Source organism: Scleropages formosus, chromosome 3 (assembly GCF_900964775.1).
Source record: "Scleropages formosus chromosome 3, fSclFor1.1, whole genome shotgun sequence".
In the NCBI taxonomy this organism is placed as follows: Eukaryota; Metazoa; Chordata; class Actinopteri; order Osteoglossiformes; family Osteoglossidae; genus Scleropages; species Scleropages formosus.
In genome coordinates this window covers 6,557,034-6,625,996 of record NC_041808.1, presented here as the reverse complement: position 1 = coordinate 6,625,996, position 68,963 = coordinate 6,557,034, and the positions used below count along the sequence as shown (strand labels likewise).

The 68,963-nt window shown below is 43.5% G+C and overlaps 2 protein-coding genes and 1 pseudogene across 2 annotated transcripts in view; 1 reads left to right on the top strand and 2 right to left on the bottom strand.

Moving 5' to 3' along the window:
- Positions 1-5,359: 5,359 nt before the first annotated feature.
- On the bottom strand, positions 5,360-7,176 carry LOC114910263 (UPF0696 protein C11orf68 homolog pseudogene; annotated as a pseudogene).
- Positions 7,177-8,961: 1,785 nt separating this feature from the next.
- On the bottom strand, positions 8,962-30,629 carry LOC114910182 (uncharacterized). Its single transcript, XM_029250134.1, has 16 exons — positions 28,467-30,629; positions 26,593-26,758; positions 25,042-26,174; positions 24,955-24,994; positions 24,634-24,749; positions 21,114-22,338; positions 20,178-20,288; positions 19,690-19,827; positions 17,989-19,085; positions 17,350-17,467; positions 15,540-15,737; positions 13,107-13,348; positions 12,175-12,355; positions 11,173-11,233; positions 10,199-10,298; positions 8,962-9,181 (listed from the first exon to the last, which is right to left on the bottom strand). Exons 1-16 carry the CDS (start codon positions 30,627-30,629, stop codon positions 9,137-9,139), a joined length of 7,134 nt encoding a protein of 2,377 aa, XP_029105967.1. The 3' UTR covers positions 8,962-9,136.
- A 29,641-nt stretch (positions 30,630-60,270) lies between these two features.
- Positions 60,271-68,963, top strand: part of LOC114910242 (ATP-binding cassette sub-family G member 2-like) — a 13,008-nt gene continuing 4,315 nt past the window's right edge. Inside the window, exons 1-11 of the mRNA XM_029250537.1 lie at positions 60,271-60,545; positions 61,898-61,957; positions 62,991-63,108; positions 63,555-63,710; positions 64,029-64,186; positions 64,509-64,660; positions 65,230-65,322; positions 65,432-65,586; positions 66,036-66,187; positions 67,236-67,325; positions 67,802-67,926. Coding sequence (XP_029106370.1) covers positions 60,418-60,545; positions 61,898-61,957; positions 62,991-63,108; positions 63,555-63,710; positions 64,029-64,186; positions 64,509-64,660; positions 65,230-65,322; positions 65,432-65,586; positions 66,036-66,187; positions 67,236-67,325; positions 67,802-67,926 — 1,387 coding nt within the window. The 5' untranslated portion in view covers positions 60,271-60,417. The remainder of the gene's footprint in view (positions 60,546-61,897; positions 61,958-62,990; positions 63,109-63,554; positions 63,711-64,028; positions 64,187-64,508; positions 64,661-65,229; positions 65,323-65,431; positions 65,587-66,035; positions 66,188-67,235; positions 67,326-67,801; positions 67,927-68,963) is intronic.

Below are 68,963 nucleotides of genomic sequence, written 5' to 3'. Positions count from 1 at the left end.
AAAACCCCATCCAAGTCCACATAAAGTTAGACAAAGAGACCACTAACCTCTGCTATTTGTCACAACCTCTGCTTTAACATTATACAGTAATACTTTGCCCTACCTTGTTAATTGGTTCCAAAGGGCACGACTTAAGTCAAAAAACGATGGAAAACTAAATAACCCCTAAAAAACTGATTTAGACCCCCTATAAACCCATGGAAAACTAAATAACCCCTAAAAAACTGATTTAGACCCCCTATAAACCCCTAATAAGCATTCCCCTTAAGTGTATACACTTCAATCAATGCTAAAGGGAGGAAAAAAAAAATAAATTCTTCATAGCCATGGGGGCAAATATTAAAGTCACAAATAAAAACGCAAACGAGACACCAAATAGCACAAACAAGTTTGTATCAACTGGTGGCAAACACCACCACGTGACGGAACTCAACATTATTGGTGCCGAACGGCAGGTAAATAAGAATTTAAGCTTTTAATTGATTTTATAGATTACAATAATTTTATATATTTTAACATTTATTTTTTTGATTTTACACTTTGCTTAAGTGATTTAAGTTAATTTTTAATATTTTGACTGACGACAAATTGTATTTCTCCATATTTAACAAAAAACCAACATAAAGCCGAAATCGACGCAACACGAAATGACGTAGAACGAGGTATTACTGTATTCTGCCAACCTCATCACAAAGAACATCTGTTGCAAAATCGTATAGTCACCACAATTTAAAAGACATAAAAAAGTACAATGATGTCAGCTGCACTCCTAGTCTGCCCAAGCCAATCTAGAATTATGTTAATTGAATCAATCAATTAGAGGAACTTTAAAATCTGCAAAATGTTTCTACAAATGACAATCAGACCCAAGTTTCCTCATCTACTTTCAAATGCCCACCAGGCAGGAACTATTTCACATGGCTCTTCATTTCTGCATAAAGGCATAATTGTTAACTTGAACAAAAAAAAAAAAAAAAAAAAAAAAAAAAAAAAAAAAAAACACATTAGGATACTGGATTGACCACTATGATCAGTCCCACTGTACCTGTTGCCAGATAAATGCAAAAAATTAGCATTTTACTTAGGAAAATTGAGTTAACCTCACATTGTATTTGTAAACATTGCTAGACCGTTTCACAACATGAAGAACTTTAATTTGTATCGGAATAACTTAGTATTTTTTTTTTTTGACACTTATTGTGGTCCCCCCTACACTGCCTAGATATCAGGTAGGTAAGAGGAGCACAGTGACAGTGCGATCAGATCTAAATGTTGAATTTGGAGCGACAGATTCCACAGGCTCAATTACTTTTCGATTAATCGTCTATACACGGTGTATATTCGATCATTAATAGCCATTTCCGATTAAAATTATATTGATCTCTGGAAAATGCGCACATAACCCCGCTGCTCCTGGTGGAAAGGTCTACCAGAAATACATAACAGCTACAAGAAATAGCGGCACACAGACTCAGCGCCCGGATTCGTAGGACATACATTTTATCAATGAGCAGTCAGTGTCGTATATGTAACGCAGCCACGCCTGACAACGGCCTTCCGCCTCAAATGCGCCCCACTCAAACTTCAACAATAACACAGTCGCCAACTTTCACATTTCACCAGGCCGACGGCAAAACACACGACTGAAACTACTGCCAAAAACTCCGATCCAAATGGTCTGTACACCTTTAATTACTACGCAACATAATTCGAGCGATCCACAAGCACATCTCGCTACCAAACTTCCCGGCGCGAGCCCCCTGGCAGACCCAAGTCCGAACACGAGAACGTAAAACTAACTATCATGCATGGAATTTGGTTTTCAAGTTAGTAGAGCTGAGCTCCGAAGCAGCTTCACTTTTCTGGACTAAAGCAACTTTCGTGTTTTTGCCCCCCAGAAGAAGATAACGAAACAAAATAACTATTAATTCACAATTAACTGAAGAGAAAAGCGGTGGTCAGTGACCGGGGTTTTTTTGTCACGCGCTAGGCCACAATCATGTAGTTGGTAACGTCTAATTTTATTAGTGTTAGGTATTATTCTTCGGTTTTGCTGTTGACGAAAAAGCGAGTACGGAAAACGGGCAGTAATGAGGAAAAACGCACATTACTTCGAATGTTCGCTTACCTCGGCTTTGACCACACACAGAAAAGAAAATGGCCTTCCTCCTCTGCACTTCGGATAACGATCTCGTTCCCACCCTTTGAAAAAAAACGTCACGCGCGGCGGTTACGCCCACCAATCGGGTTCTGGCGTTGTGATTCGACACCTCTTGTCTTTCACTGAGAGAGGGTCACAAACCGGAAAAAAAATCTATTGGCTAGATGTCTATAAAGAGCCAATCAGATTCATGTTTTCTGTTTATTTCCGGTAATAAGTAGGTGCAAAGCGACCACTGTTACTGATCAACTGAGTTCGTCAGAAACCGAGGGAAAAAAAAAAAAAAAAACTACAATACAACTTTTTTTTTTTTACCCTCATTTCCTTGACCAAAAATGACAAATTAACTTTTTTAAAATTGCAGCGTGGCAGCCTTAGTGCAGAAGTATATAGCATGTGTGGGGGCACGTGACCATTTTCCTTTCACTTTTTTTTCCAGCTTAGTTCACAGGACAATTATCAGGATGGCACTGTGTGGAAAGGCCACGTGAGGATTTTGATATAATGTTATGTGCTGTTTCGTTTCTATATTGAGTTGGCAGTGTATTTCAGATTAGATCATCGGTGTCCCACCCACCACGGACACCTCATAAAGCCTTGAGCATTGTGGATCACCCCTCTCATGGACTCTTCGCCCTTTTGCCATTTGGCAGAAGGTACAGGAGCATCCGTGCCACCACCAGCAGACTCCGCAACAATCTCTTCCCTGAGGCTGTCAGATACTCGACACCCTGCTGCCTCCCAACGCTCACCTGGCACAGTCAAACACCGAACCCAGCCTGACTCCAGACACTAAAAACTGCCTACAGTTCACAGCCCATGTGCGTCCACGTCCTGTCCTGTATATTTACTGTCTTGTACTCTGTTCTGTGATGCACCATGGTCTCCGGAGAAACGACATTTCGTTCCACTGTATACAAGCTATATAGAGGAATGACAATAAAAACAACTTGAACTATTTGTAGCTTTTGCAAATAAATGCTAGTGAATATGGTATTCGGACAACTACCTCCACACTCTCTCAGTGTTCATGCTTTTTTCCATTATAAATAACACTATTGATAATACATTTAAGGAATATTTGTGAGATTATCTCAAGCAGCCCAATGTATAAAACAAAAAAGTTAGTTACATTAAGGAAAGTTAGACCAAGATACAAAGAAAGTCACATTATAAAAAAAACTACACTGGATCCTTGTTGTGAACATTTGAGTTATGAATTTTCAAAGATAATTTTTTTCCTATCTACTTCTAATTGTATTTCCTTGTTTACCTACTTGCAAAGGCTAGTCTGATGCAGAGTGAACATCACTTGTGTTTCCGTGAACATTAGCAAAACACACCCAGAGTAGGAATGTGTGACAATTTCATTCAACTCACCTCCACAGTGTCCACAACTCCTGCCTGGTGTTCCAGAGTCCACGGTTAAAAACTAGGTGACAAACAGCGCAATGAGTATTTCTCATAATTATACATATATTCAGGACTTATATTTGAGACTTTTCCAGCCTGCCCAGGGATCCCATCCCACATTCCACCAAACCTGGAGACACTGGACTCCTAGGCTGAAAGAGTGGAATGGCTGGCACTGAACCCCTTGATGCACATCCAAGCGGGGGGATTGGAACAGGATGAACCTGTACCCCAGGGAGTGCAGTCTGCCAGCCCACTGGAAGGCCCAGAAGGGAATGATACTGATAACTGTACTGTCCAGCAGGTGCTGCGCAACCCAGCGCATGCTGGGTTGTTGATGTTTCTTTACTAGAATAAAGTGTGCTTAGGGCAGCACTCATCACTACAAATGGATTTAATACAATGTGAAATTTAAATTAATGAAATTTGTCCACGATCAGTTTGTACAGACACGAGTGAAATGTAAATAAATAGGGACTCTACAATGTCATGTGACTTACAATATCATGTCACAACGAAAATCACCGGACAAAGGATGTTACACATAAAGACACCTGACCGGACAAAGAAAGATCTATGACATGAAACTGTGGGGTACATGATATTGTATGTTCTCTATTTACTTATGTTTCATTAATATCTGTACGTGCTGATGAAGGTCTGGAGTCTAAATGTGTCTATTTGCATGTTGATTTAATCTTCTTAATTTCTTCTTTGCCCTTTATTCGAGATGCAGAATGGATAAAATGCTCCAGATCACAGAATATGAGGCATGAGGCTCTTGGAATCTGATGATGGAACTTAACCAGACAATTACTTAATTTTGTTAGAAATATACTGGTGCCTGGTGGGGCAATGATCCAGACAGTTGGCCTGAGTCAATCTAATTTTTGTGACCATAACCCCTCCCCTACTAACCCCAAGAGGATCTGCAGGTGAATGTTAATCTTGAGTTTCTCTCCTCTTTTGCCAGCTGGCAACCTCTACACAACTTCATCACTAATACATTGGTAATGAGGGCACTGCTTGTACTTAATGAACTACTGTAGTGATTTAACCACCAGTTTTGTCTTTACAATTAAATATAATTGTCTCTTGCAAATATATGTATATGTGATTGTCAGTTGCTGCATCTGTATCGTTGTCAATGTAAGAAAAAAGTACTGTATCAATTTAAAACCATCTATTATGAACTTTACGGAAACCGTGCACTTTAGAGTTCTATAGCCAAAACACTGCAACAGTGCCTAAACATAAAAAGCAACAAACATGATTGTTATACAGAAATCACTGGATCAGATACAATTTGTATGTGAATTTACCTCCATTATATTTTTACCTAATGTCTTGTTGTGATGAGGAACAACAGGTAAATAAGGCACAGCTATAGATCACACAATACATCTGAATGTGAATATTTTCCCAAGGAAATAACAGCAATCCCAAGCTCAAGAAACATGTTGCCCTCTTCTTCATGGCATCACTGTTGTTAAAAGATGCACAGTTGCCAAACCAAAAATGTTGAAACTATCAATTTTAGATATAAATGGTTATTTTAGTGCTGACAAAGTTGAAAATGACATAGCATGTTGTAAACACCTTACACGTGACAAAAAAAAAACTGTATGAACGACAATTTGGCAGAGATAATACAATTCTGCCTCTTTGGTGTTCTTTGATAGACATTTAAAACACACCCAAGTCTTAAAAAAAAAAAAAAAAAAAAAAATTTTCATTAGGCAATTTAAATTAATTTTAAATCAATTTATATTGAGGTGTGTAGGATATTTCAGGTAAACATTTTTGCCACACGGCTGCTTCTAACAAAGGGTAAAAGGCTGCACGCGTAGTAGTGCTGGAGGACTCCGCTTTGTCCTTCTTCATATATGAGCTTTAATATGATACACATCCTCAAAATATTTCATAATTACACCATCCGATACATATAACTGACTGGACACACCTTCCACTCCTTTGTCAGTCAGTCTCATGTGACGACCAATCCAGTTACCCTGTTGACAATATGGGAGCGGCGTGGAACACATTCGAGGTCAAACCTACTCTCGTAAATCGTGGGGCATAGCTTCCAGCGGTTGTTGCGGTAGATGCCTAAGTAAGTGTAGACATCAGGCTTATAGAACAGTGGACACTTGACCCCCGTGGCCCGGATGACTGAATCCAGCCTTATCACTTGCATTTGTAAACGTCTGGTTATAGACACAGATGACATGCTGACCGTCCGATTCACGTCCGCGTGGGCTCACTTTCGCCGCAGAAATCTTCCCCTCTATGGTGGCTCTGGCAATGCATTCCCAAGCGTGGTCCACCTTGAATCCGGTGTCCAGGTGCATCAGCCACTTGCCCGTCAGCACATTGTGGTTCAGCGCCAGCTCTTTCACCGTTTGGAAATCCACCAGCCTGCCACTGGCTAGCAGCTTCTCCCAGGATTCCTGGAGACCGACAACGTCACCTGAGTTGGGAAATTCGTCTGGGCCATACACTGCGATCCAGCCTACTGGGGAGGATCCGTCTTCCCCGTCCCCATACCGCATGACTTGTGATGGTCGGTTTGACTTCAGCCAGCCCTCAAACTCAGCTCGGGGTGTCTTGAGTGCGTCAAACTTAATCCAGGGGTCCATGTCAGCTGCCATAGACTCCGCAGCGTAGATCTCCGCAGAGAAGCCTCCTGGAATCTCCACTCCTCCTACATCAACCTCCTCCTCTTCCTCCATTGTCGCCACAGCCCCGGATTCCACTTGAACGCGAAAACAGAAGTTCCCCTGGAATTCACTGAAGGCGCGGAGGGAAAACGCGTTAGAAGACGGCAGCAATTTGAAAGCCATTACAAGCAACGGGTTACAAGAGATACATTAACCCATTAGCAGCCGGAATTTTTTCATTTTTCGATTACATTCTTTTATACAAATCGTGTGTGTGTGTTCTTAAAAAAGATTTACAGTGACAGTGTTTCAGTGGAAACTAATCTTCTAGAAAACAAAGCACACCTGTCCTATACAGAGGAAGCTGGGTGTCCAGATAAAGATGAAAATAATGATTATTGAAATGATACAAATGAAGAGCAGAGTTTAAACCATTTTTACTATTATCACTTTACTGCAACTACTGTAATTAAATCCTACACTATTTCCTCTGAATGTAGATAGTACACACTTTTTCCCCCCCAAGTTTTTAGTATTTGTCGATTCATATTTTATTGGAAGGAGTTTGGGGAAAAAATACAAATCGAAAATTTCACAATTAGATGCAAAAGTTTTTTTTTTTTTAAAAAATAATATAACATTTAAAAACTGCGTTAATTCCAATACGTGCAACTGTTAGAAAAAAAAGAAAAACAATAAATGTTTTTTTTTTTTTTTTTTTTTGTGCGGAAATAATAGGAAAAACGAGCGCTGGTGCTATTTTATATATATATGCCAAAAATCAGGGGAAATTTTACGTGCTTCCTGCCAGTTTTTAATAACGACGAAAGCCATGTTATTAAATGTAAACAGTGTATACTTACAGTATCGCGCACACTTCCCAAAATTATACGCATAAAACTACACAACAGATACGCTGAGACAAGCAGCTAACCTTTGAAAGCGAAACTTTATTTTACTTCAACGCGGAAGACAATCCACGTCATACCGTAAAAAGCCAAATATATGCGCATGAAAACACGTCACACCGTAAAATTGTTGACAAATGTGCACAGAATTTTATAAAATGCTACATTGAATGACTGACTGAATGACCTGCTGAAATAGAGACAGACTGAATGATGGACAGAAACAACGCACAGACCACGACAGGTTTTTTTTTTTTTAAGCAAAAAAGTTTGACTATATGAGTGACAGAAAGGAGGACAAATTCAATGATTCAGTCCACCTGACTGCTTGTCTCACTGAGAGACAAGACTAAGAAATAGACACTTTCCTGGTTAGACATGCAACTACGTTCCCCTCTTAGTTGAAGTCAGTCATCGGGCAATTCTCATCCTCTTGAATCTTAGCGCAGTCTTTGGCACCACTGATCATAGCATTCTAATACATGGGTTGGAGAAGAGCCTAGGCTCTTGTAGATCATGAATCCACATCGTCTTCATTAATCCATCACATATGTAGTTCCTCAAGGCTTAGTACAGGGTCCATTATTCTTATTATAACATATGAATATTAGTGGGTGTTATCAAAATATATATGATAAAAATATATTTCCCAAAAATTTTAATAACATTAAAATATATTTTCCACTCCTATGCTGACAATACGTAGCTGCACTTGTCCATCAAGCTGTCAAATATGCCCACTATGATGCTCCTGTCTCCTTGTCGTGTCAAGGCTGAAGATGCAGAGATCTTGCTTCTGGGACCCAAAATTTCCAGCAGTAAACTTAGTTGAATTTGGAGGGTCGATACTTCAGCACTTCATCATCTGTGACGAATCGTGGCATTGTCCTTGAACCAGTTATTACTTAAACCCTACATCAACTGAACCAAGAAGACATCCTTCATCCACCTGAAGAGTATGACCAAATTAAAGAGCTTCCTCTCTGGATTTGACACCTGAAAAATTAGCTCATGCCTTCATCTCCGGCAGTGAGAGATGAGCAAACATCTCTAAGTACTATGGGATCTGCGGCCTCATTTTCATAAACAAATTGTCTGGTAGGATCATGATGGTCTAGTGCCTATCCCAGAAGCACTGGCCACAAGGCAGAGTACACCCTGCACAAGAAGCCAGTATGTCAAGGAATTTCATCTTCAATCTTCATCTCTGTGGTTTCCAGCAGGTATACAATTTCCATTCATCAGCTTCAATTTGTAGTTTGTGCTCCTCTTCTCTAATTCAGTTTTTTGGTGTATGTAGTCATGATTTTTAGCTCTATTCCTTTTGTTATATTAATGTTTTTTTTTTGTGTAAATAAATGTGCCTCTAATTCAGCCCCAGACTACACTTGGCTTGTTTTTAAATTTAACATACTGCTTTAGTCCTGACATAAGGTGCTTGCTGTCAGAACTCATGTTTAAGCAAATTAGTTATAAATGACTCCTATATAGCTGCTTTAAATCTCATCAAGCTACTTCAAAATTCAAAACCTTTTTTTAGCAGCATTTGATCACCTCTTATATGGGAATTGCCAGGACACACTAAAGCAGGACCATCAGTTATAAGTTCTGAGCTTATTATGCCCAGTTATGTCCAGAGGATTGGCTCCGAACCATCTAACTGCAAGCAGTTATTGATAATTGATGTATGGATGCATTCATTTCCTCTTGTGGTGATACAATGTACTGCAAATGTATTCTCTTCAGTCAAGATAAAATCTTGTTTCCAAAGATTATTTATCAACATTTCTTAGTCAAGCCAAATTTATTATTTTAAGGGTATCATTTACAGAAATCTGCATTACATTCAAATACATCTCAGTAGTATTATAAAACAAAGCACAGCATATAAATAATGTTCAAGTATTAATATCTATGTCTAAAAACAAAAGAATCACCATAATTTTCACAGCACTCATGATCACAGAGCTTTGATGCTTCTCAGCTCAGTCGTATCACTGCCATGGTGTTTTCCTGCCCAGCACATGGTTGGTGATTTTCTGTAAGATAAAAGTCCCAGACATTCAGTTCAGTCAAGGTGAGACTGTCCTGCTAATCAAATACATTGAACTTAGTCTTATCACTCAAAATAGCAACATGTGGGTCAGAAAGATCGAGCTCTTAGAAGTCCAGGGCAAATCCTAAACAAAAAACATATTTAATAAACGTATTTTGTGGCCTCCTAGAGCAGGTCACCCGACACTAGATTTTGTTGCTATCTGGTCCAGATATAGTGAAAGCAGCCTGTGCGGAAGGGTTCATTGGGAAGTTTTGGAGTGTGACTATGTGTGTTGGGGCTGTGCTGTGGGGGGGTGTCTAAGCTCAAGGGATTCTGTTTGTACACTAGCAGTAGGACCCTTTTGTTTAGACTTCAATTGACCCATTCAATAGTTTTACCCCATTTTACATTTACATTTATTCACTTAGCAGATGCTTTTCTCCAAAGCAACTTACAATGGATGCTATATAGTGTTACTAGCCCACACACCTTATTCACCAAGGTGATTTACACTGCTAGATACACTACTTACAATGGGTCACTCATCCATACATCAATTCATATTTTGCAACAGTTACAGTGACGGATGTTTCCTCAACTGTGCGACAAAGACGTGACTGAATTCTGCTCAAAGCTCAGAAAAACTGGTTAAAAGACTTAAAATATTCTGACGGAGCAGTGAAAAAAGCTTTTCCCGATGTCAGAAAAATCCATTGTGCATTTTCTGCAGTGCAGCTTTTGGAAGGTTGCAAGATGTATACAAAGTGTGAAGGAAGGTCCCCAGCCTTCAGATGCAGAATGATAGGTATAATCAAAAACTTGATTAACCCTTTTAGTATATAACCACTGTGGGGTTATCAGATCTTCCTTCTGCATTTTACTAGAGTTGCAGTCTGCCAGCCCGTGGTTTTCAAAAAACAAGAAGCACCGAGGTTGAGCTGATTAGCTCTGTGGGTGAGAAGAAGAATCGAATGGCAGAACTGCTAGCAGCCTTTTGGAGGGAGGCCTTGGGCCTTACCTTCTTGTAGAGTTGAGCTTTTAGCCTATAAGAGCGATACTCAGCCCGGCGTCGCTCCTCCTCTTTCTTCCGCTGCACTTCTGGCAGTCGACAATACATCCTGGCACAGGTGAGAAGGTGAGTTAGGAAGGCAGAAAACTGATTTTAGCCACATCACACTTGCAGGGGCCTCATTCAAAGGAACGAACATGCACTTTAGGTCTTCATTTAAACCTGCTGGATTTTATAAATGGGGTGTGATTTGCACCGGCTCCTTCAGAGCAGTGGCTGGAGAAGCAACAGACATTAGATAGATGATCAGACTAGATATTTGGTAAGTAAGGGGAAAAGAGTTTATGCGTACTACATTTTGATACGTATATCTTTGGAATAGTTGTACTTTGAATATCTGAGTAACTAAATTAGACCCTTTCCTAAAGATTGGTCAAAGCAGTAAAAAAACAGGTGAAAATGTATTTTTAAAGTGTTTGAAGACTAGCAAGGCATTCAACATGAGTTTTTTGGTCTGTTGGTATCATTAATTTGTGGGCCTAGAGCCTTAATCTTGTGTTTAATGCAACATCAAATGCAGGAATTGGGCCAAGCATTAGGGGGTTGGACAAAATGCAATAATAAAGATTACCCTTCCTCCACAGACACAATGAGTTCACTCAGAAGACATGCAGTTAATGCAGGAAAGAGAGAAGAGATGGGTCACTTGAATGTGCACAATCTGCCAACCTGCTTTTACCAGTTTCCAAAATTCATAATGCCATAACATACAACTGTCAGAAATGTGTAAAAGACACACTGGAAATTCAGCTACTTTGACTGAGGAAATATTACATTATGTGAAGGAAAATCATTTTGCCTCAAAGCATTAAGCTGCAGGGACAACAAAGTGAGGGACAAAAAAGCAAAAAAAGTTTCTTTGGCAAAAATTATAACAAAATATAAACAGCCAGGGAAAGCAGAAAATTGGAGCTGGAATTTACTTTTTGGACCTCATGAACATCTCCTTCTTTGGTATTACTCTTTTAGCATAAACCAGGGGCCCTGAGGAAAAAAACAGAAATGGAATTTGTTCAGGACACAGCATCATTAATAGAAGCACCACATTATACACGGTTTAAATGCTTCAGCCGAGACCAGATTTAGAGGACACAAATTTGCGGCAAGGTGGCACAGTGAGTGACGCTGCTGCCTCACAGCACCTGGGTGGTGCAAGAGAACGAGGGTTCGATCCCCGCTCAGTCTGTGTGGAGTTCGTATGCTCTCCCTGTGTCTGTGTGGGTTTCCTCCGGGTGCTCCGGTTTCCACCCAGTCCAAAGAGATGCTGTTCAGGTAGACTGGTGACTAAGTCACCCCTAGTGTGTGGGAGTAACACAGAGAGTGTGTTCCACTGATGTATGGATGAGTAAGTAGTGTATCTAGCAGTGTAAGTCACCCTGGTAAATAAGATGTGGGCTGATAACACTACATAGTGTTCACTGAGAGTCGCTTCGGAGAAAAGCGTCTGCTAAATGAAGTAAACAGTTTTGACTGTACTTAAGTCTGACTAAAGGCATGGAGTACTGCTATGGCAGTATTGGCCTCGATGAAATAATGCATTTACATTGTTTGCTCGAAATATTAAATATTCTACATCACCTGTGAAACCGATCCAAACAATATTTCTCAAGAAGCATGTCAAGTGAAACGATTTGGATTGGCAAAGGATAGAATTGTAGAGAACTGTCAAGATGAGACCAAAACGCTGGACACTTGACAGCCAGTTATCGTAATTTATTTTGCTTTTCTACTTTTTTCCAAAGCGACTTAAAAAGTACTGATTGTTGAACAAATTTCAGTTCTGCAGCAGAGTGGGATCTGAACCAGGAACAGATGTCGTCATCACCACATTAACCAATGCCAGATGGGGCTTCGTAAATAAATCCCTAGAAAAACTGGAAATGCAGACATTAAATTGTAATAGCGATCTGGTAATGGTTCCTGACAGCAGTATGAAGAACCTGTGGGAATGGTGTGCCCCTCTGTGCCAGTAGGACGGTTGAAAAGGTCCTCCCTCTCCTGGGCAAACATGGCCTGGAGACGCCGCTCTTCTGCACGAAGCCCCAGCTTCTTCATCCTCTCCCGAGAGCAGGAGATGAAGTCAGGTCTGTGCAGCTCCAGGGCTTCCTGCCAGGTAAAATCAGGGCACTGTCATGACTTTGATGGTGTCAACATATTCAGGGACGTGTCTCAGAACTGTTGACGTAATCGCACGCCCGTAATCGTTCATCGCTTCAGTTACGTCCATTACTAGAACGACATGCGTAACCTAAATTTGGCATAGAAGATGATATTTTTGTGAATCTAACCGTGATTCAGTAGATTTCGATTTTGATAAAGGGTCACAGGTCCATAATGAAGAGGAAATCGGCAAAATTGATAAGAATTTTTCCCCCATTTACTTTCGCATTTCATCTTGCTCCATTGTTAGTTATATTGAAAATTTAAGGTTTGTGTCATACTAAGCTCAAATAATGCGAGGTTGGTATTTTTTGCCCTTTTTTTTTTTCCAACAAGGATGCATCTCTAAATCTAGGATGAGTCTTACAGTCTATGGTCTCTTAGAATCAAGTAAATACGGTATTATTTTTTGAATATTTAAAAATATTAGACATTTAAAATCAATTTAAATAAGAAAATTTTACAATTTAATTCTTTAACATTTAAAATAGAGTATTTCAAGCAATATTCAGTATTATTTCTAATATTGACAATGTACTAAATCAGCAAATATCCAAAGAAACACACCAATTCACATCAATTAGAAAACAGGAATAATGCTTACAGCCAAAAAAAAAAAAATTTTCACTTTGCAAATATGCGTATTACCAAAACATGTAATATGACAAAATCCTAATAAGGACACACAGGTACAAACCTGAAGAGTTACCCGAACCAGGGCGGAGGGAACCTTGCCCATTACCGTGTCATCTGGCGCTGGCTGCCGCTGGCTCCTTTCTCTAGAGCTCACGGGCTCATCCTGCACCTGCCTCTCTCGCAGTGGTTCCCTCCAGGGTTTCATTTTGGTAAAAGGCTCAAACCACACTGGACCTGGACCTGAAGCACAGTCAGGTCTGTTCTCCTTCTTCTCCTTGTCAGTAGGAATGAACCACGACACACCTGCAGTGGGCACAGGAAAAAATGGGCACAGGGTCTCCAAAGGAGCAGGAGGAGGTGTGTACACTGTCACCTTGCAATTGAATGACCCAGGTTAGAATACAACCTAGCATGCACCTTGATCTGACACACTAAAATATACCGGGTAAATAGCTGAGTAGCTTAGCAGACAAACCTAGCACTGGAAGTCACCTTGGAGAAACATGTCAATTAAATGAAGAAAGCTGTGAACCATAACTAAAGTGCACTTTCTCATCAGGTAATTTCTGTAGCTACGTAGTACTTCTGACTGAAGAAGTTTATAATCCGACACAATTAAGAAAAGGCGAGAAAAAGCCCATTCCCATAGGTGTGATAAGTTAAATAGAGCTACAAGAACAATTCTGGGTTTGCAGGAAAGACTTGAAACGCCAGCAAGTTTTTTCCTCCATAAAGAATTTACAATTACATCCAATCTTTTAGATGAATACTGATTTTACAGGCAATACACTGCAGTAGGCTGATACAACAAGTTCTCACCTGCGTTATTATTTGCTTATTTAAAAATCCAACTCAGGGTCACTCAACCACTTAAAAACCCTTTAGAAAAAGTTATTTTGTTTTCCTCTGTTTTTTGTCACACCACAACCCAAATTCCTTTGGATGAAATTATGGAAAACTTGCTGGATTATCTTGCATCCCTTGCAAGGAAATGTATTTTGTTGTTATGAGTTACGCCTGAAATTTCCACTGTAAATATGTAGATGACCAAAGTTTCTTTTTCTTCCATTAGAAAAATTAAGATTTGTTCAGAGTGAAAATTCACAGGAATTCTGGAGAGTGTGGACCACCATTCTGGAGCTAAATGTTACACTTATGAAATACTCCATCCTTTTATCTTCTACCCTTGTTTTCACGATCAGTACTGGCACCCCCCAGGGATGTGTGCTCTCCTCACTGCTCTTCTCCCTGTACACCAACGACTGAACCGCTAAAGACCCCTCTGTTAAACTCCTGAAGTTCGCAGACGACACCACACTCATTGGCCTCATCCGGGATGGTGACGAGTCTGCTTACAGACAGGAGGTCCAAGAGCTGGCTGTCTGGTGCAGTCATAACAACCTGGAGCTGAACACGCTCAAAACAGTGGAGATGATCGTAGACTTCAGGAGAAACACCTCAGCATTATCCCCACTCACCATCATGAACAGCACTGTGGCAACAGTGGAGTCATTCAGGTTCCTGGGCACCACCATCTCACAGGACCTGAAGTGGGAGCCCCACATAGACTCCATTGTGAAGAAGGCCCAGCAGAGGTTGTACTTCCTTCGCCAGCTGAGGAAGTTCAACCTGCCACAGGAGCTACTGATGCAATTCTACTCCGCAGTCATTGAGTCTGTCCTCTGCACCTGTCTGGTTCAGCTCAGCTACGAAGTCAGACATCAAAAGACTACAGCAGATAGTTCGGACTGCTGGAAGAATCATCGGCACATCCCCCCCAGCTCTCCAAGAACTGCACTCGTCCAGAGTCAGTAAAAGGGCTAGCAAAATCATTCTAGACCCCTCACATCCAGGCCACTTCCTCTTCGAACCCTTGCCATCTGGCCAGCGCTACAGAGCACTGAGCACCAGGACAGCCAGGCATAAGAAAAGTTTCTTTCCTCAGGCCATCTACCTCATGAACACCTAAATCTCTCCACTAGAGAGTAAACCAGTGCAATACATAATGCTATTTATATTTCTAACTTTTTATCACATCATATCACTTCTCACACTCCCTTCCATTTGTAACTAGTGACTATTTTTGTATATAATATTGGGTACTGTATATTTTTTATATATTTTTCATCCCTTATTCACATACTCTATCTTCTCATCTATCTTGCCACTGTCATTCTGTCTGTGCTGTGGAAGTTCCTGTCACCAAGACAAATTCCTTGTATGTGTGAACATACTTGGCAATAAAGCTCGTTCTGATTCTGATTGTTTTTTGTATGTGGAGATGCATTTGCAAGTTCCCAGTGTACTGTTTCTGTCTCTATGTTGCTGTTAGCCAGTACTGTTTATAAAACCAATTAAAAAGGACAAACAATTTGCCAGATCTGTCACCACTCTGCCACAGGGGGAGATTAAGGAACTTATTTTTGATACTGGTTTCAGAATAATCACAGATTCAAAGCCAGATCCATCTGTAGTATTACATAAATTCCTATACCTGGGGGATAAACCATAGGTTGGCTCCAGCTGCCATTTTCAGGGTCTTGGGGTTGAGGAGGGGTTTTCTGCTCCCCGTTGATTCCCTTACTGTCAGAAGCAATGACCTCCAGTCGCCGTGAAGACTGTGGGGAAGGGAAGGTGGTCCCAACATCGCGGGTGTGTTTCCGTGTGCCATTGCTGACAATCTCCAGGTCACCTGTCAAGGACACAATTGTTTCGTTTTCAATTATTTTAATCTTGAATTATCTTTAATCTAATTACATCTGAATTTATCTGCCAGTTTGTTATCATTTTCGTGTGCCTTACTTTACACAGTGAGAGTATGTCCCGTGGTGCCGTGGAAGGGAACTAAATCCAATCAGAGGACCAAACACATACTGCACTCCCAGCATCCAACCAGCTACAAGCACCCAAGACACGGGAAGATTTCACAGTGTTCGTCCCACTGATGGAATGACCCAAGTTATGTACTCTTAAAGAACTTCCAGCGTCAACCAGCAGAAAACACTGTAGGATTTGAGTGTGACCTGAATAATATATTTATTTTCTACATGAACACAGTAACAGTGTACAGATTTTCACTGTTCAGTGTTTATCAAGGGAGGGTGTGTGATTGTGCAGCGGGTTTGGCCGGGGCCTGCTCTGTGGTGGGTCTGGGGTTCGAATCCTGCTTGGGGTGCCAATCCTGCTTGGGGTGCCTTGCGGCAGACTGGCATCCTGCCCGGGGTGTGATCCCTCCCCATTCATCCTTGTGCCCCGTGTTGCCTGGTTGGGCTCCAGCTTGCCGCGACCCAGCTCGGGACAAGCAGTTGTAGACATTGTGTGTGCGTTTATCAATCTTACTCAAAAATTTACATTGGCCCCCACACTTAGAAACAATAGTGTGGGTATATAACCAGTACACAGTCATCCCCTGAGATGCACCCATTTGAGTATGCATAATACCCCTATTTTGATTCAAGTATTCATTCATGTTTATGAGGACCAAGTTTGGATTTCACATGGCTCTTTACAGTTAAACAGTACAAGCTGTCTATATTTATTCATTTGGAAGATGTTTTAAAAATGTAAATTTATTACTCTCATATGTTATTTACTTAATGTGACAGTGACTTAAAAGCACACAGCGAGGAGTTTTAAATTTGGGCTTGTCTAATTGAGACTACAATAACCCTTGCCATTCCGGCTACTACAGTTAAAAATGATTTATTAGCCAAGAAATGTAGACGTGCACCTGCTTTTTAAAGTCAGTGGAAGAGGAGCCGCAAAGCAATTTATTTGCCATCTGCTGCAAGGCAATAAAGGAGAGAGTGTGAAACTTAACGTCACTGTAATCGGATACGGGACCCTGCAATGAAAGTGTGGTAAGTGATCTTACCCTCAAGGCCTCTACCGTTGGTACACTTGGACACCTGTTACCTGTGACCACACAGGTCCATAAATAGCAGGTTTAAAATTATGTTTCTTCACAGCATGTGCAGTTTGAAATGAACGATACTTTTTTCTTATTCTTTTTACATACCAGAGTATTTTTCAATCATTTCAACTGGACGGCCCTGTTGACTGAGAGAAGCTACAAGGCATTTCTGTCATCAACAAACCACTAGGGATTTTCTTCCTCATTTACAGTTTTGCCACAGAGAAAACTCCATCAGTTTGAAATAGCTATTTATAGATTTAAAAAATAAAAGGACAGTGTTTAAACTGTTCAGGCCCTGAAAGACACTTGGAACCATTACACCCCCTTGCAGGCTCAGAGGGAAAATTTTCTATACCACACATACTCCTCGATACAAAGGACCACTTACCAGCCTGTATTCCTTTGCTGACCAGCTTGACAGACCTTTTCACCTGAATGTCACGCGTGGCACCACGGCATGGGGGTTGGGAGTCTGTGCTGGTGGACAGCACTGACGGAGAGGTCCCCTGACGGTGAAAGGGCAGGTAAAGAGGATGCATGCATTTACACTTATTCAGCAAACACTTTACTCCAAAGCAACCTACAATGATTACTATTATTTATCTGACACCTTTATCCAAGGTGACTTGGAGCATTCAGATCCACTGCGCTGAACTCCCTACAGCCCTTCACACATTTATACATCAGAACAATGTAACAGATATATACACAAACACGAACACGAACACACACACACACACACTATGGGCAATTCAGAGTCAACAATTCATCTGAAACACACGTTTTCGCGCTGTCGGTGAAACCCAGAGCACTTGGCGAAAACCTGCATGAACACGGGAAGAGCATGCAGACTCCACAGAGTGAAAAGGGTTTAAACCTACTTTCTAGCAAAGCTAGTAGTGGCATTAGTGATTAGAGAATGGTTATAAGGATCAGTAACGGTGCCGTTACTCTGGCAGAACACTGTCCAGCAAGTCCCAAAAGTGACACAGTGTTTTTACTTATGATATTTCACAAATTAAGATACCTGAGCAGGTACCGTGAAGTCGTCTGTACTGTTGCTGTCAGAGACGGGAGGAGCTCTGCGTTTGCTGTTGGCCTTCCTCTCCCTCTGCCTGTCGACGGTGCTGTGAAGTCTCTCGAGGCCGCTGGTAACCCGCTGCGGCCCGAAGGCTCTCAACAGGCGGGGAGTGTCAATCGTGGACACAGTACCGGTCGTGTCTGAGGACTCAGTCTGGATAGCGACATCCATTTCGCCCAGCCTGCTTCCTGACTTGTCCCTCTCAGCCGGATAGCAACGATGGTTGAGGGACGGCTCGGTGCGGGTGGACTTCTGAGAGTGATCTTCTGTCCAAGCCAAGCGCACAGGCTGCTCTCGGCTTCCCCTTGTCCTATCAGTTGTTTCACCATGTTCTGTCCGTCTCCTGCTCTCATCCCCCCCTCCTCTATTTCTTGCTCTTTTCTTGTGATCCAATCTCCAGTTTGCCTCCTCCAACTCGCCATTTTGTCTCGTGTCCCTCAGCTCTGCTGGGGTTGTCTCCCTCCACCTATACTGTCCGGCTGGCTCCGCCTCCCTCTTGCACCAGTTGCCCCGGCTGGATCTCTCTTTTACATGTCTGGAAGTGTGGATGAAGCGGGACAGGCGCTCCAGCCTCTCCAGCAAGGACAGTTCCGTCACAGAGGCAGGGTGAATCCACTCCTCACTCCTCCTGTGAACAAACCTGTCATGGTGCCGCTTGTCCAGATCGCCGCCACTCTCCTGAGAAGACCTTCCTCCAGGAATCAGGGCCTGCCTCGTTTTCGCAAATACTTCCCTTCCGGCTCTTTCAATACCTCGCCTATAGCAAGGCTCTAGGTCTTCCAAACTGTTGTCTACCTCTCCCTGTAAAGGTGCAAACTCTTCCTCCAAGCACTGGATAAGCGACAAGCAGCCTGTGCTGGGTCCTTGCTCATGCAACCTCTGGCTTCTGCTGAAAGCAGTTTCCATCAAGGAAACAGGATTGTTACTGGACACAGTTTGATTCTGTAGGCTGCTTTGCATGGTTGTTTCAAGAGACAGAGGATATCGACTGGAATTCTGGGAGTTTTCAGTAGCAAATGTTGTGCCCTCTTTTATATTGCTACCTAGTAGACAGGAAATATCACATGCACTACAATTAAGAAATGTATCCATCCATCTTCAGTAACTACTAGTAAAGTCAAGAGTTTTTGTGGCCTGGAGCCAATCCCAGGAAGCGCAGGGTGCGAGGCAGGGTACACCCTGGATTGAACGCCAATTTGCCACAGGGCACTCACCCTCATACACTCATTCACACACTATAGGGAACTCAGAGTCACCAATTTACTTGAAGCAAAAGGCTGTGGGAAGAAACCCATGGGACACACGCATGCAGAACCTGATTTTGACCCAGGTCTGAAACCACAGCCCAGTAGCTAACCACTATGAACACACAAATGAAATGACTTAAAAGGACACATTCATAAATACATATATAAAATTATATAAGCATGAGTAATTTTCTCAGTCTATGTTTAAAACTAGAACAATACTCATTAAGGCATTGGACATTTAAAACAGTACAGTTGCCACGTTTACCTAAACTGCACTTAGGCTCCCAATATAAAAACATTATAAATCTCAGAGAAACAGAAAATGATGAAAGTTGAAAAAAATTCCAGAAAACACAGTGCAGCACCAGCTTTGCCCTCCAAAAACAGCAGCCCTCACCTAGGAATCCCCTGGACTCCGCCTGCCGCTTACTGTATACCCCCTCTGCATGCTTAATGGTGACACCACAGTCCTCTTCCTGGTCCCTGGAGCCGAGAACCTCAGGGCTAAATTTTGGGGGCACAGCGTCGTCTGAGCCTGGAAAAGACAGAGCGTGTCTGAACACAGGAACAGTCTGGAGACCCAAGACACAGTGTCAACTGCAGTGAGGTGCCTGAGACACCTGTGACCCCCTGTTGCGCAGCAGCTGTCATCTCAGATCGGGTGCTTATTCATTATTCATAGCTTTAAAGAGGGTTTTACCAGTGTGCGTGTCATTGGCAGTGCCACAAAAGCATATGGAAGAGACTGGAACATATCTAGTTGTACCACACTAGTATAAGGGGAAAGAGTAGGAACTGTGTGCACTGTCACCTAGTGTGATCTACTTGTGCTTTTACCACTTCACTGAGTAACTGGGTAAGTGCTGAGGACTTGGAGCAGCACACCTGGATGGGAGCTCTCCATTGTGCTGACTGGGGACAACAGCGCCTCTGTCTGGGGAACGTAGAAGACCTCTGGGCTCCCGTGGGGCTTGTAAGGTAACAGAACAGGCATAGCTGCGGTGTAGGGAAAACCACATGTCATAAATACTGTAAGGTGACAGCACAGAGAAAGGTCTGGAACGTCCCACCAAAACAAAAGGAGATAAAAGGAATAGACCCCCATCAAAAACATTTCCTAAATGCACTAAAAGTGTGTGCCCTTCAACTCAAGCAAATAAATTAAGAGATCATAAATTACTAATCCAAAACACTAGAAAGTTTGGAACAAAGCAAGGTGGTCCTTGACTTAACACATACACAACTTACGATGGAGGCCCTATTAACCTTATTATATTATTTTCAGGTCCAAACATTTGGCTGTCACGTTTAAAGAGGACGTTCCATCTGCTGTATAACAACATCAGCTGGTAGTGCTGCTGTAAAGCCCCATATCTGATACTGATTGTGCAGTCAGTGTCTGAGTGTCTAACAGCAAAAGCATTTTACAAAACCTTTTGTTTGTAAAATTGGTTCACTTCAACTTTTTATTTAAAATGGCTAGAAACTGAAAAAGTGAGTGTTCAGAAAAAAACACTCAAAAACAAGAAAACAAAAACTGCAGCACCAAACTGTAATGCTGTACTGTACTTATGCCATATTAGCATTATTTTAACACAGAATGTGTGAAAATTGGTGAAAATTAAAGCCATGTTATACAATGTAGCACTCGTGCATGTTCATTGTTTCTGTATCATTATGGTTCTATTTGGTTACAACGGTGCTGATAGAACAGAATGCCATCATAAATCAAGGGCCACCTGTACTGCATGAAAACATGTTTTCATTCTTCTAAATTAAACAAGTCACTTAGTTGTAGACCTGAATCAACAGAGTGCATACCGGGTGTCTCGCAGGATAAAGGCTGAGACTGGCTTGTCAACTTCTGAGAAGGGAAGGTGTTCGAAAGTCCGGTAGGTTGTGCAATCTGTAACTCATCCCCTGTGGTGATCTGAACTGAGGTGCCAGCTGTTTCACAATATGGGTTTCTGACTGGGTCCTGCTCCCTTTTCAGTCCAACGTCTTCGAATAATAACGGTTTTAAGGCAACTCCAGGCTGCTCACTGGTTTCAACAGACACTGGGAAATGTGAACTTGGCACTTTCCGTGGCCAGTCATCGGAGGATGGAAGCCGATGGGCAGCCTCTGCAAAAGGATACTGGGAGGTTCGTCTGGCAGAAGAGTCAGGAGAAAGGTGAGCTTGTTGCTTATTGAATGTGATGCCACTGATCTGACGGGACCTGCTTATAGCACCCTCTTCGGCATGTCCACCAAGCTGCCTAGGAGACTGGGAGCAAGGCATGTGGAGAAGGACTTTCTTGGTGGGGGAGGTGATGGAGGAGCTGGAAACAGATGAGGTGACATGCAGGGGAGAGTCCCTGTGTTCCAGGGCGGTGGAAGTGTTTCCAACATCGGGAAAGGACCTGGAGATCTGCCTGTAACCGGTAGAGCTGAACAGGTGGGTTGTGCCAGCCAAAGGGTCGAAGGAACCAACCGAGTCCTTCCCCAACCCAGCATCCTTCTCGTTTAGAGTCTTTTTCTCAGGGCTCAGTGAGCTGCCCAGTGTGAGCGCTCCTGACTGTACCTCTGGCTCTGAAACCGAATCAGCCTCATGCTGTTCTGGGGCAGTAATGTAGTCAGAGAGACCAGATTTCAACACTATGGCAGTTAGCGCATTCCGAGGCACATTTGTACCCTCTCTCTGTGTGACAGCGGGTTCCTGGCTTTCTGAGGGGGACTCCCTAGCAGTGCATTTAGGAACCACATCTGCAGGATGGTGTGCAAACCGTAAGGGTGAAGAGGAAGGACTGGTTGAGTGGGTGGAGGAGGAGGGACGCTGGTGGCAGGAGGATACAGTGATAGCAGTGATGGGCTTCATACTGATTCCAGGGAGAAGCAGGCCCTCCCGGCGAGCGATTTCTCGGACCCGTGCCTCCAAGTTCTGTTGCATGGTGGAGTCCAGGAGTCTGTGGTGATCTGTGGTCCTCAGGGCCTGGTCTGGAAGCTGCCTCCAATATGCACCACTGCTTGACTGGCTGCCAGAATCAGTTTCTGAACTCAGTTGCCTCTGGTGGGTTGGGAAAGGAAAAATTCACCCTAATTGGTTGATGCATGTTTCTACATGGTTTTTGCACAGTTAGTGTCACATGAGGTCAATGACAAGGCATTTTTGGACCATGTTCACTAATGCACACTTTAGGGACCACACTTATATATATGCATTCATTAATGCTCTGGTCTTGTACTATTTAAACTTACAACAGCCGGTTGAGGATTTGAACTTGCAGTGCCAAGAGTGTGAAAAGGACCACAACCAACAGGCTGTCAATCTTTAGCAATGTCCAATATTCATGTCTCTGCATTACAGCTAACAGCTAGCAAAAATGTTCTTCACTCTATGCAATAAGGAGATAAATACGTACCACTGATTCTTTCATATTTCATATTGTGCCTTATATGTATATAATACTATACAAACAGTTGATTGGTGAGTTTTTTGTTTAAATTAGACATTTATATTTAAAAAAATCAGGGGGCATGGCAGCCCAGCAGTTTTGGCTGGGGCCCGCTGTGGTGAGGGTCTGGGGTTCAAGTCCTGCTTGGGGTGCCTTGCACCAGACTCGCACGCTGTCCTGTGTGTTTCCCCTCCCCCTCCAACCTTGCACTCTGTGTTGCCGTGTTAGGCTCCGGTTCGCCGCAACCCTGCTTGGGACAAGGGGTGTAGACATGGTGTGTGTATTTAAAAAATCCTAAAAAAGCATGTATTTTAACAACTAAAATGAGCGCGTAATATAGGCTAATCCAAGGTCAGAAGAGATCAAGTTGTTTGACAAGAAAGCCTTCTTCCTTCTTGAGGAAAGTAGGAAAATAACAAGCCTGGCTTTTTTATTTCCTGAGCAGTTCCTCATCCTCATCAATGAGGTCATAACAAGCTACTGGAGCATCTACTGAACGTCATAATTCAAGTGGCTGTTTTTTGTTTCCTTTTTTTACCGAGTCTTGCAAGACCTCAACAGAAATGTGAACATAGTAAATGTCCAGGTCAGAATGACCACTTAAAGCCAAAAGATCTGAAAAGTCATGGTGCAAAGGGGAATTTTTCATCCGCAACTGATATTTCTACATCAACCCTGCACACAGGGAAAAGAAATCAGCCTACCAGATTTACCCTCCAAGGTTCAGGAAGGCAAACATACGCAGGAACTTCAAACCCACTGCAAACTCATGCTTTCACATGTCAAGAGCACAACACAAACAAGAAGCATCAAGTTACCTTCAGGGGATAACTATCGAAGTCCAGAGAGAGCAGCCCGTCTTCACACAAACCAACAACATTGGAGGCATTTAGAACAGCACAACAGATGAAGAATACACAACTTTGCAACTTCTGAAACTTGGTTATGAACACAGGATTTGAGGAGGGAGGAAGCTAAACTCTCAACATACTCTACAATCAACTGTATGTAAACCTGTGCAATGTGCAAATCATTTTTCTTCTCATAGATTCAGATTTTGAGTTTCATAAAGAAAACATCTGAAGGACATGGACTTCCATTTCAAGTGTTTGTTTAGACCGAGACTTGCCTGGTTTCAAATACTCCTTATGAAGTAGTTAGAGTAACTGCCTTGCAACTGAAAAGCTGTTCACAAGATCCACATTTTAATCCCAGCTCCTGCTGTAGTACCCTTCAGCAAGGTATTTACCCTGAACACTGCAGTTAAAATTACTCGGCAGGATTAAACGGGTAAATCAGTCTAAGTACTTTAAAATAAGTCAATCTGAAGAAGTGCCAGGTAAATGAATAAATGTATAATTTGTAATACTATACTAATAAACTTATATAAATACGGCCTTACGCCCTGTGTTGCCAGGTAGGCTCCGGTTCCCCGCGACCCGAATGGGACAAGCGGTTCAGACAATGTGTGGTGTGTGTGTCTGTGTGTGTGTGTATACATTTGTCATTTTTAAGACAGCCTTTTTGGAAGTACAGTGGAAACAGGTCTGCTTGGTTGATACACTGAAAGCAAATGCAGATTTGACTTCAGGACTGTTTTTTTTTTGACTGGCACTGTAAACTAATAAGGGGGGTGCGGTGGCGCAGTGGGTTGGACCGCAGTCCTGCTCTCCGGTGGGTCTGGGGTTCGAGTCCCGCTTGGGGTGCCTTGCGGCGGACTGGCGTCCCGTCCTGGGTGTGTCCCCTCCCCCTCCGGCCTTACGCCCTGTGTTGCCGGGTTGGCTCCGGTTCCCCGTGACCCCGTATGGGACAAGCGGTTCTGAAGATGTGTGTGTGTGTAAACTAATACTTTTTTTTTTTTTTCCCCTAGGAAAACAGGTTTTGTGAGGAGAGTGAGGTTCCACTACCTTAACATGATGCCTGGCACTAAGCACGAGCTCTCTTTTGATTTCCTCAATGCGCTGTCTGTCCTGTGCATTCAGGTCCAGCAAACCACCATTGGGCCCCAACACCTTCGATGACTCTGACAATAAAAGACCAGAGAGCCCTTCAGGCAAGACACACATTTTGAAATTTGATGCTAGTTGATGCAATATTTTTTTCCCCAACTTATAGTGAGAAAAAGAAGCTCTTACATAGTTTGTTACAGCAGTTATATAATGATGAAGTACAATGAGGTTGATTTCGCTTGACAGTATAAAAATAAGAACAATGACATGAACATTTACCTCGTGTTCTATGATCCTCTTGTCCACGGCACTGGCCTGGCTGGACGTCACAGTGGCTGGTGACTCATTTCTCAGCAGACTGGCCACTCGGGCAGCCAGGGAGTCGGTGGCGCTGCTACTGTCACTCTCAGTGGCTTGTTCTGCCTCGCCAGGTCTGAGTTTCAGGCCCCTCTGAGCAGAGCTCTCACATGATGAGGCTGCTGGAGGTCCATCAACAAAGTTGTTCAAGGCCATCGCGTCCTCTGACTGCGTGTCACTGCTTGCCTCTGAGGTGTTCACCTCTGCAACAGAGGAAGCAATGGGGGCCACCTTATCGGGAACACCTGCGCTACAACCCTCTGGCTCTCTTCTCACTGATCTGGGGGCAAAAGGCTCTGCTGTCTGTCCCAAAAGGCCACCGAGAGCCACTGAATGTGGCTCTTTCTCCACAAAACTTCTCACACTTTTGAAAGCTGCAGGTCCACAAACTAACGGCCTGTCAGACTGAAGCAGCTCTCTAGATGAGCCATTTCTCAACTCTCCAGATGTCAGCACAGATTCTGAGATGGACCCTTCCCAGAGCAGGGAGGAGTTGGCTTCAGGGTTCGCAGCAGAGGAGGTACCGGAGACCTGGAAATGTACCACTTTCCTCTCCTCACACAGGACAGAGTTGTCGGAGCCCTGCGCAGAGGCAAGAGATGAGGGGAAAGAAGTTTTCACCGACACAGTGTCCTCCGTCTTGCCCAGAAGCTTACGAATCTCCTGCAGGGTTTTAGTGCCCACTAAGGAGTTCCAGTCTTCATCCAAGCTGCCAGTCAACACTACTTCACTTGGTCTTGTTATACTGACAGAGGGTGTTTTTGACAGCTGAGCTGTGGGAGAAACCCTGTCTTGGGTGTTGAGCAACTTACTAGTGCAGAATTTTTCTGTGGGTTCTTCAACACTGGAGGTAGGTAGGCTTTCACCACCCTGGGGCTGAGTGGTCTCCAGAAGAGGAGTTTCCCCTTCAGGGGGCTGCTGAGGTAGGGTGTCTGAAGAGGCATTATCCAGAGCATCTTTCAGGGGTCGGAATGCTGTCTGCAGGCTACTCTGACTCAGCAGCCTGTCGATGGAGGAGTTGCTTGTTGTGGGCAAAGAAAGGAACTTTGTGGGTGGGATATAGTCCACACTAAGTGGGATGCAAGCGTTTGAGCCCAAAGACATAAGACTTGATGTGGAGAATTCTTTCTGAGGTGTGTTTTCTGTAACAGAAGAGGAGAAAAACATTTTCACCAAACAATCATCAAAAACATATTTTTAAAAATATATTTTCATTATTAATGCTCTGGTTGTGGTCTGGCCAAATGTGACCCATTTACAACTTTTATCGACCATAAACATGTTTTCTCTCATGTGATTGCCATAAGCCTTCATGACATCCCGCATATTGGTATCATTTTAGGTAAATTAAGTCTACAGAATTTTCCCAAAAAAAAAGCAGAGAACTTGGAATAAAGCGGGTTAACGGGTATAACACAACATTAGGTGATAATCTACGTATTACAATTGCTTTATAAATCCTCTTACTGGGCTGCTAAATCTTGAATGGAAACACCAAAAATAAAAAGCTATATTGAACATAACCCAAAGGCCAAAGATGTAATTCTGAAAAATATGTACCTTCAGATGGCTGTATGCTCTTTGGTGGGGTACATGTGGAACCTTTGATCGTGCACAGGTCTGTTGCCGTTGGGGAAAATTCAGTTTCTCTGATGGGTCCACTTGGCACAAAAGGAGTTAGAACAGTTGACGGAGACTGGTTAATGCCAAGATTATGGAGGTACATCTGCAAAACCAGAACCAAGAATGTTACACGTTTGTTCAATTTTACAACCATCTTATACAGAGCCCCTATCTGTGATAGGATATCAGTCCATTGTTTGCCACTAACAAAAAGTTACTAATTAACTACAACTGTATGGCATGCGGAAGGACGCCCATGAAGGGAACATGCAAACTGTGCAGACACAGCAGGGGTTGGATTTACACCTTCAACTACTACTGAACGCTTTGCAATACTTTACATAACCTTTCAGGAAAAACTAATTACGGTTCTTGGGATTAAAAAACAAATGCTTTAAGAACACAACCAATACCACTGTCTGCCAAAAACCCATTTTTGAAACTTCAGTTAAGTATACTATTGAAAACATCTGTCAGATCTAATCAAGTGAGCTGATATATATTTTTGATAAAGTTGTTTTGGAACTTATGCAGGGATTGGGAAACTACTATAGCACATAAGACCGAAATTAACAACGTTAATATATTCCATGGCATCACCTTGTTCATCAGATTTTAGTTTTATAAGATGGAATTAACAGTATTTATTACGCCCTGTGTTGCCGGGTAGGCTCCGGTTCCCCGCGACCCCGTATGGGACAAGCGGTTCTGAAAATGTGTGTGTGTGTGTGTATCATAGAAAAATATAACTGGCTATAACAAATATAAAAAATGTTACCTAAAATTAAAAATCAAAATGAGGTATTTTATGTATGGCAGTTACACCAACATATTTTACATTTCTAACAAAAATGATAATTTGTTGCTTGTCTTTTAAATTTATTCATAGTCACTAATCAATAAAAGCTTTTCTAGTGCAGGGTCACTGGAGTCTACCTCACAAGCACAAGACGCTGGATGCAGACATTATGATAATTCGGCTTATGGACGTTTATGACAGAAATAAAGTTCCAACAACACAGCATACATAACTCTGCAAAGCACATCAACACTACACTGTTAGAGGTGCCGTGCAGCATTACAGTTGATGCTAGATTATCTTCATTTGATCATGACATTAAGGCTTTATTTATACAACAGTAAGGACATTTGTGTTAGTAAAGTTGTTCATAAGATTGTGGTGTGCATAACTGTCTTTACGTCACAGAAGCAAGGAGCTCGGAGAAAGGTCCAATCCAACACCATCATCCCTCCCTAGTTACTTACATTTCTGCAAATAGCAAAAACAAAGTACAGGTTTCACGCACACCTCAAGTCTGTCCTCAGTCCTCTTATTTTATTTTCATAAGGACTTAAAGGACTCAGGTTTGAATCCATCTCTTGCAATGGTACCCTGGAGAAAGGTATTTACTCTGAACTGAGACAGTAAAAATTATCCAGGTGCATAAATGGATGAATAACTAAGTACTTTAACACAATAAATTGCTTTGGGAAAAAGTAACAGCTAAAAGAAAAAAATAATAATGTGCTAATATCTGGGCACGAGTGATGCCGGAGAATGTCGACGTCAGGTCAATAGCTAGCCCAGCTGCATGTAGTGCATGCAGATGTGTTATTCACACAAATCAATCAATTCCTGGCAAAAAAAGAAAAAAAAAAAAAATCTGGGTGACCTACATAAAATCGAGACTGCACGGGTCAAATGTGCTGGTTTTTATCTTGTAAAAGATAACCACAGCAAATTTCTTGTGTGCATCAGCACACTTGACCAATAAAACGCATTCTCATTGTCATTCTCTAAAAGCAATTACCGGAATTCTCTCTTCAATATTAAACTCTTCGGCAGCTGGTGTTGAAGGATTTGTCATCCAATTGGGGTCATAGTTGTCCACTTCTAGACTGACCACAGATGAAACTGCCCCGGTGGAGACTGCTCCTTTCTGGTCACAATGGTAACCGTCCTGTGAGCTGGCCAGCGTACTATTCAGGTCTCGGCAAGAAGACACATCGCTGAAGCGGCCCAAGGCAGCAACACGGGACAGGAGTTGGGCAGGAAGTTGCATCCCAGCTGCACTTCCCAAAAAGTCCCTTCCTGCATCTCCATCAATGCTGCCGGCTCTGAATTCCTGCCAACCAGCCCGATCGGTGCCACACTGTACATGACCACCTTCAGGCTTATTCTGTGGGTGCCCTGTTTGGTAAGTCAGTCTCTGATTCATTCCGGAACGCGAAGCTCCTGTAGGTGATGGAGCTTGGTCTCTGTTTGGTCTTCCACCTGAAATTTCAGTGCTTTGGCAAACATCACTGGAACCAGAGGTAAACTTCAAGTTGACCTGCAGGCCTCCAGACAGCTGGACTTCCTTATTGGGTGTGCATATGGACTGGGACCTATCTGAAAGGATCAACGATGATGAGTTTCCACCTCCCAGATCGCCACTGACAGAAGTGACCTGTCCAGAAAAGGAGGGAGCAAGGTTCCACCTAGGGCTCCGGTTACTGATGCTTGACCTAGACGCTTTAGGGGGTAACAGGGTACTGCTTCCTTGGTGGCTCATCATGCAGTCTGAAGAGTCAGAAACTGTATCAAAAGCCTTACTTTTTGAAGACATGACGGTGAATCTCTCCAAAGTCAACTTGTCAAAATACGTCTCGCTTGAAGACTGATTTGTATTCCATGCCCCAACTTTCTCTATGTAACTCATACTTGGCAAGGATTGGATTTTTCCAGAACTCTGAAGAGATGCACTGATTGGCTTTAGGCTCTCTGAACTACAGCCTTTGATAAGACCACTGAAATCGGCAGCAGGCTTGATTTTTGATGAACCCCCTTGATCCTTGCTGACAGAAGTTGAGGACACCTCGATTCTGGTCGTGACTGGAGAAAGTTTTCCTGAGGCAAGTGGCACATTTGCTTGGCAAGACCCAGAGAAAACACCTGGGGTGGACTGAAACACAGGTTGTGAAAGCAATCCTAGGAAAGACCCGTCCACTGCTGCCCGATTCCCAGAAGACAGCACCTCTTTGTCTGCATGCCCTTGTTCAAAGCTGCACCCAGCTGACAACTGAGCCTTACTGGTGCCAACTGGTACTTCTATGATAGTGCTCTCTCTCTCACTGTGTGTGCCCTCTGACTCCATATTTGGGGTGACCGACTGACTACCTTTAGGGATGGGGATATCGTCCTTCTCCGCTTTGGTCCCGGGCTTCGTCTGCTGAATATTCTCTATGTCACAGCTCATCTGCTGGTGGAGTTCATTGGATCTGCTTTCTTGTGGAGCACAAGGTGAGCGATCAGTGATGTTGGACAGCTCAGCTCCAGCAAGCACCTCTTTAGATTTTTCCATTTGCTTGGGAATAGAGAAAGAATTTTCTCCTGGAAGACACTGACTATTTACTATTGATTTGTCATCTGTGGACCTGAACATATTTTGCTCGCAGTCCTTTACAGTGATTTCTTGTTGCCTCCCTGGAAAGGCTTCTTCTGGGTCAGATTCCTTTGCAGTTTTGGACTCCCTCGAAGTTGTCTTGCTCAAAGACAACTTAGAAGCAGATGAGACTGTGGTGCTACTGCTACTCAAGTCCCCAGCATCTTTCTCGAGGACACGTGACAGCTGAATAGACACAGACACATTTAAGGCATCGTCTTCAGGGGTCGCCTTCTGAGGCTTCTCCTGAGCATTCTCATTTAAAGAACTCTGCTCCTTTCTATCAGCATTAAGTGCTTTCTGGTCCTCCAGTCCTCCCACGTCATCGAGACCAGTATGGAAAGGGTCTTCGTCGCTGTCCTCGTCTTTATCAGCAGAAGCAGGGGACAGGGTATGCTCAGAGAGTGAACAACAGCTGCCAGCATCCTCTGGAAAAGCTGCTTTGAGAGTCAGAGGGTGTTGGGACAGAGAGACCTGGTCCTTGGCTTGATTGCTCCAAGAGAGCTCAGAGTTTTCCAGAGTGGCAGCCTCTCTGAAGTGAAACTGCATCGGGAATTGTTCGGACACAACAGAGACATCTGGAGAACCCCTAGAACAACAACATGCAGAGCTTAGCTGCACCCATTCAGTTCACAGAAGGTGTCACGTATTATGAATTCCAATGATAAGAAAAAGAATGTGACACAAAGTGAGCGCCAGATTTTTCATATTTCTCACAGTGAAAACTTTTATACACGTCCGCATGACTATGCTCTAGAATGTATGTTTAAAATTACACTATGATACACAAACTATACTAACATATGGTCATTAAGCAGTTTACGATATTCTTACATATAAGTAGAAATGCAAGATGTGATTACAAAAGATACACCAGTTTAGCAATTGATAAGAGCAAAATCTTACCCACATCTCCATTGGACAACACACCCCTACCACACAAAAGGAACCATTAATCCAAACTACAATTCCTAAAAATACTATGGGCAGGTTATGCTCTTACAGCGGTGTCTTACCTCAGGGGAATAAAATCCAAGTTGGTGTGGTGAAAAGTAGAGTCTTCAAAAAGGCTATGGTTTTATTGAAGTGTGCTGGTAACAACGGGAGAGCAGGTGAGAGGCGACTGTCTTGAAGTTCTTAAAGAAAGTTTTGCCACAGAATTAGCTCTGAGCACAATTCCTATGTAAACATGGCAATAAACTGTTTTCGTATTAATATGCACTAAGATTACTCATACTCACATAATTCTGATAATGCTGATAATTAACATTACTTGGTACCCCTGTGTCTCTAATCAAGGTCCTGCCTGACCACAACTCTCAATATGAACAATGCAGTGAATGAGATCGCTCCAAACTTTACTTCACATCAAACTTAACTTTGGAATATTGTTAACCTACAGTTCCTTGTACTGACAAATCCTAATCTTGCATACATAAATAGAATAAGACTCGGAGAGACACAATACATGAATATCTTCTAGAAAATGTTCCATTCTTTTATTCTGCCTATTTTTCTATACTATTTAGCAACTGTGTACATCTGTTCTGAACAAGCTAGCTGTGCTTTCATTTGCAAATCCTGGTTTGCTCTGGGTGTAGCTGCTGCACCTAGATGGAGAGAGCAGGAACTTCCTCCTTGTTTGGACAGCCCTGAGTCCTTGGCCATTGTCACCAGGCCCTGCTGGGTGGACAGGGAGCAGCTCTGGCCAGGGTCCTCAGCAAGCCAGGATGACACCTGTACTGCACTGCTATCGGAGGTGCTGGTCGAGCAGCTTGTGCTCCCTGCCGGAGGAGGCTGGGGCAAAGATTCAGCACCCTGAAACACAGGAGCAGCTGTCATACACTGAACTGCACACAGTATAGTGTAGGCCACACTAGTTTCATCATCTTCAGAGGTCACCCCAGATCATGCTTATTTGATTGCTGATTGGAAATCAGAATAGAAAATACATTTTTGTGATGTAATTCCCCATTATGATAGCAACATAGCACAGTAGCATAGTGGCTAAAGCCACTGGACTGGGAGGTTCCTGGTTCAAATACCACCTTCTGCAGTCCCATGGTATTACCCTGAATTTAAACAGCTGTATAAATGGTTAAATCTCTAGGTAACTTAGCACAAACTTGTTTTGTACAAAGCATCAGCCCAACAATTAAATGTAAGTTACTATTATAACATTAATAGGACGTCCGTTGTATGAGACATGTTGTAACTCAAGGACCACCTTTCCTACATCTTGACCACTCATTCTGGCAAGTTAAATACAATGGAACTGAAGATGGGAGCTTACTGCCATTTATGTAGGGAATGAGTAGGCCTAGACTGCGTAACAAGAACCCATAAGAAAGTCAGGAGAGCTTTTCTGATATCTTCCCCTCGGACTCAGCGACACAGTCAGTTTGGCTGCTGCTCCAAATCAAGTTCAAGTTGTTCTTATTGTCATTCCTCTATACAGCTTGTATACAGTGGAACAAAATATTGTTTCTCCGGAGACCATGGTGCAACACAGAAGAGCACAAGACAGTAAATACACAGGACAGGATGCGGGTATGGCTGTGAGCTGTAGGCAGTTGACTAATTGACTAATAGTTGGCAAGTGACACGCCAACAAACTGGCTGAGCAATCTTCGCCACTGAGTTACGCAAAGCCAGCAATAAGAGAAGCAGATAAAGATGCACCAGTGTACAGACTCACTCGCCGAGGGAATTCTCATAAACACACACTGGACGGACACCCCTGACAACCGCTTCAGCAGTCAGTCGCTTTCTGCGCCAGGCGAACTCAGCACGTTGGCCACAAGAGGTCGCCACTGCGCCCACGCTGAGCATCGTTCAAAACCCGCGGAATAGAGGACGTCGCGGCTGCTAAAGCGCGAGTGTCCGCGTCAGCCGACTTTTTCTAGGCTGACGGCGCTCGCGCTGGGGGACACGCGTGTCGCGCGCCAGTGGCTCGCGCTCCGCGGTTCCCGCTCCAGGACCCGCGCTCCTCACGCTCTCTCTTCTCCTTAAGTTTTGACACACTGTCTGTCGCGCGCCACTCGTCCTTCAGAATTCGAAGCTGTGTCCCAGGTACTGAAACTCGGTTTTGGCGCAGTTTTTCTGGACTTTTCCCCGACAGCCACATTTACAGACGACTATACTCTTAGACTCGAGCGACGTTTGTAAACTAAATCAATGTCATGGGAAAATCCCAGCTGTGCATTTCTAAGACTAAAATACGTACAATAATAAATAAAGTTTATTAATTTTTAGAGCGCGCTTCTCACGCCAGATCATGACAGCCACACGACAGAACAGCACAATTTTTCCACGTCGTGAAAAGAAAATAAAAATAGCTACCACAAGCTAATTTTAAGAAATTTGAACAACATGATGATTAGCTGTGTCTAATTAGTTATGGACAAAAAATAAAAGCGGTAAGAAAATGGGAGAAAAACAAGAAGTGTAAACAATTGCTATTCTCTTTGTCTTTATTCTGTAAATTCGTTCGACACGAACTGATAACTATACAAGCCTTGTATAGTTGTAACAAGGACATGTTCGCTTAACTTAATATGTTTAAATAACTAAATATTCACTCGCACAGTTCCGGTCTTTGTGCACTCTGAAAACAGAGGGGGAAAATAACGACATCCATTGCTTTTCCTTACTCTGCAGCCCCCAGCTTCTTTCTCCAGCTCTTCTTCACGCTCCATACTGCTGATCGGTTAGAAAGCCGCGCATGCGCACTACAGTCCTTGTTCGTATTGAGGCGCGAGATTTTAGGGGAAAAAAAACTCGACTACTTATTATGTCACAGCGACATCTGCTGGTGTGGAAGACATAAAGAACGATCGTTTTATTTTTAATTATATATGTTCATCGTGGGGGGGTGCGGTGGCGCAGTGGGTTGGACCAGGTCCTACTTTCCGGTGGGTCTGGGGTTCAAGTCCCGCTTGGGGTGCCTTGCGATGGACTGGCGTCCCGTCCTGGGTGTGTCCCCTCCCCCTCTGGCCTTACGCCCTGTGTTACCGGGTAGGCTCCGGTTCCCCGTGACCCTGTATGGGACAAGCGGTTCTGAAAATGTGTGTGTGTGTGTATGTTCATCGTTTGTATTGCTTAATGCTTAACAAAAATAGTGAGCAAAAAAAGAGCAAAACCAAATGCAACGCGAACATTACACATGTTTCTCCAGAAATGGAGCATTTCAAAAGAGTTTGTGCTGCTGAGACACCGAGGAAAATGTTCATTTCCTCCACTAAGAACCCTCTGGATTTTTGGCCTAAGTGAAAGCGAAAAATATGGATTTTGGGAACTTTTTGTGTGTTCGTGCACACACATGCAGACGCACACATTTACATTACATTTATTCATTTAGCAGACACTTTTCTCCAAAGCGCCGTACATTTCATTGAAAATACAATGTGTTCATTGCACTAGCAGGAAGAGAGACATAGTTGCAGGTGTGTGATTCTTAAGTACAGTCAGTTTGTTTCTTTCTACCATATGAACCAATGTTCATCACACGAGTAGCTGCGTAAAACTTTATCGGAATATCCACGATTCTTGATCACCTTCCTAGTAATTTTTTTTTTTTTTTTTTTTTGAAATACATATTAACATTTCCATACATTATAGGAGTAGCTGTGTAAAGGTTTCCCGGGCATGGTCTTAAAGTTATAGTCCATGAGCATTCACGGCTTACGTGAACTTAAGAGATCATGGGCGAGGTGAGTCTGGAAGAAATGAGTTTTCAGACTCTTTTTAATGTGGACAGAGATTCAGCAGTTCTGAGTGAGAGGGGGAGGTCGTTCCACCACAGTGGAGCTAGAATCGAGAACCCTTCCTGATTACTTTCCATGCGTGGGACCACCAAGTGGGCAGATGTGGAAGAGCGTAGCGGTCTGGTTGGGTTGTAGTGGATCATCAAGCACACGCACGCACGCACAAATGTCAATGCTACATCTCAGAGTGGTATACTGTGTATGGGTATGTGACACGATTGCAGTAGAAAGCTCTGCAGGAGGCGCTGAAGAGCTGCCAGAAACACTTCCGTACAGCGCAGGGAGAAGGTATTTTCCCCCTTTCTGATTTACACCTGTTTGTTACACATTTAGCAGACGCCTTTCTCCAAAGCGATGTACATTTCAGAGAAAAATAGAAAGTGTGCATTACATCAAACAAAAGGAGAGGTTTGGATGCAGAGGCGATCCTGGAGTAAAGTCAATTCCTCACATTCCACTACAAAGGTAAAGTGTTTTTTTTTCCATTTTTCAAAAAAAAACGCAGTACACTTTTTACACAGGTATAGGAGATCAGGGGAGAATGTGAGTCTAAAGACATGTTTTGAGACCCTTCTTAAATGTTGACAGGGATTCAGCAGTCCCGAGTGAGAGGGGGAGGTCATTCCACCACATCGGAACCAGAGCAGAAAACTGCAATAGATGAGAATGCTTTGGCAGGCCAAACATGACTTGTGCAGCAGCGTTTTGTATCAGCTGGAAAGATTTGATGTGGCAGAGGTTGGAAGGCCAGACTGGAGAGAGTCGCAGTAATCCAGGTGGGACATCACCATGCCCTGGACAAGTAGCTGCAGAGAGTCTGTTGTGACATAAGGGCAGATCCTGCAGATAATACATTTACATTTATTCATTCAGCAGACACACACACACACACACATTTTCAGAACCGCTTGTCCCTTACGGGGTCACGGGGAACCGGAGCCTACCCGGCAACACAGGGCGTAAGGCCGGAGGGGAGGGGACACACCCAGGACGGGACGCCAGTCTGCCGCAAGGCACCCCAAGTGGGACTCGAACCCCAGACCCACCGGACAGCAGGACTGCGGTCCCATTCAGCAGACACTTTTATCCAAAGCAACTTCCAATGAACCCTATGTAGTTTTATCAGCCCGCACACCTTATTCACCAAGGTAAGTTACACTGCTAAATACACTACTTACAATAGGTCACTCATCCATGCATCAGTGGAACACACTCTCTTTGTGTCACTCAGACACTATGGGGGAACCAAAACAGCATGTCTCTGGACTTTGGGAGGAAACAGACACAGGGAGAACATGCAAACTCCACACAGACTGAGCAGGGATCAAACCCACATCCTCTCACACCCCCCAGGCACTGTGAGACAGCAGCACCACTCACTGTGCCACCACGCCATCTCAGATGATATGTAGGATGTATCTGCAGGATCAGGTTGTGGCTTCAAAATGTTTAGAGAAGAACAGACTCAGGGTTAGAGTCAGACTGCCACACCTCCAGCAGAACCATGGTCCGCTTTGTCATTCAGCAGTGAGCAGGAGTTCAGGACAGTTAAATAGTCAAAGACTGTAGAATAAACTAACAATCCCTACACTTCCTCCCATCAAAAGCACTGTGCTCTTCCATTTCTGACCACTTAGTGATCCCAGCTAAAAGGGTTCAAAATTGTTCAGAGTTTTAGCCCTAATGTGGAGCAACAAAGTACCTTTGTCCCTCAGAGCTCCTGAATCCCTCCCAACCTTCAAGAAGGGTCTCAAACTCATCTTTTTTTCAGACTAATTTCTGTCGTGATCTCTTGATAGCTACATAAATGAGTTAAAACACATGTCCTATGATTAGGTGTGTATTTGGTATTGGAATGCAATGTCAAATGGAGCTGTTTAAGGTATCTGAACCACCAAGTTGACCTCAACTCCCAACTTTCTAACCAATAATTTGAGGAGAAATTAAACTTTAATTTAGAAGGGGTATTTGGCTGGCAGTTAACAGTCGGCAGTTTATTTTGTATATTCTTGAGAAATGTACAGAAAAAATTTAAATCATTTTACCAACATTTTCAGCAATTTGTCAAATGACTTAAGAATAATATTTCAGAACCACTTGTCCCATACAGGGTTGCAGGGAACCAGAGCCTACCTGGGAACACAGGGTGTAAGGGACACACCCAGGACAGGATGCCAGTCCCTCATAAGGCACCCCACGCAGGACTCGAACCCCAGACCCACCCGAGAGCAGGACTGTGGTCCAACCCACTGCGCCACTGCACCACTCCACCCCTTAGGAATAATATATTTTTGTTAAAGACCCTCTCCTTCGGGTTCCAGGTTCCGAGAAGAAGAAGGACTTTATCGAGAAAGTCTGCGAGAGACTGAAAATGCAGAGTGTGTTTTGCTTTGGAGAAACACAACTGCTGTAAATGATGTGAAAGGTGAAAACTTGTAAGGTCAAAAGCCATGATGCAAAAAAAAAAAACCTTTCACTAAACCGGCAGGCAAATTCGATGGCGCCTTCAAATGTACCGGAAGAATGTTGCTTGACGACTGTACTGGTTTTATGTCAGTTCTTTTTCATTTTGGTTAGTGAGGCAGAAATGAAAGCATTGGAACTGTCATTACATAGAGGCACCATGCAATTGATCTGTCAAAGTGGTATCGTACAATCAGTCTGGTGCCAAGACATTCGTGTGTACATTTATTCATTTTGCAGACACTTTTCTCAATAAATCTGATAGCACATGCGATAAAGATGGTGACATTTAGGAGCCAAGAATGTTATGCCTTTGTAGACAATATTTTGCATTCTTTCATTTTGCATTTCAGTGATTCATTTTCCTTTCTAATCTAAAATCAATGTTTCATCCACAGCACCTTCCTGATTTTATTTAATAGGGCCAGGCAAACAAACCTCAAATCCTCCATATGTGCTAATGAACGTGCCTCTGGACTAACAGCCAATTGAATGATGATTTAAATCATTCTCCCTCATTGTGTTTTCTCCAAAAAACATTAATAACCTGACAGGTTATCATTCTCGACACTATGAAGGTCCAGTTGAATATGACACCCACTCTGTCCATTTTTTCCTTATATAATTCTCTGGAGGTCTTTCATCTCATTTCTTCGATATCACACAACAGAAGGGCACCACCTGCTCTGGAAAGACAAATTTCCTTAAATGGAAAGTAAATGCAGATGGTTTATATCCTGTATTCAAATGTACAGCAATCCTCTAGGCTACAGTGAGATGATGGAAATTACTTATTTTGGGTTCTTATTTTGTGGTTCTTGAATGTTGCACAAGTAAATGCAAACTAAGTGTAAGTGAAATGCCAGGATTCTACCCTCTTTTGCAGTGTTAAATGTGTCTTGAATGTTTTTTTTTTTCATTCTTATTTTTGAATCCCCACTCTTCTCACAATTGCTTTTGATCAAAGCAATAAACCTGAATTGAAACAGTATGAATTGTATAAATTTATACATAAAATATCCTGAATTAAAAGAATAGAAAATGTGTAAATTTATTAAACAGTAGTAATTACCCTGCTGTATGAATGACTAAATCAGCATGAATAGCTTAGTGTACATAAATAGGGAACATTTAACATATCAAGGACCTAATAAAGAGTAGGGTCACCTTTTGCCTCCAAAACAGCTTCAAAAAGTCCTCAGCTGGGTGTAGTGGGATATTGCACCATTCTTCAAAGAGAAAAACGTATAGTTTTTCTGAGGGATGAAGGAGGTGGACATCCCCTTTGCACTCTAAGCTCCAGAACATCCATCCATCCATCCATCCATCTTCCTCCGCTTATCCGGGGCCGGGGTCGCGGGGGCAGCAGTCCGAGCAGAGTACTCCAGACCTCCCTCTCCCCGCACACCTCCTCCAGTTCCTCTGGGGGAACCCCAAGGCGTTCCCAGGCCAGCCGGGAGACATAGTCTCTCCAACGTGTCCTGGGTCTGCCCCGAGGCCTCCTCCCAGTGGGACAAGCCCGGAGCACCTCCCCAGGGAGGCGTCCAGGAGGCATCCGGAACAGATGCCCGAGCCACCTCAACTGGCTCCTCTCGATGCGGAGGAGCAGCGGCTCTACTCCGAGCTCCTCCCGGGTGACTGAGCTCCTCACCCTATCCCTAAGGGTGCGCCCAGCCACTCTGCGGAGGAAACTCATTTCTGCCGCTTGTATCCGCGATCTCATTCTTTCGGTCATGATCCAGAGTTCATGACCATAGGTGAGGGTAGGAACGTAGATCGACCGGTAAATTGAGAGCTTCGCCTTACGACTCAGCTCCCTCTTCACCACAACAGACCGGTACAATGACCGCATTACTGCAGACGCCGCACCGATCCGTCTGTCGACCTGCCGCTCCATTTTTCCCTCACTCGTGAACAAGACCCCAAGATACTTAAACTCCTCCACTTGAGGGAGCAACTCCCCCCTAACCCGGAGGGAGCAATCCACCTTTTTCCGACTGAGAACCATGGCCTCGGATTTGGAGGTGCTGATTCTCATCCCCGCCGCTTCGCACTCGGCTGCAAACCTCCCCAGTGCACGCTGCAAGTCTTGACTTGATGAAGCCAACAGGACCACATCGTCCGCAAAAAAGCAGAGACGAGATCTCGCGGCCACCAAAACAGACACCCTCCGTTCCCTGACTGCGCCTAGAAATTCTGTCCATAAAAATAATGAACAGAATCGGTGACAAAGGGCAGCCCTGGCGGAGTCCAACATGCACCGGGAACAGGTCTGACTTACTGCCGGCAATGCGAACCAAGCTCCTGCTCCGGTCATACAGGGAACGAACAGCCCGTAGCAACGAGCCCCGAACCCCATAATCCCGAAGCACCCCCCACAGGATGCCACGAGGGACACGGTCGAATGCCTTCTCCAGGTCCACAAAACACATATGGACTGGTTGGGCAAACTCCCACGAACCCTCCAACACCCTAGTGAGGGTATAGAGCTGGTCCAGTGTTCCACGGCCAGGGCGAAAACCGCATTGCTCCTCCTGAATCCGAGGTTCGACTATCGGTCGGATTCTCCTTTCCAGTACCCTGGCATAGACTTTCCCAGGGAGGCTAAGGAGTGTGATCCCCCTGTAGTTGGAACACAATCTCCGGTCCCCCTTCTTAAAAGAGGGACCACCATCCCGGTCTGCCAGTCCAGAGGCACCGTTCCCGAACTCCACGCGATGCTGCAGAGGCGTGTCAGCCAAGACAGCCCCACAACATCCAGAGACTTGAGAAACTCGGGGCGGATCTCATCCACCCCCGGAGCCTTGCCACCGAGGAGTTTTTTGACTACCTCAGCAACTTCAGCCAGGGTAATGGACGAGTCCCCCTCCGAGTCCCCAGCCTCAGCTTCCTCTACGGAAGGCGTGTCGGAGGGATTGAGGAGATCCTCAAAGTACTCCTTCCACCGCCCGAGAACATCCTCAGCTGAGGTCAGCAGCGCACCACTTCCACTGTAAACAGTGTTCGTGGAACACCGCTTCCCCCCCCTGAGTCGCCGGACGGTTTGCCAGAATCTCTTTGAGGCCGACCGAAAGTCTTCCTCCATGGCCTCACCGAACTCCTCCCAAGCCCGAGTTTTTGCCGCGGCGACTGCCAGAGCCGCGCTCCGTTTGGCCCGTCGGTACCCGTCAGCTGCTTCAGGAGTCCCATGAGCCAGCCAGGCCCGATAGAACTCCTTCTTCAGCTTGACGGCATCCCTTACTTCCGGTGTCCACCACCGTGTTCGGGGATTGCCGCCGCGACAGGCACCGGAGACCTTATGGCCGCAGCTCCGAACAGCCGCACCGACAATGGAGGAGCGGAACATAGTCCATTCAGACTCAATGTCCCCCCCCTCCCTCGGGACCTGGTTGAAGCTCTGTCGGAGGTGGGAGTTGAAGACCTCTCTGACAGGGGCCTCCGCCAAACGTTCCCAACAGACCCTCACTATGCGTTTGGGCCTGCCAGGTCTGTCCAGCTTTTTCCCCCGCCATCGAATCCAACTCACCACCAGGTGGTGATCAGTTGACAGCTCAGCCCCTCTCTTCACCCGAGTGTCCAAGACATATGGCCGAAGGTCAGAAGAAACGACTACAAAGTCGATCATCGACCTCCGACCTAGGGTGTCCTGGTGCCAAGTGCACTGGTGGACACCCTTATGCATGAACATGGTGTTCGTTATGGATAAACCGCGACTAGCACAGAAATCCAATAACAACTCACCGCTCGGGTTCAGATCAGGGAGGCCGTTCCTCCCAATCACGCCCCTCCAGGTATCACTGTCGCTGCCCACGTGGGCGTTAAAGTCCCCCAGTAGAACGACAGAGTCCCCAGTGGGAGCGCTTTCCAGCACGCCCCCCAGGGACTCTAAAAAGGCCGGGTACTCTACACTGCCGCTAGGCGCATAAGCACAAACGACAGTGAGAGACCGTTCCCTGACCCGAAGGCGTAGGGAGATGACCCTCTCATTCACCGGGGTAGACTCCAACACATGGCGGCTGAACTGGGGGGCTATTAATAAGCCCACACCAGCCCGCCGCCTCTCACCTTGGGCAACGCCAGAATAGTGGAGAGTCCACCCTCGATCGAGTAGAGTGGTTCCAGAACCCAAGCTGTGAGTGGAAGTGAGCCCGACTATATCTAGACGGTATCTCTCAACTTCCCGCACCAGCTCAGGCTCCTTCCCCGCCAGTGAGGTGACATTCCAAGTCCCAAAAACCAGAGTTGGCGCCCGAGGTTCGGGTCGGCCGGGCACTCGGCCCCCGACCACCGCCCAAATCACAACGCACCGGCCCCTTATGGTTTCTCCGGCAGGTGGTGAGCCCACCGAAGAGCGGCTCCACGTTGTGGCTTCGGGCTGAGCCCGGCCAGGCCCCGTGGGCATAGACCTGGCCACCAGGCGCTCGCATGCGAGCCCCCCCCCCAGGCCTGGCTCCAGGGTGGGGCCCCGGTGACCCCATACCGGGCGGGGTAAACGGACGCCTTGATTTTTTTTTGTCATAAGGGGTTTTTGAACCGCGCTTTGTCTCGTCTGTCATCCAGGACCTGTCTGCCATGGGAGACCCTACCAGGGGCATGTAGCCCCAGACAACATAGCTCCTGGACTCATTCAGGCACTCAAACCCCTCCACCACGATAAGGTGGCGGTTCACGGAGGAGCATCCAATAAAGGTTCAATGAAGTTCAGATCAGGTGACTGTGGAGGCCACGGAAGATGTTGGACTTCATCCTGGTGTTTACGAAACCACTCTTGAATTTGTTTAGCAGCATCTTTATGAGGACAGTATCATTCTGGAACATGGGAACGTCACAAGGGAATGGTGTTTGCACCATAGGGTACACCTGGTCCTGTACAATGGCCTCCCGTTCCTTGGCCATTATATAAACACAGAACACAATCATGGAACGCAATGGCCCCCATGAAACAGCTGCCAGTACTGTTATGGATCCTTTCACATCTGTAACAGTTGGAAACAGACTTTGTGGGTTGAAGGCATTCTTTGGATTTCTCCAAACATAAACCTGTCCAGAGTAAATAGGGCAACGATGTCTTAACTGACCATATTGTTTTTTCCATTGCTCTGGGATCCAGAGTTTGTTTGCCCCTTGCAACAGGTTATGCATTTTTGTGCATTGGCCTTGGACTCAAGTGGTTTCTGAACAACAGCCCTACCATACATTCTAACTTAGGGTTGGGGCAGCGACGTCACAAGAGTTGGTCTCACGCAGACCGACAGCTCATGGTGTCACCACTCCAATGGACCTCCTCCCATACCAGACCCTGCAGAATCCTTAAGAATGTGTTTTGTACTAATGTTACGCGTAAATTGTAATTCCTGTATAGCACTCAATATCATGGCAAAAGTAACGACATAAATAACTACCGAAATTAAAATTACACCTTTAAATTAGGATATCATACTCACAGTCTAAATGTATTTAGTTTCATGTGTTAAAAGGGAAAATGCGATAAGAAAACAATAGAATTTGAAGTAAAAATGTTTAAGAACTACATCAAAGTTATGTTCATTTTAATGATAAACTTCACCACTACATGAGGTATATTAATGGATTAGGTTTGTATAATCAATAGCGGCCCAAATAATGTAGACAAATGGATATGGAAATATATTCATAAATGAAATATACACACACACACACACACACACACACACACATTTTCGGAACCGCTTGTCCCATACGGGGTCGCGGGGAACCGGAGCCTAACCCGGCAACACAGGGCGTAAGGCCGGAGGGGGAGGGGACACACCCAGGACAGGACGCCAGTCCGTCGCAAGGCACCCCAAGTGGGACTTGAACCCCAGACCCACCGGAGAGCAGGACTGTGGTCCAACCCACTGCGCCACCGCACCCCCCCTAAATGAAATATAATACCTTAAAAATAAACAAGAACAAATACAGAAGAATTTCAGCACTAACACCAGCAGCAACGAAAACAAGAGCGCACGCTTGTAGCGCGTGCAGAAGAAACCATGTGATTCAAAGCATCATTGTAATTGCACAATAATGAGAGCGCCACTCGCTTGGTGGTCCCGCGCACGAAAGGCAAAGCTCGGAGGTTCTCGGTCCGTTGTGGCGGAATGACCTTCCCCTGTCACTCAGAACTGCGGAAACTGTCTGTTTTCAAGAAGGGTCCGAAAACCCACCTTTTCCAGATCCACTTTGCCCAAGATCTCTTCAGATCATCTATGGTGTAACTGTTCACGCATCGTAACTCCAGAAGCATCCCCAGATACAAGCTTTATTCAGCTATTACTCTGGTGTTGTACTGCTCATTTGTGTATCTTATAATATTTAATAAAAAAAAAAAAAAAAAAAATTGGTGTGGGTTTCGGGATTTGTCTGTGTCTTATGCACCTACCTGAGCGATGAACCTTGGTGTAGTAAGTGGTAGGGAACAAACTAGGTTTGCTTGAGACTTTCATGTCTGCAGCTATGTCTCCTTCTCTCAATGTAATGAATAAATTGTTCTTTCACTGAGATGTATGTCGCTTTGAAAAAGCATCTACCAAATGAATAAACATAGACTTGAGAGGTATTCTTTGTAATCATGAAACTTGTTCTTCTAGGTCCATGCACCAACTGTTTCAGCCCATTTTTGGAAATCTGATAGTTGCCTCATTGAGAACTCATACAACAACATCAACCACTTGTCCCAAGCAGGGGGTTCACAGTAAGCCAAAGCCTATCCTGGAAATGTAGGGTGCAAGGCTGAAGGGGGAGGGGAAAGCACCTTGGATGGGACACCAGCCCATCACAAGACATCCCAAGCAGGACTCAAACCCCAGACCCACCACATAGACAGCACCAACCAAACCTGCTGCACCACCATACTCCCAGACAGACACACACACACACTTTCAGAACCGCTTGTCCCAGACAGGGTCACGGGGAACCAAAGCCTACCCGGCAGCACAGGGCGCAAGGCCAGAGGGGGAGGGGACACACCCAGGATGGGACACCAGTCTATCACAAGGCACCCCAAGCAGGACTCAAACCCCAGACCCACCAGACAGCAGGACTGCGGTCCAACCCACTGCACCACCGCACCCCCTCTCAGGTTCATTGAAGTACAAATTCTCAGAAGTTTTTTTTAATTATAGGTGACACATACTAATAACTGGCAGTCACTCTAACATGACTCACCTTTTCAGATGTGTTTGTAATCGTGATGTAGCTACTTCAAAGTAAGTTCCATTATCTTGCTTCCATTATTACTAACTCTGTACACCTCAACCCTGAAATGTACAAGATATGTTAAAGATAGTAAGTAATATATAAATGTATATTTATTTATATTTGTATGATATATATTTCTTTATACTATTCATGTATTTGTTTTCTTCAGTCGTGATAATTCCTAGAATGTGGTGATTTCGTTTAGCAAATTGTTCCAAGAATGCCTTTGATGGTTTAAAATCTAATTGTAAGAGCTCTGTTGAGATGGTTGGTAGCATAGTGGTTAGAGCTGATGCCTTTTAGACCCAAAGGTTATAGGTTCAATCCCCACCTCTGACTGTAGTATGCTTGAGCAAGGTAAACTCCAAAATTGCTCCAGCTATGCAAATGAGTGAGTAGTGGTAGGTAGACTGACATTGTAAGTTGCTTCAGAGAAATGCATCTAAACATGTTGTTGTTAGGTGCTGTTCACTCATGGTAACTATCCTAGAAAGCACCTGGCCTGCCACCAACCAGTTGCGACTTGAATAACTAAGAAAAAAACCGGACTTTTTAGAGTGCAAAAGGAACTGTGTAGGGGGAACAGGAGCGTGATGGGTAAGAACACTAAGAAGACTGCAAAATGGAAAACCAGCACAATGGCTAAAAAAAACAAAACAGGGAAAAGAATTTAAGAGAAATGAAGGAAAGGAGAGACACTGGGAAGTAGGAAACAGAGACGAGAACGTGGAGTGAGAGGGAACGTTGCAGAGACCTGAGGTCCCAGCTTGGCCAACAGGCAAAGTTCTTTGCATTGTATTCCCACCCAAAACATGAGTGGAAAATCCATGTTCAATCCAAGTTATTGATACGTGCATTATATTTATGCACTGATTTAATTTCCACAGAATTTTCATGGAGGTTTTTAATTCACTGTGCTATTGAGCAAGATATGTGTACGGTTTCATAATTAACCATTTTGTTAATATGAGATTTTCTTTTGACAAATGTGAATGAAATTGAGATGACACTGCAATAATCAAAACAACTCATTTTATTTACAGAAAATAAATAGAAATTAAACAACTTAAATACACACACACACGCACATTTTCTGAACCGCTTGTCACATACGGGGTCGCGGGGAACCGGAGCCTACCCGGTAACACAGGGCGTATGGCCAGAAGGGGAGGGGACACACCCAGGATGGGACGCCAGTCTGCCGCAAGGCACCCCAAGCGGGACTCGAACCCCAGACCGACCAGAGAGCAGGACCCAGTCCAACCCACTGCGCCACCGTGCCCCCATCAACAACTTAAATAGTTAATAAATATTAATATTATAAAATTAGAATGCTAAAGAGGTGCTGTTACTCATAGTAACAAACGTTTTCAGGAAAACAGCTTCATGGTACAACTGAGAAGATGACGCAGGAGTAACTGGAGTTCCATCGTATTTCCACTTGCTGGTACGGTGCAGTTTCTTTCCTAAAACGGCAGAAAGACTTGCAGCCTTCGGAACACATGCGGGATGCAGCAGTAATATAATATTTGATGGTTTCACCTACCTCCAGTTTATTGAAGGCTCTTAATGATCTCACGATTGTTCCCGTCGTCCCAAATTCACTGTGATTTAGTTTTAAAAAAATTTTTTCAGCTTTGCAGAAATCATCAAGCTGCATAAATGTTAAAACAAAGAATTAATTTTGAAATACAAGAAAGTTTATTACAGTGGTGGCCAAGCATTCCCCCCCCCCCCCCCCCCCAGTCATAGCCGCAACCAGTCAACCACAGAAATAGCTATTGTTTTACTAATTATTTGCTATTATTTTAGAAATTTCTCGAATAAATTTCAGAACTCTAATGACATTAAAATAAATACACAATGCCTAAATTTTCAGAAATATTTATTACATATTAATTCAGTTTGCCCAAATGACCTCAGTGGCCAAGATATTTTTTAAGGAGTTTCCCCATCACTGTTTTATCATTAGAAAGGGCATAATTCGATTACGGGCAATTTTCATTACAGGGTATTGTTATTAAAGCCAGCAGCTTCTTGCTGAAAATGCAATGTTGATATGCTTGGATGCTGGTATAAATATAATATCACAATTTTGCATTTTTAATACCTTGCAGTTGTGCTGAACCACGCTCAATACCTGTTGATTCTTGACTTCCTAGAAGAGAGAGAAAATATATAGACAATCTGTAATATTTGCATCCTACAGTCACCGCCACAAGAGGACAGAGAGCTCAGCTCTTACCAAAGAAAGGTTCTTCTGAAGTTGTTTCAGCTTCAAATGTATCTCATTGAGGACTCGCTTCCTTTGTTTATCCGAGTGATTGGTTGCTGCACTGACAAGAGCGACTGCCAAGGAGATGACCAGCAGGATGTGCATGGCTTTTCAAATGTTCTAAGTTTCAAGTGATGACTGAAACCTGGTCTCAGTGTATAATGCAGTACTCCGGCACGGCTGCTTTTATACTGAAAAAATGTACGCTTTGGAACAGGACGACACACGTAAATAGCAGCATCAGCACGCAAAATGAAACTGATTTCTCGAAACACATGTAGGGTTTTGTGGTTTACATGCAAAATGTCGGCATATGAGGCAGAATGAGGGAAAAAATCCCCTCTATCTACTAGTTATCTTCAGACCAATCGCCTCCACAACCTCAAACCTTGACTGTCCAAGCTGTCTTCAGAGAACACATATTTTCCTCTTCAAGACCATTTAATCTATCGCAATTGGATCATTTCTTTATTTCTTCGGAACGGTCATACCTTACAAATTATTGCCTCCATGCCTTTGTTCTCAGCTTGATGCATTGTTTAGAATTAGCAAACACCACTGACTCATAGACTGCTGTTTTTGGGAAAATATTATTTTAACGTGTGGAGAAAAGGATGAAAAATGATGACAATGACACGCTTTTTAAAGAAATATATATGTGTCATTCATTAATACTTAACATTTTACTGAAGTACAGTCTTTTGCACCACTGCTGTAATTAGTTTGGCGTTTTCTTTTCAGGAAGTAATCAGGATGCTGGGGACCGTCACTCGTTCAGAGCTGCGCCTCACCTCAGCATCTCATTGTGTGGCTTGTCTCTCATCAAGGTGGATCCATGGCTCCAAACACATTCCTGCACCTCTGTCTGTGTGGCAGTCCCACATCCAAGAGGTCCAGTATCAAAAGCCTGAAGTTTCTTAGTTTTGGGTCCAATGTTTCTGGAATGATCTCCATTTCTTTTGTGACATTCAGTATATAGACAGGGGGGCGGAGTGGCGTGGTGGCGAAGTGGGTTGGACCGGGTCCTGCTTTCTGCTGGGTCTGGGGTTTGAGTCCCGCTAGGGGTGCCTTGCGACAGACTGGCATCCTGTTCTGGGTGTGTCCCTCCCTCTCCAGCCTTACGCCCTGTGTTTCTGGGTTACGCTCTAGCGACCCTGAATGGGACAAGTGGTTCAGAAAATGTGTGAGTGTATATATACACAAACACAAGTTTATTTTTTAGATTTATTTTTCTTATAAGCAGTTTACAGTGAATTATGAACAGCTCATATTATTATATCCTCTAAGCAGTGTGAGAGAACGTGGGTTCCATCCCTGCTCAGTTTGTGTGGAGTTTGCATGTTCTCCCCATATCTGTGTGGGTTTACATTCACATTTATTCACTTAGCAGATGTTCTTCTCGAAAGCGACTTACAATGTATACTATGTAGTGTTACTAGCCCACACACCTTATTCATCGCAGTGACTTAGACTGCTAGATACACTACTTACAATGGGTCACTCATCCATGCATCAGTGAAACACATTCTCTCTGTGTCACACTATGGGGGAACCTGAACTGTGGGAGGAAACCAGAGCACCCAGAGGAAACCTACACAGACATGGAGAGAACATGCAAACTCCACACAGACTGAGCAGGGATCAAACCCCCATTCTCTTGCACCACCCAGGGGCTGCGAGAGAGCAGCGCTACTTGCTGTACCACCATTTCCTACTGCAGTCCAAAAGCATGCTGTTCAGGTTCCCCCACAGAGTGTGTTTCGTTGATGTATGGCTGAGTGACCCATTGTAAGTAGTGTATCTAGCAGTATAATTCACCTTGGTGAATAAGGCGTGTGGGCTAGTAACGCTACATAGTTATCCATTGTAAGTTGCTTTGGAGAAAAGTGTTCTGCTAAGTGAATAAATGTAAATTGTCTTTTTGAGAATGAAATATTTATTATTTTTTATTAATAATTTAATTACACCCTGTAATGAAGTGCCATCCGGTCTAGGGCTTCCCTGCATAGTCTGGGACCCTATGTTTCAGGGATAGGTTCTGGATCACCGTGACTCTGACTTGGGAAAACTAGCAGTTTAGTGAGTGAACAAGTGAGTTATTTAAATTACATAATATTTCTATCTGTGAAATGCACTAGTGCGTTTTTTAAGTCTCAGATTTTAGTCCCAATGGTTCAGAAAATTTTCTTTTATTATTTCATTTTTTCTCTTATTTACCAATTTACATGCCTTTTATTATTTTACCCTATTATACACACACACACACACTTTCTGAACCGCTTGTCCCATACGGGGTCGTGCGGAACCAGAGCCTAACCCGGCAACGCAGGGCGTAAGGCCGGAGGGGGAGGGGACACCCAGGACAGGACGCCAGTCCGTCGCAAGGCACCCCAATCGGGACTCGAGCCCCAGACCCACCGGAGAGCAGGACCCGGTCTAACCCACCGCGCCACCACGCTCCCTCCCTATTATATACACTTCTTTTCTAATCTCTTTATTACTTTGTTTTGTGTGACACTACACTGCTTTTATAGAAATGAAACATCCTCTCTAACTTGTTGATTTCCGCAGGTAGGAATCTGAGAGTCTGAATTGGTTTTTTTTTTTTTCAGAATGTTGCAATAAGGACTTCGGAGAACTGTTAGCATAGTAAATCTGCTGCCTTTGGATTTAAAGGTGACAGGTTTGATTCCCAGCTCTGGTTGTAGTGCCCTTGTGCAAGGTACTAACTCAAAACTGCTCCTGTTTTAAAAAAAGGAAAAAAAAAAAAAAAAAAGCTCAACTGTACAAATGAGTAATATAATTGCAAGTACCTTAGCACTGTAAGTGGGTTTGGAGGAAAGTGTCAGCTAAATGAATAAATACATTATTACTCATGGTGTAATAAATAAGCGCCTCAGAGATAGACAGAGGAGAGCATGGTTTATGTCCTTGGGCAACACCTGATGAAAAACTACGCATAATCAATAATAAAACATCTTTTTAAGCTCTACTGCACCTCATTACTGAGTTTCCGGAGAACCAAGAGCTGTCCGGAAAAGCTCCATTCCAGCAACTGGTAAGGAAAAATGGTAAATTTAAAATTCAGTAAAAAACAATTTCTCTTAAATGTATCGCTGTCATGCGTAACCATCCGACGTTGGTTTAAATATTGACCCTCTCGCTTGGCAAATAAACGATGTTCTGTGCAGCTTTTACATCCTTAGCCCTCAAGCTTCTTTTGGGCGTGCTGCGAAACCTTACAGCTCTACACGGATAAGCGGTTACTGAAATTCAGCGTGCGGACACTTCGGTTTTTAATAATAAGGAGCAGAACATCGGAAACACATTCTTCGACGTCGATGAAAACTGGACACTACGTGCGTGAGACTGGCGCAGGAGCGTATGTCTAAATGCACCGCTGCGTGTTGGAGGCAACTTGACCAGGCTTAAGCGATACCCCATGACAACTCCTTCAAAATTTCAGGGCCTCTGAGTTTTGTTATAATCCGCTGATGTCAGCCCTGATTCTTATCACTTGTCAAGATAAAGCACTCTCATTTCCTGCGAAAATAAAGTTACCTTTATTACTCGTTTTCCTCCCCAGTAGACACATCTAAATTGGTCCTGGCGATTCCCCCACCTTAGCTTCTAAATGCACCCCTAGGCTGTTATTGCTGCACGTCGCCGGGCTTTTCGCGTTTGTTCTCTGTGCTTACGGTTGAGAATTTCTTCACATCTGCAGCAACTTTCTAATTTAGCCGATTCGCAATCAGTTTGGAAGGCCTCTGCTAACAGGAAGTCTGGTATGTATGACAGCACTTCTACGCACAATGCAGGATGGGAAGTAATGTTAAAACCTTCCACTATTAATCTTAAAATCAATGATAAGACTCACAGGAAGGGTGTCTGCTGCTGTGTGCTGCAGTTCTGCAAAATACGATTCGTTTTAATTCCAAAGTTCATAAGCAAAAAAGAAAAAAATACCTCTGTGACATGAATTTTTACCTCAGTCATATTTCTTCTTGCCTCTGCATGTGTGTCCTTTCTCATGCGACAGGACAGTAATGCCATATCACTGCGATACATTTGCATTTATACTTTTTTGGATTATGCTTTTCTGAAATAACATGGACTGATTATTATATATTATTTTGCTCGCTGTTTTGCCCAAGATGACTTACAGCGCTAAATCATTTGCCCATCTATGCACCAGAGCAGTGTACAACACACATACTGTCTATGGGTTACTTAGAGTCACCAGTAAAACACACCTTTGGAAGGTAACCCACATGAACATGGGTGGAAACACAAACTGAGTATGGGTTAAATCCCTTCCCAATCAGTCTAGGGACAGTGAAACACCAGTGCTTCCTGTTAATCCACCAAGCTCACACTGCATCTCTGTTCACAGCCATGGTGTTGTTCATTTTTACAGCTGGGTAATTTTAGTTGAAAATTCAGGAGTGCAGTGCTACAGCAGTCAGTCACATTCAAACCCACAACCTTCAGACCATAAGGCAACAGCTATTAGGTTCTATATCTTGGGGTTACATATTGTGGCATGCAGCACTGTGGGTTGGGATGAAGAAAGATGTAGAGGCAACATTCATTACAGAAAACTTACTTGAACACAGTACCCAGGAAATAATACACCCAGTCCAAGGACCCCCTTTCCCCCAGATTCTACAACTGCAGCCAGCCTTCCCAACCTGCTTAGTACCCCCAAGCTCTCTTCACCCCACTGGCAGACACAGTCACCTCATTATTTTCCCCCTAAGTGCCCCCAGTGGTTACACATGCTATTTACAAGTTACCCACAATGCAACTATTTACACAAAACATCTTCCCTCCTAAATACCAGTAACACAGGTTGTTACAATATTTAGGTAGCAAGACTAGGAAGTGAAACTGATTTATATGTGAGAGTCTTGCAAGTAGGTAAAGTATTATCTTTGGCATTTTAATATAATGGAAAAACCTTCAATGGTTTATGTGCTTCTTTTAAATATAAAGAGGACACAACCAAAACAAGTATCATTAGTATTGCTGTTATTAGACTCCTACTAAAGAAAATGGATCTTGACTGTAATAACCAAGTAATCTGCATTTATTTATTAGACGCTTTTCTCCAAAGCAACTTCCAATGAATCCAAAGTAGTGTTACCAGCCCACACCTTATTCACCAAGCAGTATTATTCACTGTGCCACCATGTTGTAATTATTGACCTCTATCTTCAATTTACTGCACGTGTCCAAACTTTTAGAAAAGGGCACAGCTTCCCAAATTATAAAAAACCTTAATCATCATAATATATTTGAAAAATTTCCGTCTTATTTCTGCTCTGATCACAGCACTGAAATGGCCTTCACCCATGTTGTTAATGACATTCTCATCTCCTCTGATGTTCTCTGTTGTTATGTTACTGGGCTTGAATGCTGCATTTGATACTGCTGATCATGGTATCCTACAGAGTAGACTTGAAAACCTAGTCAAAGGGGTACTGTTCTGAAGAGGTTCCATTCATATTTACCTAACAGAAAACAGTTTGTACTACAATCCTGGGAAGTGTGGTGGCATAGCGAGTAGCACTGCTGTCTCACAGAGCTTGGGTGGTGTGAGAGGATGTGGGGTTGATCCCTGCTCAGTCTGTGTGGAGATCACATGTTTTCCCCCTGTATGCCTGGGTTTTCTCCAGGTGCTCTGATTTCCTCCTACAGTCTAAAAACATACTGTTCATGTTCACCCATATTATATGAGTGACAGAGAGAGTGTGTTTCACTGATGTATGGATGAGTGACCCATTGTAAGTAGTGTATCTAGCAGTGTAAGTCACCTTGGTGAATAAGGTGTGTGGGCTGATAACACTGCATAGAGTTCAATTCAATTTATTTTTATAGAGCGTTCTTCTCATGCAGTGACAGAGAGCGCTTTAACACGGGCATAAGGCAAGAAAAACAGATACAAACAAAGAAGACAGTCGATTAATGGCTACCATAAAAAAGTACTTTAATAGAGCTATAAGTATGCCTGCTGGCCACCGGGGAAAGGAACAAAACTCCCAACTGACGGTTGAGGGAAAAAAACCTATGGGGCTCCACAGCCCAGTGGTTGCCCACCCCTCCTTGGCATTCTAGATAAGTAGCAGTTGTAAGCCAGTTTAACAAGTAATAATGATATTGTTGCTACATGGTATCTTAGATCCCCAGCTCAGCATGGAACATTTCGATTCATCATGGCAGTTGGTCATCATTCTCAGTTAGCATGGGATTCGTCTGTCACCACTGGCCAGCCTTCTCAGGTCTTATGTAGCGAGGTAGTGCTCAACAAGAAGAAAGAACAGAGTCAGTAATGTGTTACTTGAGTTAATTTATTATGCATGTTTATGAAGGTGGTAAAAAACAACCACGGCAAGTGCAATTACATTTCAAGGTGGAACGCCTGAGAGAACATGTAAGTCTTTAGTCGAGATTTGAAAACAGAAACAGACTGGGCATTTCTGACAGTAACTGGTAGACTATTCCACAGTTCAGGTGCTCTATAACTAAAGGCGCAACCTCCTACTGAGATCTTATTGATCACAGGTACTTTAAGGTAACTTGCATCTAATGAATGAAGATATCATCCTGGGATATAAGAATCAATAATCTCACAAAGGTACACCGGAGCAGTGCAATGTACTGCATTATAGCTCAAAAGTAGGATTTTAGAGTCAACTCTAAATGTGACCAGGAGTCAATGTAACGATTTAAGTACCGGTGTTATATGGTCAAACTTCCTACTTCTAGTGACAATTCTCGTAGCAGCATTTTGCATCAATTGTAGCTTGGATACAGTCTGGTATGGAAAACCCGACAATAAAGCATTACAGTAATCCAGCCTGTTTGAAACAAAAGCATGAACCAGTGTCTCAGCCTTCCGTCTACATAGGAATTGCCGCAATTTACCTATGTTTCTTAAATGAAGGAAGCACAGCTTAGTCAAAACATTTACATGAGATACAAATGACAGCTTTCCATTAAGCAGGACACCCAAATCCTTGACACAATCTATACGCTTGAAGCTAATACTATTCGATGTAAAGATTGACATGATTATGTTGAGAGTTTTGTCATCACCACCCACCACAAGTACCTCTGTTCTACTGGCATTTAGAGATAAAAAATTTGTACTCATCCAGAATTTTATACTGGTAAAACAATTAGCTAACGACACCACATGTGATGGATCATCAGGCTTAAACGATACATATAGCTGTGTGTCATCAGCATACGAATGAAAATTCACATTGTGTTTGCAAATAATGTCACCAAATGGTAACATATAGAGTGAGAACAGTAATGGTCCCAACACAGAGCCCTGTAGCACACCATACCGAACCGTAGTTGAGATGGAGGGGGTGCAGTCATCAGATTTCAGTACAAATTGCTCACGGTTAGCTAGGATTCAAACCACTTTAGAACCATACCTCTTAGTCCAACCAGGTTTCCAAGTCTACTCAGTAGGATACTATGGTCTACAGTATCAAATGCAGCACACAAGTTCAGTAACATAAGAATAGAGATCTGACCAGCATCAGAAGAGATGAGAATATCATTAACAACACATTCAGTTCAGTGGAAGGTGCTTTGGAGAAAAGTGCAGGCTAAACAAATAAATGTAAATCTGATGATTGTGTCCCTTCATTCTCATCTATGGTTCAATATGGTATGCCTCAGGGCTCTGTGTTGGGTCCATTATTTTTCTCACTTTATACATTGCCATTGGGTGACAATATTCTCAAACATAATGTTGGTTTCCATTCATATGCTGATGACACACAGCTATATGTTTCGTTTAAGTCTGATGACCCATCACATGTTGTATCTTGAGCAAACTGTTTTACCAATTTAAAATTATGTATGAGTAATAATTTTTTTACATTTACATTTACATTTATTCATTTAGCAGATGCTTTGCTCCAAAGCGGTGTACATCTCACAGAAAATACAATTTGTGCATTACATTAGGAGAAAGAGAGGCATAGTTGCAGACGTGTGATTCTTAAGTACAGTTAGTTTGTTTCTTTCCACCATATACACCAATGTTCATCACATGAATAGCTGCATAAAACATCAACGATAAACATCAACATAAAATATCAACGATACCTAATCACCTTCCTACTAATTTACATACATTACAGGAGTAGCTGTGTTAAGTCTTATCTGGGCATGATCATAAAGTCATGGTGCATGAACATTTACACCTTACATGAGCTCAAGAGATCATGGAGGAAGTGAGTCTTGAAGAGATGAGTTTTCAGAGCCTTTTTAAATGTGGACAGAATTTCAGCAGTTCTGAGTGAGAGTGGAAGGTCATTCCACTACAACGGAGACAGAACCGAGAATCTCTGGGCATTACCTTTCGTGCATGGGCCCACCAAGCAAGCAGCTGTGGAAAAGCATAGCAGTCTGGTTGGGGTGTAGCAGTTGAACAAATCTTGCAAATAGCTGGGAGCAGTTCTTTTGATGCATTTGTAAACAATAACCAGGGTCTTAAATGTAATCCAGGCAGCTATAGGAAGCCAGTGCAGAGAAATGAGTAAAGGAGATACATCGGAATATTTCGACAAGTCAAACACAACTCGGGCAGCAGCATTTTATACCAGCTGTAGATGTCAGATGGCAGTAGCGTGAAGGCCAGACAGAAGAGAGTTGCAGTAGTCCAGATGGAACGTCAACATGGCCCAGACAAGTAGTTGGGCAGAGTCACTTGTGAGCTAAGAACGGATCCTGCAGATGTTAAGCAAGCTGTATCTGCAGGTCTGGGTTGTAGCTTCGATGTGCTGAGAGAAAAATAGACCTGAATCAATCATCAATCCCAGACTCCTAGCTGAGGAAGTGAGTAAAATTAATGAGTTCTTCAGTTTGATCAAGAGGTCGTGACAGGTAGATAGTCCAGCTGGGAGGTGTAGAATCTCTGTTTTGGAGAGGTTGAGTTGGAGGTGGTGATCAGACATCCATACAGAAGCAGCAAAGTGTGCGAAATGTCTAATGGTCCAGGTGAAAAGGAGAAGAAGGGTTAGGTATCATCAGCAGAGCAGAGTTATTTGAATCCATGCGAGATGATGACAGGGCTGAAGGAGGAGGTGTAGATCGAGAAGAGCAGAGGACCCAGTACTGAGCCCTGCGGGACACCAGTTGAGAGAGGTAGAGGAGAAGAACGGGAGCCCCACAGAACAGTTGCTAGGATCTGTCAGATAGTAGGATTCAAACGATCTTAGTGCCATTCCTTTGATCCCAGGCTGACTAAGAGAGGAGAGTAGAATCTGGTGGCTGACAATGTCGAATGCTGCAGACAGGTCAAGAAGGATGAGAGTCGAGGAGAGGGATGCCGCTCTAGCTGACTGGAGAGCATCAGACACCGCCATGAGCGCTGTCTCCATGGAGTGACCAACTCTGAATCCAGACTGATATCCATAGGGGAGATGGTTCTGGGTGAGGAATTCAGATAGTTCATCACAGGCCCCCCTTTCTAGAATTTTAGACAGGAAGGAGAGGAGGGAGACTGGCCTGTAGTTTTGGACTGAGTTTGGATCCAGGGAGGGTTTCTTTACCAGAGGTAAAATGAGAGCAGTTGTGAAGGCAGATGGGAAGCAGCCAGAGGAGAGCGAGGAGTTGATGATCTTAGAGGTGAAGGTGGAGAGTTGCGTCAAGATGGTTGGGGAGAGATTTTAATCTCTGAATGCCAGTAAAACAGAGATAATTGTGGTGGGTTTGGATGACGAAACTCTTGACACAATCACACCAGTCTTTACTACTGTCACGTCCCACAGGGTCACTGCCCCTCCTGGTCAGAGGCGGCGCCACTCAGTGCCGCTAGTTAATGCGTATGTATCACCTCACAGTCTCGTAGGACACGGAGGTATAAAAGGAGCCAGCGGAGCAGAACTACTCGCGGATTCTTAATCAGCAGTTCTATGGTGCTCCCTTGGCAATTCGTAGTTTCTTGTTCCCTCAGTCTGTTAGTGTTTCCTAGGTGTTCATGTTCCAGTCCCGAGTGCCCGTCCCGTCAGTCCCTGCCTCTTGTTCTCCAGTCCTGGTCCATCGTTCCTGTCCGGTATTTCGTCACGTCTCGGGGTTGTGGTCAAACTCACTGAATAGTGTTTCACTGTTCACCATAGTTCAAACATCGTGTGTGTTTCCTGGTCTCGTGTTTCCTGTTTCACTTTCACCGAGTGTCTTGCAATACGCACAGTGCACTTCTAACATCACACTGCACGTGAGGTCATTTTGTACTTCGTCCGTGTCTGGACGTAATAGCAACGCGCGTCCGTGTCGGACTCCCGTCCGGACGCTACAGAAGAATCCGCCTGCTAATATGACTTCAGCAGAATGGCGTGAACTGGCGGAGCTGACAGAGGCGAACCAAGAACAACTCCGGGTTTTCACAAACGTCGCTCGCCGCATCACGGATCAATTGGAGTGGTTGACACGACTCCTCAGTCGCTGTGGGCGTGGCGCCAATCCGACCAGTTCAAAAACACATTATGATTGGCAGACATGTCTTCTTGATCATCTTGATGCCCCCTCGGGTCCCCGCGCTGAGCCTGCGGTTGCCCTATGTGACTCCCGTCCGGACGCTACAACTACCAGTGATGTAAGCTTCAAGTGTACAGCTTGTGTTAAGGAGTTTCATGTCTTGTTGGGTGGAAGCTGTCATTTGTGTCTCGTGTGGCTGTAGAGACTAGGTTGTGCCTCCTTTGGTTGACAAATATAGCAAAATTAATGTGATTCCTATGTAGGCAAGGAGCTGAGAAATTGGTTCATGCCTTTGTTTCAAGTAAGGTAAACTATTGCAATGCTTTATTTTCAAGCTGTCTGTACCAAACTATATCCAGGCAATAGTTGGTAAAAAATGCTGCTGCAAGAATTATTAGAACTGGGAAGTATGACTATATAACATCAATATTCAAATTGCTGCATTGGCTCCCAGTTGCATTTAGAGTTGATTATAAAATATTACTTCTGACCTATAAGACACTAAATGGCATTTCTCCAGCTTACCTTTGTGAAATTATCGATTCTTATATTCCAAGACGGTGTCTTTATTTATTGGATGCGGGTTACCTTAAAGTACCCTATAAATAAATAAATAAATAAATAAATGTAAGTACCTCTAATCAATAAGACCTCACTAGGAGGGCATGCCTTTAGCTATAGAGCACCTAAACTCTAGAATAGTCTGCCAGTTACTATCAGGAATGCCCCATCTCTCTCAACATTTAAATCCAAGATAAAGACTTACAGTACATGTTCACTCTTGCGTATCAATAACTAGTGCAATTCTTGTTGTCTGTTCTCTTTTTCATTTATTCATTGAGCTGATGCTTTTCTCCAAAGCAACTTACAACATTACCATAATCAAAGTTAATTACTTATTTGCAATATTTCTACTGGAGCAATTGAGGGTAAGTACCTTGCTCAAGGGTACTGCAGGCAGAGAGGGATATCAAACTTGCAACCTTTAAGTCCAAAGGCAGTAGCTCTAACCACTACGCCACCAGCTGGTGTATAACATATATATAATTTCAGTGTTTCCCAGCTTTTCCTCTGTATTAACCTCTGTAGTCTCGACAAGTCATCATTCACTAACAATTTGTTTCTTGTTGAATATTGTTTCCCTATCGTAAGACCTGAGGAGGCCGGCCGCCCGTGATACCAGCACTCCATACTGACTGAAGTTGATGGCCGCCCTTCCATGATGAAACAGCCATACCTCTGAACTGGGAAATCAAATTAACATTCATCTACAATGCTATTATTTTAGTAGTAGTACATTGACTTAAAGGTAATTTTTAATCTAGAATGCCCAGGATAAGTGGGTAGGCACTGGCACTTGAACCCCCAGAGGGTTTTTTTTCCCTTGATTTTCAGTTAGGAGCATTTTAGTCCATGGTGGGGTGTGGCAGCATAGCAGGTCTTGCCGAGGCCTACTTCATGGTTGGTCTGGGATTTGAGTCCTTCTTAGGGTGCCTTGCGGTGGACTGGAATCCCGTCTGGGGTGTGTCCCCTCCCCCTCCGGCCCTGCACTCTGCACTGCTGGGGTAGGTTCCGACTTGCCACGACCCTGCTTGGGACAAATGGTTATGGATATTGTGTAAGTATGTGAGAGTTTTTATTCCTTGCCTTTATTAGCAGTAGGCATACTTACAGCTTTAATAACTGCATGGATAATATATTTTAGTATATAGCCAACTATCTTATTTATTTGTCTTATCCCTTTGTTCAGCTCTTTCTGTCACTGTGTGAGAAAAGTGTTCTATAAAAATTTATTTAATTGAATAGTAATTGCAATTTGGGGGGTGCGGTGGCGCAGTGGGTTGGACCATGGTCCTGCTCTCCGGTGGGTCTGGGGTGCCTTGTGATGGACTGGTGTCCTGTTCTTGGTGTGTCCCCTCCCCCTCCAGCCTTACGCCCTGAGTTGCCGGGTAGGCTCTGGTTCCCCGTGACCCTGTATGGGACAAGCAGTTCTGAAAATGTGTGTGTGTGTGTGTGTGTGTGTGTGTGTGTGTGTGTGTGTGTAATTGCAATTTTGTCATGGTCATGGTGTTCAGGAAGGCGACGGACTCAGGCACAGATGGTGTTTTCCTTTTATTTGGAAAAACAGGGAGCAGGCAAAAGGATGGTCGAGGGATGTGCAAGGGTCAGGCGATCAGCAAACGTTGTTTAAAGGACTAGACAAGAATCGTGGTCGAAACAAGGACACGCAGAAAGTCGAAGAGTCAAAGGGAGTGGCAAGAAACACAGGTCGATTGGAAAGTAGCGGTTGCTCAAAGTGAGGTTCCGCATTGACATCTCCTCTCCGTTCCCCTTTATTCTTTCTCCCATCAGGGAGCAGCAGGTGTTGCCGATGTGCTGGCTGACGAGGATGCGACAAATTTATACACAATAATTGTACAAATAATTATATACTATAAAAGTCAAATAATTATATGCCATATTTAAAAGAGAAAAATACTAGGAAAGCAAAAGCTTAAGGTTCCCACAGTGGGAAAAATCCGTACAGGTCCAAGAGCTGGTAGCTGTCCTTCCTTGCCCTGCCCTGTTGGGTTTGCTACTAAGGACACAAAAATATTGGTGGATGTCCTATATTATTTCAGTGTTTGCCACTTGTGAATCTTCAGCTGTAGTATTACTCATAGAATTGACTGCCAGTGCTCTGCTCCTGTGGTGCCCTGGTGGATGGCCTTGCTCGCAAGTCCCCTCCTGTCCATGTGTACATCTACTGCTGTGCACATGACATAATATCATCATTGTCTTTTAGTGACAAAGCGTTAGATGTTCCAGACAGGAGTGTTGGCAATGATCCACCCGTGGCTTCACGCTCTCAGTGACGTTCCTCCTGAATCCAAAGTACAAGCTTATGTACACAAAGAGTCGGGCACAAAGGAAGGAAAACATATTTACTAGTTCTGAACTTCAAGTAATGTGGATTAGACAGGATTAGAGCTTCACTTGGCTGGGATGATCTTCAGAAGGGTGTGAGCAGGAAACACTGAAATGCTGCTGTAACATAGGACCAGTGACAGGCATCGCTTTAGACAACGGAGCTGGACACGAGACTTCACTTTCTGAATCGTACCCTCTGGTCATGGAAGAGTGCAGCATGGACCTGTATGGACCCACCCTGACCTTCCAGAACCTTTGCTACTGCATCACAGAGAAGCAGGGATTCTTCTGCAGGAAGGGACACAAGAAGGATGTCCTGAAGGATGTCAGGTGTGTAAGAGACATGCATTCGGTGGTCACAAAGGGTTATAATGTTAGAACTTGGACAACAGTGCCATTTTGGGAAGGAATGTCTTCACTTTTTGCTATTTTACATATTTAACAATCCCTTTCCCCATCATAAATTAAGGTCTTTTGTAGTTTTTATTGTTACTTTGACACTGCATGTTCTAGAAAGTTCTAAAATTGAAAGCACCTGTGTAACTGTTAAATTTCCATAAGCAATGACTAAAAGAACTTGGATAACTTTTGTTTTGAGAGAAAGCAGAGATGGACGGATGAATATATCATACCATAAAATAAAGTTAGACTTCCTGCCTTTGGACCCAAAGGTCATGGGTTTGAATACCAACCCCAGCTGTAGTACCCTTCAGCAAGGTACTCACCTTAAATTGCTCCAGCTGTACAAATGATAGTAGGATGCAGTGGCCTCGTGGGTTCAACCAGTGCCTGCTGTGTGGTGGGTCTGGGGTTTAATCCCTGCTTGGGGTGCCTTCGGCTAGACTGGCACTCTGTTCTGTGTGTTTCCTCTCCCTTTCGGACTTGCGCCCTGTGTTTCTGGGTTAGGCTCCGGTTTGCCGCAACCCTGCTCAAGCAAGTGGTTTCAGACTGTGTGTGTATAAATGGGTATATACTTGAAGGTAGCTTTAATATTGTAAGCTGCTTTGGAGAAAAGTGTAGGCTAAATGAGTAAATGTAAATTTTGTATTTAAGTTTTATTGTGCCTCATCTCAGATTCTCAAAAAAAAACAATTGTCTAAAGAAACTATCAGTTCCAGCAAAGTGAAGGCAGCTGAATTCCTACAACTCTCAACTGGCGAGCTCAGTGATATGTTGCTGTTTACACACACACACACACACACACACACACACACACACACTCTTTGATAGGGAATTATTATTTTAATAACGGAGACTTAATATGTTAATATGAGACAGATATGTGGCACAGCACAACCAGCTCACAAGCTCTGCTTCTTTTTTGCCACTTCTCATGTCCCAAAACTAAATTTACATATGTAGTGTGAATCATGCATATCTTAAGTAAGTCACTTGTTCTATAACATTACAGTGGGTGGAACGAAAGGACTTGAATTCTGAGTTTTTTTAGGGGTGAGGATTTGCTGATTTTTGACAGTTTTCAAGCGTCCTTGCTGAATTTATCTTTCAAGATCTATATCAGTTGCACGATTTCCAGCAGCTGCTGCCTTATGGGAAATAACTCATAACAATGAAAAAGGTCAGAATTTTACTGTAGTTTCAGGATCCCAGTGGATCACGTGTCGGTGTTCGTTAATTTTCCAGTGCTGAATTCAGTCAGATAAGACTTTTGTCTGTTGTAGTGGGATCATGAAGCCCGGGATGAACGCTATCATGGGCCCCACTGGAAGTGGAAAAACCTCGTGAGTAAATTTGTGTTATAATTGTAATATCACAGAATGGATTGCATAGTAACACAGGATTATAATTGTTATAATTACAGAGTTATTGTGCAGTCCATGCTGTGACAATACTAAAAAAAAGCAAAAAAAACTGGTTTCTCCCCAGCTGCTCTCTTAAATCACAACCAAAACTCCTTTCTTCATGATGTTAGAGTTAGGTTAACTAATCTTACAAATCTTGCAAAGAAATCTATTTTAATGTTGGGGTGTACACCAGAAGTTCCATCTGTAAACATATGGATGATGGAAGTGTTTAAATGTCTCCCACTTGAAAAATTGACATTTGATTTGCATCACAACTGTAATGAATTCTGGAATATATGTTCACCCTTATGAAAGTTATTGGAAAGTGCTCAATAATCATGACTGTGTTATATTGTTATCTATTGACCCTGAGCTCCTGCTCTATATATGTGGACATATTTGCATTTGCTCTTTGTATTCTTTTTTGCAACCTGTTGTAACCCTCTGCTGTTTTAAAGACCAATAAAATAAGCATAACACAGTACATTGTAAATCATTGTTACATAAAGTATTGGTGCTGAGGAGTTAATAGTAAGGGGGTGCGGTGGTGCAGTGGGTTGGACCGGGTCCTGCTCTCCTGTGGGTCTGGGGTTTGAATCCCACTTGGGGTGCCTTGCGATGGACTGGCGTCCCGTCCTGGGTGTGTTCACTCCGGCCTTACGCCCTGTGTTGCCGGGTTAGGCTCCGGTTCCCTGCGACCCCGTATGGGACAAGCGGTTCAGAAAGTGTGTGTGTGTGTGTGTGTGTGTGTGTGTGTGTGTGTGTGTGTGTGTTAACAGTAACCACTTATTTTATTGAAAATTAGTGTTTGTAATAACTTCACCCAAAGTAACATTGTCTTTTGTTTATCTAAAGTGTCATATTTTTTCACCTTTGCTTTTTGAATAGATTCCAATTGTGTAGTGAAACTGAAACTGACAAAGGGCTCCACCCTTTCTGAAGAGATCATTATCACATTCTCCTTGTGCAGGTTGCTGGATGTCATAGCAGGGAGGAAGGACCCTCAAGGACTTTGCTCTGGTGAGGTGTTGGTGGACAGCAAAGTTGTGACTTCTGACTTGAGACTAAGTTCTGCCTATGTTGTTCAGGTGAGCGGCTTCTGGCGTTAAGATGAGGTCAAAGGTCACCTGGCAATATAAGACCACAAGAAACGTTCTTTCAGATTTGACCTGATCTTTGATATATATATATATATATATATATATATATATATATATATATGACATAAGAGCATGTTAGTCAATCAGGTAAAAATGAGGTTATGAAACACCAGTAATGTGGTTATGTAAGGTTTATTTTTTAAAAATACTCTTATTTTTTTCTGACAATCATCACGTTATCAGCAGCCTTTGTGCTCAAACCATGTGACAACCACCTGTCACGTCCAGTAGGCAAATTGCCGCCAAGCTCCAGTAACTGGCAGAAGCTTTTTATTTTCCCATTCTGTCGTGAAACTCTTGAACATTCTCGTAATTTGGGGGTCCATCCCTCTAAATATCCTTGTTGCACTCTGTGTTTCTCTCATTCATACCAGGATGACATTCTCATGGGCACTCTGACAGTCAGGGAGAACTTGGCCTTTTCTGTTAATCTGCGACTTCCTCCAGACCAGTTCTCCTCCCAAGACAAGGTGTTCAGAGTCAACAATGTTCTCGAGGAGTTGTGCTTGCAGGATTGTGCAGATACCAAGGTATTTCCAAACATGGCACACACACACCGGCATACATAGTGCCATTTTGTACAGCACAGACACACAAATGTAAATTGACCTGAGAAGAAAACAGGAGATGTATCACGCATGTAAGACAACTTAGCGTAAACAAATAGGGTCATCTCCCAAAATTCACCCGTTCAGGTTACTAGAATTCAACTTTACAGGGTCTTTCATTAAATACCTCGTGCATTGCCTTCATAAGGAGGAGGAAGAGTGTGTTGCACAGACCCATGTAGTCATGCACACAAGCTATTGCTCACCACAGTCCATCGACACACAGCTGTGGTTCTCCAGATTGGGACAGAATTTCTACGAGGAATTTCCGGAGGAGAGAGGAAGAGGTGCAGCATTGGGATGGAGCTCATCACGTCCCCATCACTACTCTTCCTTGATGAGCCCACCACTGGCCTGGATGCCAACACTGCCAACTCCATCATTGCTCTGCTTCAGAGGTCATTCTCATCTCTCTTCATGTCTTTAGAGCCTTATACGTATTATTATGATATTCTTATTTAGCTAACACTTGTGCTCAAGTTTACTTCCGTTGTTACATTAGGAAGCTTCCGGTGATTTACTAATGTTCACTGTGACAGTTTAGAGTAAATATCTTACTGAAGGTTACTACAGTAGAAGGTGGGATTCAAACCCAAAATTTTCAGATGGCAAGATGTTCCCTACATTAATGAAACAAACATTTATTCGCCATATTCTACTGGTGACCATTTACAAGAGTCATGCTCAAGCCTCCTGTAAATTTTTGTGTTCTAACTGCAGACTGTCGAGGAATGGGAAGACAATCATCTTCTCCATCCACCAGCCGCGATTCTCCATCTTCCGGCAGTTTGACCATCTAACCCTCATGAACAAGGGAGAGATCATCTATGCTGGGCCGGCAAACCAGGCTGTTGGGTACTTTGAGGATCTCGGTAAGGATTTGGAGAGTGAGAGAATGACATTACTGGATGGTAGAACGAGGTAAGTGTGGGGGCTCAAAGCCCCAATGTGGCTGACAGTAAAAGAGACTAGAGTGGGACACTGAGGAACATAAAATTAATCTCAAACCTTAATAAATACACATACAGCTATCTACAAAGTGGGAGTTGACTTTGGGTGTGAAGGTCATCAGTGATGGAAACCCTTTTTCACATCACTCCTCCTCTTCTGTTCTTGGGAAAAAATGGTGTGAGTGCATGCAAGCCAAGAATATCCAGGGGACGGTTTTGCTATATCAAACACACACACACACACATTTTTCCGGAGGTTGGAAAAGGCTTTAAAAATAGAGCTTAAAATATGAAGATCAGATGGACAGTTAATTTAGGAAGGTCAGAAGATCCAATAGCAGAAGAACTCAAAGGGTGGTGGCGCTCTGCGGTGAATTACCATTAACTGAAGCGTTACTTTCTGCCTCTGCAATTAAATAAAAATATTTTTTTAATAATGTGATTTCTTTGATTTTGGTATTTTCCAAGACAATGTCTTTGTGCTTTTGCAGGATACAAATGCGAAGTGTTTAACAACCCTGCTGATTTCTTCTTGGACGTCATAAACGGAGAGATCGACCCTGTGCTTGGATTACCTGATGCAGGTGGAAACTCAGCTCACGTTGTGTTTCAGTCCAGTGTTAATGCAAGGAATGCACATCATTGCACTCTTTTTCTCCACTCTGCTTCTGTCTTCTTGGCTTGGTTGTCCAGTCTCGGGAGGAGAGGGCTCCCTGTCCCAGCTGTACCGGCAGTCACACTTCTGCAGGCAGCTGACAGAGCAACTAAAGCAGATGAAGCAGGCGGTGGAGCCTAGCGTGACGGCAGTGAGAGAACAGTCAAGCTACGCGACACCCTTCCTCTACCAGGTATCACTTCTGACCTCTCCACTCAAAGGTGCTGAAGTCCAAGGGAGGAGATACAATACAAAGCAGAGCTTGCACTTTTTTACATGTTTATAGAGCATGGTAGTTGTCACAATTTCAGTTCAGGGTAAGTATTACAGCTGAAGGTGAGAGTTGAGCCTAGGACTTTCACAGCAGAAAAATAAAATGTAATGGGGAAAACTGAATAAGACATAAATGAATACCACATCATGACTAATATAATATAGGAAAATTAAAAACTGAAATAATAATAACATAAGAATAAATTATAACGAAATTGAAAAAGTAAGTACACTCTAAACTCAAACATATTAAGGTAAATTTTCTATGGGGTTTTGAAAGAACTCCATATAAGGGCTGTGAAATCTTCTTATGTGTGTCTTTCGGCGCATATGAGTAGTTGGGAGTGTATAAATATAGCAATTTTTCAGCTACGTGTGGTTTGTGGCCGCACTGTGAAGAACATCTTGAGGAACCCACAGACGTCTTATGCACAGCTCATTCTCAACATCATCTTTGCTGTGCTGGTGGGTCTGATCTACTTCCAAATTCCTCACACCCTCCCCGAAGCACTGCAAAACAGGTAATATTGCACCACTGTACCAGCAAGCAAAACCCATTATGTAACCCCAGATTTACATTTACATTTCCATTTACACTTATTCATTTAGCAGACGCTTTTCTCCAAAGCGACGTACAGCTCATAGAAATGCACATCGCATTGGAAAAAGGCGTCACATTTCTCACCATTGATTCAACTTCCCCCACACTGTCATTGTCTGCATTGTACAACACTGTATCCTTGACTTTTATAACACAAATAGAAGCAGATCTTGTCCTCTGAGTCATCCCGCCCACACATTTTCATAATTTGCTAACTGTTTAATTTCCTACCCTTTCAAAAATGCATACATGCGAAATATTACAACCTTTATGTCTTCTGCCCATGTTCTATATATGTGGACGTATTTCCTGTTTCTTGGACCACTGTTTTTTTTTTTTTATGTTGTTGTGACCCAGGATGGTCATAAAACTAATGAATAAACATTCATACAACCATCCACTATCAATAATTGCTTGGCCATTGCATCGTTGCAGTGGTCCACAGTCTATCCAAGAAACATAGGGTGTGATGCACAGTACATCTGTCCTGGGTGAGATTCTAGTCCATGATGGGGCAAACACACTGTGGGCAATTTATAGTCGCCAGTTCACCTGAAACACATATCTTTAGATTGTGGGAGGAAACCAGAGCACTTGGAGGAAACCCACATGAACACATGGAGACCTTGCAAACTCCACAGGCTAAGCTGAATTCAATCCCCTGTCTAAATGCAGAGCCCAGCCACCTATTAAAAACTTTCACAGAAAACAATATAATTGTTTTCATACGTTCATGCATCTGGGCTGCAGTGACAGCAGTTTTTCTAATTGACTCAGGGGTTTTCTTGAGTTACTAAGAAGGAATTCCCAAAGACATGACTCACTGTTATCCGCCGTTGCCCTATTCTTCACCCATCCATTTTATGGCTTCATTGCTTGTGTTATCAGATATGTCTTCTCTACTTTGGTGATCCACCCTTGTCGCTCACACAAGCGGGTAACACTCATGGTGTGTTTCCTACGAGCAGGATAGGAGCGTTCTTCTTTCTCATCATCAACATGGTCTTCGGAAACCTGTCTGCAGTAGAGCTCTTTATTAATGAGAGAGCTCTTTTCATGTAAGCATGATAAACATATGTTTCTCTTCTGGTTTGCCATTCTTGTGTACAGTGTCTGTGTTGCTGCCAGTTACAGTGTATTTTATTTTCACTCCTTTTACAATAATCGTCCCTTTATTGTATTCATTAAAAATGTAATTTAAAAAAAAATTCTTTTATTTACCGATCATTGTTTGGAGTTGAGGGGGTGCGGTGGCGCAGTGGGTTGGACCGGGTCCTGCTCTCCGGTGGGTCTGGGGTTTGAGTCCCGCTTGGGGTGCCTTGCGACGGACTGGCGTCCCGTCCTGGGTGTGTCCCCTGCCCCTCCGGCCTTACGCCCTGTGTTGCCGGGTAGGCTCCGGTTCCCCCGTGACCCCGTATGGGATGAGCGGTTCTGAAAGTGTGTGTGTGTGTGTGTGTGTGTGTGTTTGGAGTGATAATGTGTTTTTATGTTTAAAGTACTAATGGAGTCCCTCTGAATTCTCTCCATCCCACAGCCACGAGAACTCCAGTGGATATTATCGCACTTCTGTCTACTTCCTGTCCAAGGTGTTTGCAGATCTTGTCCCTAATCGCATCGTTCCAGTATTTATTTTCTCCAGCATTGCTTACTATATGATGGGTGAGTGGGAGTGCCAGATCTCCCTGTGCTCATCCTTCAAATTTACTGTTACCTAGAAGCCCACAGTTCACACTTTCGAAATATCCCCAATAAAAAAAACTAGACTCGGAATTCTTTCTCACATTCACAGATTTACCACACAATTTGTCCAACATTTAAAATGGAGGAATAATTTTCTTATTGGATTTTAGTAATTTTAGAGTAAGTAACTTGTTGTATGGTACTATAGTGGAAGGGATTCAAACATGGGTCCCTCTGCCTGTACCAAACACACAAACGCACTTTTCCTTTTCACACTACCAATCCCTGGTTATCTTCTTACTCTAAGCATTCACCCAATTCCTGACAAATCACTTTCTAAATTCACTGAACCTACATTACAAATATGTCTTCACCTAAGACTATTACCATAAAACCCAGTAAACGCACACATCTTTATTCCTCATTCATACAGTACACACTCTTAGATTTATTCGTTTACATTTACTCATTTGCCAGACACTTCATAGCAACTTGCCGCTCCAAGTGAACAAAAGTGCATTTTACACCCATTAAACAAGCGGCTGCCTTTAAAGCTGACAGGAAATAAAAAAGCAATTGTGATAAGAAAAGTGATAGATAATGCAGAACAGGTTTATGTGGCCAACAGGAGACCAAGAAAGAAGTGAGTATGAAAGAGATATGTTTTGAAACCCTCCATGAATGTTGAAAGGAGCTCAGCAGTTCTGCGAAAGATAGGAAGCTCATTCCACCACAATATATTCAAAGCTGTGACCTTTGGGCTTTTGATTTTAGACCTCTCGTGCATGGGTTCACCAAGCAGCCAGAGGTGGAGGAGTATAGCATTGTCCTTGGGTTGCAAAGAGTGATCAGGGCCTCTAGGTATCGAGAAGTACATCTGTTGATTGCATTGTAGACCATAACCAGACTGTTGAACTTGGTTCAAGCAGTTACAGGAATCCAGTAGAGAGAGACGAAGTGAGGAGATACGTAGAAATGCTTTGGCCAGTCCAACATACCTCACACAGTGGCATTTT

Bases quoted from the DNA above. Each gene is read 5' to 3' on its own strand.
- LOC114910182 (XM_029250134.1), bottom strand. From the start codon at position 30,629: ATGCAGTTTCACTTCAGAGAGGCTGCCACTCTGGAAAACTCTGAGCTC. The intron at 26,175-26,592 runs GTACATATTTTT...CTTCTGTTACAG, and splicing joins GAGCATACAGCCATCTGAAG to AAAACACACCTCAGAAAGAA. The intron at 22,339-24,633 runs GTAGTGGAACCT...CCAACCCACCAG, and splicing joins GTGCCAGGCATCATGTTAAG to AGGCAACTGAGTTCAGAAAC.